The sequence below is a fragment of the Schistocerca serialis genome, chromosome 6 (genome assembly GCF_023864345.2).
Source record: "Schistocerca serialis cubense isolate TAMUIC-IGC-003099 chromosome 6, iqSchSeri2.2, whole genome shotgun sequence".
In the NCBI taxonomy this organism is placed as follows: domain Eukaryota; kingdom Metazoa; phylum Arthropoda; class Insecta; order Orthoptera; family Acrididae; genus Schistocerca; species Schistocerca serialis.
In genome coordinates this window covers 712,600,978-712,673,066 of record NC_064643.1, presented here as the reverse complement: position 1 = coordinate 712,673,066, position 72,089 = coordinate 712,600,978, and the positions used below count along the sequence as shown (strand labels likewise).

At 44.1% G+C, this 72,089-nt stretch overlaps 1 protein-coding gene across 1 annotated transcript; it reads left to right on the top strand.

Annotated features, from left to right (window-relative positions):
- Nucleotides 1-33,195: 33,195 nt before the first annotated feature.
- Nucleotides 33,196-51,213, top strand: LOC126485039 (basic helix-loop-helix transcription factor scleraxis-like). Its single transcript, XM_050108644.1, has 2 exons — nucleotides 33,196-33,344; nucleotides 50,763-51,213. The coding sequence occupies exons 1-2, from the start codon at nucleotides 33,196-33,198 to the stop codon at nucleotides 51,211-51,213; spliced, it is 600 nt and encodes a 199-aa protein (XP_049964601.1).
- Nucleotides 51,214-72,089: the final 20,876 nt, after the last annotated feature.

Below are 72,089 nucleotides of genomic sequence, written 5' to 3'. Positions count from 1 at the left end.
TCCCTTGGTCTCTGCCATCCATGACCATCTCGCTGATCTTCACTGTGCTGCTTGTTCCATTGACTTCCTATGGGTCCCGGGCCATGTGGGTATCCCGGGTAATGAGCTCGCTGATCGTTTGGCTGGGGGAGCAGTTACTTACCCCCCATTTTCTGTAACCCCTCCTGCAGCGGATTTACGGCTTCACATCAAATTCCAATTTGCACAGTCATGGGCCAATTCTTGGGAGGCTACTCCACTGTCTAATAAACTTCGTGCCATTAAGGTGACACCAGGCCCATGGCGTTCTTCCTTTAGCCTCTCCCGCAAGGACTCGACCACACTGTGTCGTCTCCGCATTGGCCATACCAGGCTGACCCTGGTTTCCTTTTGCGTGATGCGCCACCCCCGCTATGTGGTTGTGGAGCCTTCCAGTCAGTGGCCCACATTTTGGTTGAATGCCCCCTTCTTTTGGCTCTGCGTGCTAAGTACAGACTCCCCCACACTTTACCTTTGATGTTGGCTGACGATTCCCGGATGGTCTCTCTGGTTCTAGGTTTCCTCCGGGAGAGTGGTTTTTATTCTCAGTTTTAAAGTTTTTAATCTCCCTCTGGTGTTGGGGCAGGGCGGTGAGTGTTTGGGTGTCTCCCACTGTAGGCAGTGTTCAGAGATTCCCGATTCACCTCCCTGACCGGAATCCTCTTTTCTTTCCCTTTTGCTCTGTTTTTACCCCTTCTTTTTAAGGCTTGGTTAGTTTTTCTATTCCCATACGTACTTTCTGCATTATAGCAGTTGTACCTTTTAAGTCACAGGTGGTCTTGCCTATGCTGCTTCAGCATAGTGTTGGGTTCGTTCTCTTGCCAACTTCCCTCCTTTGTTTTTACTAATGACAACGTGACTGCCCTTTTACGTTTCCCCTTTTTCCGTTTTATTTTTCTGACTATACTGAGATGTCCCGTTAGCAGAATGGAGTCTATTTGAAACAAGGGACTGATGACCTTGCTGTTTGGTCCCTTTAACCTCAACCAACCAACCAACTAACTGCGCATGGTCTCCCATCTCGATAGCCATACCGTTCGAACACGTTACGGCTTGTCAAATGACAGCGTGGATGTCATACCGTCATAAAGTGTACAACGCCAGATTTTCACCTTGTGGATAACAATAGAACTAATTTCTTTTACCATCTTACATCGGTTCCCCATTAAAGCATTAGCTTATCTATCAAGTTTCGCTGACATAAGATAATTGCTGCCCACACTGGGTTTCCGTGAGTAGCTGCACTTTACAGTACTGGCCATTAAAGTTGCTACACCAAGAAGAAATGCAGATGATAAACGGGTATTCATTGGACAAATATATTATACTAGAACTGACATCTGATTACATTTTCACGCAATTTTGGTGCATAGATCCTGAGAAATGAGTACCCAGAACAACCACCTCTGGCCGTAATAACGGTCTTGATATGCCAGGGCATTGAGTCAAACACAGATTGGATGGCGTGTACAGGTACAGCTACCCATGCAGCTTCAACACGATACCACAGTTCATCAAGAGTAGTGACTGGCGTATTGTGACGAGCCAGTTGCTCGGCCACCATTCACAAGACGTTTTCAGTTGGTGAGAGACCTGGAGAATGTGCTGGCCAGGGCCGCAGTCGAACATTTTCTGTATCCGGAAAGGCCCGTACAGGACCTGCAACATGCGGTCGTGCATTATCCTGCTGAAACGTAGGGTTTCACAGGGATCGAATGAAGGGCAGAGCCACGGGTCGTAACACATCTGAAATGTAACGTCCACTGTTCAAAGTGCCGTCAATGCGAACAAGAGGTGACCGAGACGTGTAACCAATGACACCCCATACTATCACTCCGGGTGATACGCCAGTATGGCGATGACGAATACACGCTTCCAATGTGCGTTCTCCGCGATGTCGCCAAACACGGATGCGACCATCATGATGCTGTAAACAGAACCTGGATTCATCCGAAAAAATGGCGTTTCGCCCTTCGTGCACCGAGGTTTGTCGTTGAGTACACCATCGCAGGCGCTCCTGTCTGTGATGCAGCGTCAAGGGTAACCGCAGCCATGGTCTCCGAACTGATAGTCCATGCTGCTGCAAACGTCGTCGAACTGTTCGTGCAGATGGTTGTTGTCTTGCAAACGTCCCCATCTGTTGACTCATAGATCGAGACGTGGCTGCACAATCCGCTAAAGCCATGTGGATAAGATGCCTGTCGTCTCGACTGCTAGTGATGCGAGGCCGTTGGGATCCAGCACGACGTTCCGTATTACCCTCCTGAACCCACCGGTTCCATATTCTGCTAACAGTCATTTGATCTCGACTATCGCGAGCAGCAATGTCGCGATACGATAAACCGCAATCGCGATAGGCTACAATCCGACCTTCATCAAAGTCGGAAACGTGATGGCACGCATTTGTCCTTACACGAGGCATCACAACAACGTTTCACAAGGCAACGCCGGTCAGCTGCTGTTTGTGTATGAGAAATGTCGGAAACTTTCCTCATGTTGGCACGTTGTAGGCGTCGCCACCGGCGCCAACCTTGTGTGAATGCTCTGAAAAGCTAATCATATGCATGTCACAGGATCTTCTTCCTGTCCTTTAAGTTTCGCGTCTTTAGCACGTCATCTTCGTGGTGTGGCAATTTTAATGGCCAGTAGTGTATAACCTACAAAACAGTAAAGTGAAGGTTGTGCACCGTTGTCAAGAAACAGCAAAAGGACTTGAGTCTGAGTGCTATGTTGTTAAGTGGGAGGTGCCACAGGATTCTGATCGGCCACAAAACAGACTACCACTCGTACGTAGTGACCGCATATACAGTACAGCGACTTGGGGACCGCATACATACGCAGATGTGGAGCATTCACACTGGCACAAACTCAAACTGCATACGAAAAGAAGAGACGTTGCGCTAATGCCGAGGGCTAAAACCGTTGACGAAATATGGTGCGGGCTCCCGTCGAGACGGAAGCGCCCGAGCACGCCTCTAGAACTGGATTTTACGGTACCTGAAGATGAAAAACGCTTGCCGCTGGGGGTGTGGGCTGCGGCAGACCTTTACAGTTTCTTTTGTTCCTGGCCGCGCGGGAGAGATTTCACGAACATGTGCGTGGCGCGCAGCCGTTAAACGCTTCCGCCGTGCGTCGCGTCGCCGCCCCCGGGGTTACTGCTGGCCGTGAGCGACCGGGGGCCGTGGGGGCGGGCACGCAGCGTGTTTCGAAACACGCCACAGCACGGGGGCCGATCCGGATTTACGCCGGTGGCCGGTTGCGCGCTATATGCGTTCGTGCGGCGGCGTACTTAATCCTACACGGATTCCTTTCCGCCTGCCGTCGGAATATGCATATCTCTCCATCTGAATGCTGCAAACCGACCAATTATCTTCGAACAGTCTTCTGCTGTTAAGTGATTTACTTTGTAGTCTTCAGGAATTAAGCGTCGGTAACCCGTTTTGACTCCTCGAATTGATCATTATTGGTATTCGTGATTTATGATGCTTCGAACTCGTTTCCTCGTTATACAAACTGGCGCTCGTAGCTAATAATTCTTCCGGTTTCCTCGTGCAGTATACTAGCTCAAGGCGACGGTTTTTCAATCTAGCACAGAGATGGCGCTGTTACCAACGAGATTTTGTTTTCATTATGTTAGTGCCAAAGTGATACCAGGAAAAGTTTTGTTTACACGGCTTTCAGATCGATAGTTCCATGTTTCGTGCAACTGAATGAACTGAGACACAGCACCATTACAAGAGTTTTAAGACTGCTTTCGTCAATGCACGCAGTTTCCAATTTCAAAAGGTAAGGTGTGTGTGACTGAAAACCAACGTGGCGGTACTGCTTCACGTTAAGGACATCTTGAATCGCAGGGCCTGTGGCACTGACCAACTAGGTAAACGCGTAATATCTTTCTAAGCACCTGTCACCCCTCCCAGTGAACCATGGACGTTACACGGGCGGGGGGACTTGCTTTCCTCAACGATGTACACTGCCTGACAGTTGCTAAGGATCAAAGACATTATTGGACAGGAGTAATCACAGGTAATCATGGACGACATAAAGCGCAGTACATATGTAAAAGAGGTGGAGTGGTATACTTATATTTGTAGGTCAGAAATCAAACCCACATTTATTTCGTTACCTTACAGTCGGGAGTAACAGCTTTAAAGAAAAACAGAGAATAAACATACAAATCTTAAAATCAGTTACTCTTCCAAGGAATAAACAATGCACTTCACTGGTCTCTTGTTCCTCCATACGCATAGAGGCCGCGCGGGGTAGCCCGGCGGTCTCAGGCGCCTCGCCACGGTTCGCGCGACTCCCCCTGTCGAAGGTTCAAGTCCTCCCTCGGGTATGGCCGTGTGCGTTGTCCTTGGCGTAAGTTAGTTTGTTAGATTAAATAATGTGTAAGCCTAGGGACCGATGACCTCAGCGGTTTTGTCCCACCATATAGAGAAAAATGAAACATACTTCGCCATATGGGAAAGCAGAATAACAGACAAAAATAATGTTCATGTTTGACACAGGTCGGACTCTTAACATAAATGTCGATATTGGACTCACTAAGAAATATTCCCTCCTACTGCACTAACGCCCATTTTGCACCTGTTATACTTGATGGCTACCAAACTGTTAAGGAGTTCTTGGGGGATATTGTCCCTCGCCGGCCGTTGTGGCCGAGCGGTTCTAGGAGCTTCAGTCCGGAACCGCACGACTGCTACGGTCGCAGGTTCGAATCCTGCCTCGGGTATGGATGTGTGTGATGTCCTTAGGTTGGTTAGGTTTAAGTAGTTCTTAGTTCCAGGGGACTGATGACCTCAGAGCCATTCGAACATTTTTTTGTCCCTGTTTTTTAGTTCTTGCACGGATTGGGGAGAGGGGGTCATTGAGAAACACTTCTGCCGAGACCATCCCAGAGATGCTCTATAGGGCAGTATGTATGCCATTCCACACGTTCAATAACTTTACTTTCCAGTGAGTCAGACACCACAGGAGTCACTTGTGGGCGGACATTGTGGTCCACACACAGAACGTCAGGCCCTAGCGCACCCCTAAACAGATGGACATGATCCACAATAATGTCCCTGCAATACCGCTGTGGTGTAAAGCTGTTACGCAAAGATATGCGGCGGTATCGACAACTGTGCATAATGCTTGACAACAGCATAGCACCTTACCCGCACCGATGACGTTCTTGAACATTCTGTGGCGTGTAAAGCGTTCCCTTCTCTCTCCACACTGATGGCCAGAATCACTTGCCGCAGTGAAGTGGGATTCGTCAGAGAATGTAAAGCTAGACTATTGTTGCTAATTCCAACCAATAAGTTCCCTGCATAAACGAACTCTTTTTCGGCTATGGTGCGGTTGAAGCGGACTGCATTTAACAGGCTTCCAAGCAAACAAACCAGCCTGATTTAATAACCACGAAATAGTTTCGGCACGCACACGTGTACTGGTAGCGGTTGCAAGCTCTGTAGCAATGCCTAGGTTTGAAATGTCTGTTCCTTCTCGCCACTGGGACTACTTACTGATCCTCTTGCGATGTGGTGGTACATCTGCGACCATCGGCATGTTTTCGCCGGTATTTCCACCTTAAGCGGCCTTTTTTAATTGCGGGATGACACTTCTGGAAGCACCCACGTCAGTGACTCTTTAACTGGCTTCCAGCCGTCCACTCCTCGTCCACTATAGAAAGCACTGAAATGATTTCCTACAGATATGTTGTACCACACGGATTGTTGTATTAATCGGCTCCACGGCAACATTGGCCAAAACCTGTACACGTGCATGAACTGTCGAATGCATACAGAATGTCCGTGCACGGGCTTCGCTGCAGTTAACACATCCTCTCCTCTACATTTCCTTTTACTATCATTGGTTTGGTATTCCCTAGCAGTTGGCAGCTGCCTCTTACCAAGTGTTTAGCAGTGTAAATGTAGGTGCGGACAAACCTGTCTTCCCAAGAAACGGTAAGTAGTAGCTGTAGTGACAAAACTTTGGATAGTTAACTGATCTGGCCTTGTAGCATTATGTGGCGTTCGCTGTGTTATTCAGTGCTTTGGTATTTAACTAATTTCTAAATGAAAATGATAATGTTATTTCATTACAGAGAGAAACTGCAAAATAATTTTTTTCTGCTGGCTAAAGATTTGGTCAAGTTGCTAAAGAAATCCAAGTTAACGTTGTGTTAAAGTGTTGTCTGTAAGTTGTGTAAGTGTCACTAAATCACAGTTCATACAACAGATTCTATACAACTATTGATTATGATGGAAACAGTTATCGTCAGCAAAATGATCATTAAAACCACCGAATATCAGCCGCGCACAACACTGAAGCACGTTACCTGAAACAATATTCTTTGCAACTAGTGCGTAATTAATTTCGACTCCATACATCAGCAAGAAAAGTTCGTTATATGGATCGTGCTATGAGCACTGTTTTTAAAGAATCAATGTGATTCGAATTATTTTCATTAAAAAGAGTTCGGGACTACCGGTACACATTTATTTTTACACATTTTTATCATCTTCGGCATTTATGTCTGCAGAGTTGCGTAATTGAATTTGCCGCTGAGATAATTGTTAAGATGGCGGCAGACAATTGACAGAGACTTTCTATTGTTAGAGCAAAGTTCCTTTTAACAGGATAAGTATTTTAATTAATGCTGATTAAACTTTACTTTTATATTGTACACTATTTAGACTAATTTTCATCAAGCAAACCTTTGATACTTTCGTAAGAAACACAGATAAAAATTCGATACAAATCGCTATCATCAATGGCGGCGCTCCCTGCAGCGGAAAGAAATAATGAACACAGATAATGCTTATTGGGAGAGGAATTAAAGTTACAAATAATTATCGACACCTATTTATAATAATAAAGAACTCTGTTCTCAAGTAATAATTAACAAATAATTACAATTTCTTAACAGACCTCAGTTTGGTATGTGTCTCGCGTCCGCAACTTACAAAAGTCAACAAAAAAGGTAAAAACAAAGGAAGACAAACGCAGATCATAAAAGGAATTTACAGTTATCATTGTCTTTGTATGATACACATCGATATGTCCAATTACATCATAAAATGTTATATAAATAATTGATATTTATCATTGTTCTGTTTTATTTCATTGTTTTTCTGTATGACGGATAGATAATGTTTATAACTGTTAAAGGCATAATTTCCTCTCGTCGCACTGAAGCTAAAATTTATCTCGTGGATGTTACAATTAGCCAGCACGGCGTTGACCTACATCTACATTTGCGTCTCCATACAGTCGTTGGACAAATATATGGAAACACCAAAATCAAAACATTATCATGTCTAGTACTGTGTAGGGAAACAGTTGGTATTCAAAACGGTTTCCAGCTGTCTGTGAATCGATAAATAAAGGTCCTGTACGGGTGCAAAGGAAGTCTTACACGATTCTTCCATCAAAATAGTCAGAAGTTCACGTAATGATGATGGCGGTGGATAGTGACCACACACCTTCCTCTTTCTACAAAGGTTCAATAATATTGAGATTTGGTGACAGAGGAGATTCGACAACTCATCCTCAAGCTCACAAAACCAGTCCTGAACGATGCGAGTTGTGTGAAGAAGGGCTCTGATACCTTGGAACATAGTATCACCACTGGGAAACAAACACTGTACCACGGGATGGACCTGATCAACTGAAATGGCCACATCACCTTTAGCAGTAATGCAACGTCGCAGAGTAACCACGATACGGCTGACGAAATCATCATCGAACCCCCACCATGTTTCACTCTTAGAATGTAAAATCGACCAAAAGCTGGCAAGAGTGTGAAAAAAGACTCATCCGACTAAATTACTTTTTTACACTGCACCATACTCCAGATTTTATGGCTTTGGCCCTTGTGTTCTCCTGTTACGGGATTTCAGTCACTGACGTGTGGTTTTTCAGTTCCACATAGCCCACCAGTTCCTGCTAGTGGAGCTCCCTTTGTGTCGTTTTGGTGCTGCCAGGGTTCGCGAGTGCAACATTCAGTTCTGCAATGACTTTTTCAGCTGTCTCCTCTGACTTTTCGTCATAATCATCTCCAGTGAGCGTTCGTCACGATCACTCGACACACACTTTCGTCAGCGTTGGGATTTTACACCTGCCTAATATCGTGTAGGGCCCCAGTGAGCAAGCAACCAGAAGTGCCGCAACACGACAAGGCATGGTGTTGACTAATGCCTGAAGTAGTGCTGCAGGAAATTGACACCATGAATCCTGCCGGGCTGTCCATAAATCCGTAACAGCGCTAGGGGATGGAAATCTCATCTGAACAGCACGTTGCAAGGCATCCCAGATATGCTCAATAATGTTCATGTCTGGGGAGTTTGGTGGCCAGCGGAAGTGTTTAAACTCGGAAGAATGTTCCTGGAGCCACTCTGAAGGAATTCTGGACGTGTAGATTGTCGGATTGTCCTTATGGAATTGCCCAAGTCCGTCGGAATGCACAATGGACATGAATGGATGCAGGTGATCAGACAGGATGCTTACGTACGTGTCACCTATCAGAATCGTATCTAGGCGTATCGGGAGTCCCGTATCACTCCAACTGCACCCGCATCACAGCATTACAGAGCCTCCACCAGCTTGAAGAGTCCCCTGCTGACATGCAGTGTCCACGGATTCATGAGGTTGTCTACATACCCGTACACGTTTATCCTCTTGATGCAATTTGAAACGAGGCTCGTCCGACCAGACAACGTGTTTCCAGTCATCAAGAGTCCAGTGCCGGTGTTGACGGTCCCAGGCGAGGCGTAAAGCTTTGTGTCGTGCAGTCATCACGAGTACACGAGTGGGCCTTCGGCTGCGAAAGCCCATATCGATTGTTTCGTTTAATGGTTCGCACTCTGACACTTGTTGACGGCCCAGCATTGAAATCTGCAGAAATTTGCGGAAGGATTCCATTTCTGTCATGCAGAACGATTCTCTTCAGTCGTCTTTGGTCCCGTTCTTATAGGGTCTTCTTCCGGCCATAGCGATGTTGGAGATTTGATGTTTTGCCAGTTTCCTGATTGTCACGGTACAGTAGTGAATTGGTCGTACGGGAAAATCCCCACTTCATTGTTTTGTCGGAGATGCTGTGTCCCATCGCTGTTGCGCCGACTATAACACCGCGTTCAAACTCTCTTAAATCTTGATAACCTACAATTGTAGCAACAGTAATCGATCTAAAGACTGCGCTTGACAGTTATTGTCTTAAATAGGTGTTGTCGAACGCAGCGGCGTACTCTGCCTGTTTACATATCTCTGTATTTGAATACGCATGTCTATACCAGTTTCTTTGGCGCTTCAGTGTACATCTTCGAAACATCAAACACTTCGGCTGCCTCGGTTACGGAAGCACACACCATACGATCACCAGCAACTGACAACGTTCGAATTTACTTAGCTTCGACGTAGTACAGTCACAGTTACACAGAACGTTGTTCTAACCACGACTCACACTTGCAACGTACTGAAGACGTTGCTGTTGGAGATGAAATACAAAAGCGCAACCTGCCGTCTTGTCTAGCACCTGCATTTACGGTCAAGCATGCCTGTCTTGCGGTGTTCTCATATTTTTGCTGTGGCGTCTGTGAAAACAGTTTTTAAACAATTGTTTTATACACATTATGCTAATTTCCAAGAATGATTGCCTATCGAAAACGCGGCTTCGAAACGATGCATATCGAACGTGAGATCGTAAATCGATCATGCGACTCTGGTGGTGGGCGTTGTGATCAATTATCTGTGATCGTCATTTTTATCTGTTTTCCGTCGTTCCCTTAGTTGCTCTAAATTACATACCTCACCGAATTATTTGTGAGTTGCTAGGGAATCCCAGACGATTTATTTCGGTAGTGAGTGGAATGTCTGGTGCTGTTGACCTTTCTTTGGCGGATTCTCTCACATGGAAAACTCTAATTCCATGTTTATCCAGCGTTGAAAATTGTTTGACCTTTTTGTCTCAATATGGAGTACCACCCGACGAGGAAAGAAGGGATTATGTTTTGTGGTGGTGCGAAGTGTGTAAAACTTCGTAAGAACAGTTTGGATGCTGAAATACCGTTCACAGTTTCATTGCGGACAGTGCGGAAAACGAACGAGTATCAGGAAGAATGCATGGTTCGACTCTTCCAAATTATCCATCTAGACAGACGTAATAGAGTTTCACATGATGACAACACCGACGACGTGTAAGGTACGTCGTCTCTTTTGCAATTACAAGTATTTTTGTAAGACTCTTCTTTTGTCGTTGCTGTAGCGACCACCGTAAACATACTCATAACGCCCGCCACCAGAGTCGCATGATCGATTTACAATCGCACGTTCGATATGTATCATTTCCAAGCCGTGACTTCAATAGGCAATCATTCTTAGAAATTACCCATTATTGATATTATTCATCTTAATAATTTTTCATGTTATACATCCTTTTGTCTATTGTACGAGTATCAAAAGAAATTATTCAGAGTTAACTTTTGAACAATACAAAAGCGAAGCAGACGTTCTGTCATTCATGCTTTTTAGTGTTTGGTGGCGAATAGTACTTAAGTAAAACTTTTTACCTTCCACTGGAATCAAATTCGAGGACAGCCAACTTGTTATCATCTTCAAACATACGAACTCCATCTTACACACCCATGAGTTGAAAATTAATAATAGGATGGAATTAGGTAGCTAAGTACAGAAGAGTTCTCGTAAAAAAGATTTACCTTTATAATGTATTTTATATCTTTTTGCGTGATCAGCATGATATAACACTGTCTGTGCTCAAAATGTTCAAATGTGTCCAGAATGAAATTCTGGAGGTATGCAGGAGAGCTTCTGCGAAAATTGGAAGGTAGGAGACGAGGTACTGGCGGAATTGAAGTTGTGAGGACGGGTCGTGAGTTGTACTTGGGTAGCTCAGTTGGTAGAGCACTTGCCCGCGAAAGGAAAAGGTCCCGAGTTCGAGTCTCGGTCCGGCACACAGTTTTAATCTGCCAGGAAGTTTCATGTTCAAATGTGTGTGAATTCCTAAGGGACCAAACTGCTTAGGTCATCGGTCCCTAGACTTACACACTACTGAAACTAACCAAAGCTAAGAACAACACACACACCAGTGCTCGAGGGAGGACTCGAACCTCCGTCGGGAGGGGCCGCGCAGTCCGCGACATGACGCCTCAAAATGCGCGGCCACTCCGCGCGGCTGTCTGTGCTCCTGTCCTAGCATTTTTATACACGGTGTAACGAGTACAGATCCAGATGTTTTTATATTTGGCACCTTAAGATGAAAACACGTCAGTATGTTGGATGGTTTTTCTCTGCGTCGAACTGTCTTCCCATAGGCACGTCGCAATCTTTACGACCTGATGTTTCCTGCAAGGCAGTAACTACACTGATACGTGGACCACGCCTGTCGAATATGCATATAATGCCAGAAAACGTTTTCTTCGCTCCAATGTCCTAAAACACACCCAATTCATAGGAAGACAGATGGAGAATTGAAGGTTGCTTAGAAACACGCGATGAGCGGAATTCTGTGAGAGATAATGCAGTTCAATTCTCCGGGGCTGCGACCATAAAAATGTGTTTGTGGAGTCTTTAGCTTGAATTACTGTAAGGTCTGTAAGATTTGGGGTTGACATTATACTGTATAACCCCTGTACATACTCTACAAGCCACTGCACGTAGCAAGGTGGAAGATACCTTTTACCACTAGCAACCATGTCCTTTCATGCTTGAGTCTCACATACAGCGAAGGAAAGACGACTGTCTGTATGCCTCCGGACAAGCTTAATTTCTCTTACCTTCATAGTCGTTAAGCGAAATGTCCGTTGACGGCAGTAGACTGCTTCTGCAGTCAACTTCAAATGCGGGATTCCTAAATGTGCCTCACGGAAAGAACATCGTCTTCCCTCCAGGGATTCCCATTTGAGTTCACAAAGCACCTCTGTAATGTTCGCGTTTTGATGGAACCTACCGGTAAGTAATTTGGGACAAGCCTCCGAATTGCTTCGATGTTTTCCTTAAATCCGATCTGGCGGGGATCCCAAACGTTCAAGCAGTACTCAAGAATGGGTCACACAAATTTTCTCTACGTGGTCTCCATTATACACTCCTGGAAATTGAAATAAGAACACCATGAATTCATTGTCCCAGGAAGGGGAAACTTTATTGACACATTCCTGGGGTCAGATACATCACATGATCACACTGACAGAACCACAGGCACATAGACACAGGCAACAGAGCATGCACAATGTCGGCACTAGTACAGTGTATATCCACCTTTCGCAGCAATGCAGGCTGCTATTCTCCCATGGAGACGATCGTAGAGATGCTGGATGTAGTCCTGTGGAACGGCTTGCCATGCCATTTCCACCTGGCGCCTCAGTTGGACCAGCGTTCGTGCTGGACGTGCAGACCGCGTGAGACGACGCTTCATCCAGTCCCAAACATGCTCAATGGGGGACAGATCCGGAGATCTTGCTGGCCAGGGTAGTTGACTTACACCTTCTAGAGCACGTTGGGTGGCACGGGATACATGCGGACGTGCATTGTCCTGTTGGAACAGCAAGTTCCCTTGCCGGTCTAGGAATGGTAGAATGATGGGTTTGATGACGGTTTGGATGTACCGTGCACTATTCAGTGTCCCCTCGACGATCACCAGTGGTGTACGGCCAGTGTAGGAGATCGCTCCCCACACCATGATGCCTGGTGTTGGCCCTGTGTGCCCCGGTCGTATGCAGTCCTGATTGTGGCGCTCACCTGCACGGCGCCAAACACGCATATGACCATCATTGGCACCAAGGCAGAAGCGACTCTCATCGCTGAAGACGACACGTCTCCATTCGTCCCTCCATTCACGCCTGTCGCGACACCACTGGAGGCGGGCTGCACGATGTTGGGGCGTGAGCGGAAGACGGCCTAACGGTGTGCGGGACCGTAGCCCAGCTTCATGGAGACGGTTGCGAATGGTCCTCGCCGATACCCCAGGAGCAACAGTGTCCCTAATTTGCTGGGAAGTGGCGGTGCGGTCCCCTACGGCACTGCGTAGGATCCTACGGTCTTGGCGTGCATCCGTGCGTCGCTGCGGTCCGGTCCCAGGTCGACGGGCACGTGCACCTTCCGCCGACCACTGGCGACAACATCGATGTACTGTGGAGACCTCACGCCCCACGTGTTGAGCAATTCGGCGGTACGTCCACCCGGCCTCCCGCATGCCCACTATACGCCCTCGCTCAAAGTCCGTCAACTGCACATACGGTTCACGTCCACGCTGTCGCGGCATGCTACCAGTGTTAAAGACTGCGATGGAGCTCCGTATGCCACGGCAAACTGGCTGACACTGACGGCGGCGGTGCACAAATGCTGCGCAGCTAGCGCCATTCGACGGCCAACACCGCGGTTCCTGGTGTGTCCGCTGTGCCGTGCGTGTGATCATTGCTTGTACAGCCCTCTCGCAGTGTCCGGAGCAAGTATGGTGGGTCTGACACACCGGTGTCAATGTGTTCTTTTTTCCATTTCCAGGAGTGTAGATGAATTACGCTTTGTTAAAATTCTCGCAACAAACCGAAGTCGATCATTCGCCTTCCCCCACTATCGACTTTACATGATCGTTCCATTCGATTCGTTTTTAAATGATACACTTAGGTAATACAGTGGTACTGCGAATAGCAAACTATATTCGTTGTATTCACGGATGATACGCAGCCTTACTCTATGGCATCTTCACGAGTAAAATATTTTGAAGGGAAATAGATCCCATTTCAGAAATCCGGGAGGAGAGTACGCTTGATGTTGATGTAATTAGGAGAAACAAAACTGGCGATTAATGGATCGGAGCATGGGATGTTGGATGTGTTAATTGGATAGGTAGATTACAAAAGTTTAAAAGGGACATGGCTAAGTTGAAGTTAGTTACTAGAAATGAGTGCAGTGCATGAGGAATAATAGGGGAACAATAAATCTAAATTCAGCTTATTCATGTCCCTTTTTAAATTCTCGAAGCGACCTACCCTATTAAGAGATGTAACATTACACGCTCAGACGCCTTACTATGGATAGCATAGTAAACGCATTGTATTAGCCAAGATGGACACTCAGCACAACAGCATAGCTTTTTATGCCTGCTAGCTCCGAGTATGAAGAAATGGAAAGAGTGTATGACGAGATAGAAGAAATTGCTCACATAGTTGAGTGACGAATATTTAGAGGTCCATTGGGGTCTGGAATTCGACAGTAGGTGAACGAAGAAAAGGAAAAACAGCAGGCGAATATGAACTGGGAAAAAAACAATGTTTCGTTTATCAGCCTGGGATACATGCCAAGTATGATAAATGGATGAGATAAATAAGATACAACGAAAAGCAGCTTCTTTCGTCGGCGGACAGTTAAGTCAGCATTAGGGTGTTACAGAGCCGGTCGATAAATTCCTGTGGCAAACGCTACAAGAGAGGCACTGTCCTTCACAGAGAGGTTTTACTGTTGAAATTTCGATATCATGCGTTCCAAGAAAGAGGCCAGATATTACTGCCTGCCACGTAAGTCTCGCTAAATGACCACGACTGGAAGCTCAAAAAGGTGTTGCTGTGGCCAAAATTAATGTTTTGTCATACTTAATTGAATGTCCGTCGGATGCACTCGCTTTCTGCAACCCAGCAAGTCTGCAGTTGCGGAACATTGTATCTCTAACGGACTAGGAATGTAGTACGACTAAACATTAATTCTGGCCCCAGGAACATCTTTTTGGGACTCCATTATAAAAGAATCCGCTGATATACGCATCGAGGAAAAACTAATCAACGGTGACAGCGGTGGTTGTAACTGTGACCGGAAAGGTCGTGCGGTGGCCGCGAACGAAAGCGTGGCGGGAGCGGCCCGCGAACAAACAAGATGGACGAACGGGAAAGAATGGACACACACAACGATAGACGAAAGAACAGCAACACGCAAGAAGCAACGGCGTCACAAGCGAAAACCTCACGAAACTAACACCGTCCACTCGGACACGGCAACAAGTAAACATGATGTCGGTAGCTGAGATATCGAGAGACTCACTCTAATATCAGACTGCCTCGCTGAGTTAAAAAAAAAAAAAGGATGGGGCCCCTCCCCGCCCGCACCAACGTGGTGACCAACACAAAAGTTCTACTGTCACCTCCGTATGCATGTTAGTTTTGAATCAGGCGTCACAGGATGCAGGCTGTGATGTTATCCATGCGTCTGGGTAAGACTACTCATTAACATGGTCCATCAGGAGATAGAAGTGGTCGAAAACGATCGAAGGGTAGCGGTTGTAAGAGCAGAGGAAAAAAAGTGCCAAGGCCAGCGCCAAGGGGAAAAAACCTCTGCGACAGTAGGACGGGTAGTAAGGGCAGTAACGGTTTGCTAGCTGCGACAGAGCATGCAAGGTGAGGGGGGTTAGCGTGAGGTATCGTGCAACGTTACCTATGTACTGCGTGGTCGTTAGCTGGGTCAGTCCGGTGCTGCGGCTGGGCTCCCTCGTTGTCTCCTGGGCCGGCCGCAGTGGCTTACTCCCTGTAACATAAAAGTTCGGCGCGGCAGCGCGGCGACGCTTGCGCGATGAAGACTGCCCTGGCGGTTTTCTTCTTTGCACCTTTCACCTGCGGTGCTGCTGGGGCAACCGCTGGGATAGGCGTGCGAACGTCCTTCTGCGAGGTCGCAGGAGTGCTCGCAGGTACGACTGCACTGAGGCCTTGGGCGAAGACTGCTCGCAGTTGCCTCAAGGCCTCTTCCTTCTCTGCAGCCACGGTGGCTGCGAAGGCAGCCCTCTCCGCCGCCATGACGGCTTTGAGGGCTGCTGTGGCCTCCTTCACGGCGATGCCGAGCTCGAGGTCACATCTCTTCGCGGGAGGGCGAGCTGCGTCCTGGCTGCCCGTTTCCGAGCGGCCGGCCCCGCTCCTGGCAGGTGGATCTGCTGCTGCGCCGTCCCTCAGCTGCACCGGGCTGTTCTCCGCCCTACGCCGTTTCCGACGTCGTCTTCTCTTCTGCTGTTGCGTCGGTGCGGCTGCGGCCGCTTCGCCGCCCCCGGCACGGTTGCGGCTGGAGAAAGCCGCACAACCGCGCCAACTGGCGACGTGCGGGCCGCCACACCGGACACAAGTCGGCAGAGCGTTGCTGCCGCGGTCGCAGGCGCGGCTGTCGTGCTCGCCGGAGCACTTGACGCACCGCGCCACGTTGTGGCAATACTTCGCAACATGGCCCCCGCCCTGGCACCTGAAGCACTGGGGCTGAGGATCCATGGCGGTCGGGAGAGCCTCCGTCGTAACCGGGAAGCCCAGCAACTTCCGCAAGTCGAGGATGTCGCTCCCGCCGTCGACCGTTTGCACGGTCACGGCATAGAGCGACGCCCTCTTCCTGTTGGTCCGGTTGTGCAGCCTTGCGGCTGCATTACCAGACCCGGCTCGCAGCAGCCCTTCCCGGACCGCTGCCTCGTCACAGCACCAAGGCAACCCCCTGAGGAGTGCCTTAGTCGTCTTCATCCTTCCTACGGAACGTGCCTTCTCACGCTCCGGCGGCGCGTCGACGATGTGGTCGGCCACTGCGACCTTGATCCCCCTGTGGTCGGCCACGTTTGCGGCTCGAACGCAGATCAGCGAGTCTCTATCGACAGACTCGTAGACCACCTCGTTCCGAGCGCAGTTCGTCATGGTGTCGAACAGCGCTGTCCACCCGCCTTTGCACTTGACGTACAAAGGGGGAACAGGCCGCGACTCGTCTTCACGGGTTTCTTGCACGGTCGGCAGACTCGGTGAGTTGCACAACCGAAGGACCCTTCGTAGCGGCAGGTTTCCTCTGCGCACCCTTCTTCCCCATGCTGCGAGGCGCGGAACACGACTATTTGCACGCGTTGTCAAAACAACCCACGACAATTTGCTCTCCGCGGCGCCCACAGCACAGAAAACCTCTTCACGAGGCCTCAACGGCCGAGTAAGCGAAGCGCGCAACGGCAGCGATGCGCTTGCCTCGCCAGCTCAGGCCGCTCTCTGCTGCCTCGCTGAGTGAGAGGCAGGCGCTTAAATACATGATAGGGTTCGTCGCTATTGGCCGCTGGGACCACATGCTCCTCATATTATACGTGGGCTAGGAGCGCGCGCGCTGCCACGGCTTTTTGATTATGGCTGTAGAGACTGCTAGTGGTAATCAAGGTCCATGCCGTCTGGCGCGGATTCGAAAACCTCGGCACTCAGTACCAGAGCGGCTGCCAGCTGGATAACACGTGGAATCCCGTAATTTCTGAGATTTGTTCCAGACGAAGACGCCAGAATACCCAGATGACTGCAGCAAGCGGCAACGCTGAAGACAGCTGATTCTTGCTGTTCCATCTGCGAAGGCGCTGACGTCGGGTGGTATGGTGCTTCTGTCACCGTGACTCTGACTCATGTTCGGCAATACTGTCGGCGAGCTCTGTAGGGTGGAGCGGAGAACGTCTTCGTCAGTCTTCGATTGCTCACCTGAAGATGGCTGGCAGGTGTCCAGCTGAAATATCGTGGAGTGAGGATTTACGACGACCGGCCGGAATCCTCGAAATCTCTTCGAACTGCTGCATGGTCGCTGGTGCATCTGGACGTGCTGAAATACGTCTGCCCAATGCATACCACAGGTGCTCCACGCGATTTAACTCGAGCATCGACGATCGTCCTGCAGCTGACGACCGGGTCGCTGGAAGAATGGAGAGCCGTACCACAGAACTCCGTATGAACCTCGTGGCCAGCATGAGAGCACGTTGCAGACCATACACTACCGTCCGTAGTGATCACGCACGCTGTTAAGAGCGATGTCCCGCCTTTTGTAATGTCCAGAAGACCATCATCAATCGCGGAGACTTGAGTGTAGGTATTGTCTTTGAATAAGTCTTTTCTGATAGTCTCATTGCGTTTTCATTCCACCTATGTTCCGAGTCCCATAGTTACATTATTTGTCAGTGACACATCATACGACAGTTACTTTCATCCTTCAGTTTCGCACACCACTGTATAACGTTTGGACAGAGGTTTTCGGAATAATAATTTTGAAATGCAGAATTTTCAGAGAGCATATTTGCACTTTGACAATTTCTTATTGGTTATGTAGTGCAGAATAAAATATATAATATTGCAGAAAAGAAAGAAAGTAAGGAGATAGGGCTTGGATAAATTGAAAGAACTAGAGGTTGTTGAGAGTTTCCAAGAATGTCTTAGGCAAAGAGTAACTAACACAGGGGAGAAAATGTAGCAGAAGACGAATGGCTAGCTTTGAGAGATGATATAGCGAAGACAACGGAGACAAAAATAAGCGAGAAATGAAAATCTGCTAGAAATGCTTAGATATCACATGAGATGTTGAATTTAATTGACGAAAGAATTTAAACATGTAGCAAATGGAGCAGGCCAAATACAATACCGACGTCCAAAAATAAGGCTCACAGAAAGTGCAAAATTATAAGGAAATGTAATCTTGTAGAACGGCGCATGACTTGGAGACACGTTCTACCTATATCAAAATTGAAGAGACCTATGACGAAAAAGGAGGCACCTATATTGTCGGGAATTAAGGTGACAAGAGCCAACAACGAGAAAACTATGGTACTTTATCTGCTGTGTAACATACATGAGTGAAGCGAAACACATGCAGAATTCCAGTCTCAAAAAAGGCACATGCTGACAAATGTAAGCATTATCCATCTATGTTTCATAAGTCATGGTTGCAAAATACTGACATAGATTATTTACAAAAGAAAGGAACTCAGGTAAAATTCTACCTCAGGGATGATCATTTTCGGTTCTGGAGAATTACTGGCGCTATGACTTTTTTTTACAAATTCAGTACTGGCAAACGCATGTTAATAGCAGTTGTATACTTAGGGAAAGCTTTTGGGAATGTTGATTCGAATAATCTTTGAAATTCTGAAGACAGCAGGGCTAAAATACAAGAAACGACAGATTATTCACAGACTGTAAGGATTGTAGGCAATAACCGATTTTATTCAATCGTACATTGATCAAGCAGTAAGGGAAACCAAGGATTAATTTGGGAACGAATTCAAAATGGTTCAAATGGCTCTGAGCACTATGGGAGTTAACATCTATCGTCATCAGTCACTTAGAACTACTTAAACCTAACTAACCTAAGGACAGCACACAACACCCAGTCATAACGAGGCAGAGAAAATCCCTGACCCCGCCGGGAATCGAACCCGGGAACCCGGGCGCGGGAAGCGAGAACGCTACGCCACGACCGCGAGCTGCGGACAGGAACGGAATTAAAGCTCATAGACAAGAAATAAAAACTTTTACGTTTGATGATGACATTCCACTTCTATCATGACACTGTACTTCTGTCAGAGACGGTGAAGGACTTTGTACAGCTCATGAACGTTATGGAGAGTTTTCAAAACCTTGAAAGCCCCATACTCCTTTTATAAAACTGTGCTGAATACGTAAGGTATATTACTTCAGCAAAATGCCCTGAAAATGTTTTCCTTTCACACAAAATTTTGAGCCAAGAATAATTATTAACGCTGTTGGAAGAGCTTTCATTGCACAATGAAAAACAGAAGAGCTTAAACGAATATTTGAATGAATCCTAGATCATCATTACACCTTCTAACTTCCGGGCATAAGCTGCAATCTTGTGTAAAAATGTGAGAGCATATGTGAACAAAATCCTGTAAGTTTCATAAATGACTGCATGATATAGCCTAAATAAACCGTAAATACTTTAGTGAAATTCCAAATCATTAATAACTAACTCAATAAACAGTGGCAACAACAGAATTTAATTTGTTCTATAACGGATCACGCGTTGTACATTTCCACGATACATGAGAATCAGGACCAAATAGAAGTTAATACACTGGAGAATACGTAGAACAATACAGGGTGTTTCAAAATGAACATACCGGTTTAAAGGCTTTGTAGCATTTATTGCATTTAGCTTTCATTATTATAAAAATACATTAAATGAAAGAACAACTGAAACAGTTCTTACAACTATTCAATGCGAGCATTACAGGCTGTACATAGTCCGGGAACACTTTCAATTATTTATTTTGCAAGAACCAATCATTGTACAGATATCATACATATGTCATTTTGAAGAGAAACCCTGAAAGGTTTTTTGTTTTTTCATGTATACCGCCACAGCATAGTTTGGTAATTTTCCGATAGTCAGCGCTAGTCGCAAACATGGCGAGTTCAGGTGCTAAGCGAGCTGTCTGTGTGTTGGAGTTCGACAAAAACAACTGAGCTATAGCTGTTCAACGGATGTTTAGAAAGAAGTATGGTAAGAAGACACGAACAAGGAAGGCCGTTTACCACTGGCACAACAAATTCGTTACGACGGCTTGCTTGTGCCCGCAAAGAGAAGTGGACGTCCCAGTGTGAGTGAAGTGAGTGTGGAGCACGAACGAGAGACATTTCTAAGGAGTCCAAAGAAATCGGTGCGTCGTGCATCCTGTGAACTCGAAATGGCTCCAGTGACTGTGTGGAAAGTCCTGCGACAGAAGCTGTCTATGAAACCATTCAAATTGGAGGTAGTGCAGAAGCTCAATGACGACGACAAAGACAAGCGTTTTGAGTTTTGTTCGCAGTTGCAACAATTAAATGAGGATTTGGATGGCATTGTTGATTGCTTAGTTTTTAGCGAAGAAGCCACTTTTCACAGTAATGGGAAAGTGAACGGGCATAATTATCGAATCTGGGGTACAAAGCATCCACACGGATGCACTGAACTTGAGAGTGATTCCACAAAGGTAAATGTTTTTTGTGCCTTGTCACGTCGAAAACTGTATGGGCCATTCTTCATCGCCGAGAGCACTGTCACTGGATATTCATACTTGGACATGTTGCAGCAATGGCTAATGCCTCAAGTGCAATTGGACTCTCCTTCATCTTTCAGCAGGATGGGGCTCCACTCAGTTTTCATCATTAAGTTCATGGGTACTTGAACACAGTGCTGCCACATTGATGGATCGCCCGTGCTACAGAAGGGCCTCCGTGATCACCAGATCCCACTCCGTGTGACTTTTTCTGTTGGGACACATTGCAGATCTGGTGTATTTACCGCCTCTACCACGTGACGTAGCAGAGCTCCAGGAGAGAATACTGGAAGCGACTGCCACAGTCGACGATGCCATGCTGGGATGGGTATGGCAAGAAATCGATTACCATACTGTCGTCTGCCGGTCATTCATGGTTCACATTTCGAATGTTTGCAAAAAAGACTTTCATAGTTTATTTTCAAAATGCAATATGTATGACATCTGTACAATGTTTAGTTCTTGTGCAATAAATAATTGAAAATATTCCCGGACTTTATGTACACCCTACATTTGTCACACAGCACACATCGAGCTGATAGTTGAGTTCTTCCCAAATCTTGATCGGTGCGTCTGAGGTTATTGCTGCAACTATTTCAGTCTTTTTTTTTGAAGCCAGGTACTCTAGCTTGTAGCGCAGGTATATACACATGATCCTTTATGAATCACAAAGGTAAAAATCGCTTGGCATCAGATCAGGGTATGGCTGTGGCCGTGCGTAACAAGCTTTGTCATCCCGCCCCTTGCAACCAACGTCGTTTAACTAGTCGTGTAGTGTGTCATGCCAGAGAGTTGGCACACCATCCTGCTGCCAAATAAAGATCTGTGGTTCAGCTTCTTCCATTATAAAGAAAGAGCCATAGTTCTAACGCTTCAAGATACGAAGCACCAGCTACAGTTGCTGCACAGAAAAAGAAAGGCTCTTAAACTTTCCTCTGGGATATGACACAAGGAACATTTAGTTTAGGGAAGTCTCGTTTCAAGTACGCTATCTCGTGCGGATTTAGTGAACCCCAAATACACACATTATGTGTGTTCACATTTCCACTTACATGAAATGTCGAGTCATCGGTGAAGGCACGATCCGGAGAAGCTTCTGGTCATGCACCAACATTTTGTTTGCAAAGTTGGTAAGTAGACCGTAGTCTGTAGGCTTTAGAGTTTGTAATAGGTTTACAAATGAAAATATTTGAGCTACTCTTTCATTTGATGTACTATTTGTAATTCTAAGTTGAATATAATATACACATCAAAAAAAGGTTTGGATCACCCCGGTTCCCAGAACTCCTGATTATACACGTTGGCTATGGATGTATCACAGACACGGTCCCTTTGACTGTTCAGAGATGTCACTAAACCCGCCCAAAGATGTAAACAACCATGCATGATCAGCGCCTATTAGACGGAGGGGTTCTGACAACCGATCAGTTACAGTCATTCCACCAGGAAGGAGGTACACGGCTCGTATTGTCTGTAGTTCAACCACGTCTAGACGGTCAATACCGAGGTTCGATCACGTCTGCATTGTTACTTCGTGCCAGGAAGGCTTCTCAACAAGGGAAGTGTCCAGGCGTCTTGGAGTGAACCAAAGCGGTGTCGTTCGGACATGGAGGAGATACAGAGGAACTGTCGACAACATGTCTCGCTCAGGCCGCCCAAGGACTTCTACTGCAGTGGATGAACGCTGCCTAAGGATAGTGGCTAGGAGAAACCCTGACACCAACGCCACCATTTTGAATGATGCTTTTCGTGCAGCCACAGGACGTCGTGTTACAACTCAAACTGTGCGCAATACACTGCATGATGCGCAACTTCACTCCTGACGTCGATGGCGATGTCCATCTTTGCAACCAAGACAACATGCAACGCGGTACAGATTGGGCCCAACAACATGCCGAATGGACCGCTCAGGATCGGCATCACGTTCTCTTCACCGATGAGTATCGCATATGATTTCAGCCAGACAATCGTCGGAGATGTATTTGGAGGCAACCCACTCAGGCTGAACCACTTAGACACACTGTCCAGCGAGTGCAGCAGGGTGGAGGTTCCTTGCTGTTTTGGGGTGGCATTGTGTGGGGCCGACGAACGCCGCTGGTTATCATGGAAGGCGCCTTAACTGCTGTACGTTACATGAATGCCATCCTCCGACCGATAGTGCAACCATATTGGCAGCATATTGGCGAGGCATTCGTCTTCATGGACGACAATCCGCACCCCCTTCGTGTACATCTTGTGAATGACTTCCTTCAGGATAACGACATCGCTCGATTAGAGTGGCCGGCAGACATGAACACTATCGGTTCAAAATCTGCAGATGTAGAGGTAATTTCGGGAGTACCGCAGGGAAGCGTGATAGGACCTTTATTGTTTACAATATACATAAATGACTTAGTTGACAACATCGGTAGCTCCGTGAGGCTATTTGCAGATGACACGGTTGTCTACAAGAAAGTAGCAACATCAGAAGACTCGTACGTACTCCAGGAGGACCTGCAGAGGATTAATGCATGGTGCGAAAGCTGGCAGCTTTCCCTAAACGTAGATAAATGTAATATAATGCGCATACATAGGGGCAGAAATCCATTCCAGTACGATTATGCCATAGGTGGTAAATCATTGGAAGCGGTAACGACCGTAAAATACTTAGGAGTTACTATCCGGAGCGATCTGAAGTGGAATGATCACATAAAACAAATAGTGGGAAAAGCAGGCGCCAGGTTGAGATTCATAGGAAGAATTCTAAGAAAATGTGACTCATTGACGAAAAAAGTAGCTTACAAAACGCTTGTTCGTCCGATTCTTGAGTATTGCTCATCAGTATGGGACCCTTACCAGGTTGGATTAATAGAAGAGATAGACATGATCCAGCGAAAAGCAGCGCGATTCGTCATGGGGACATTTAGTCAGCGCGAGAGCGTTACGGAGATGCTGAACAAGCTCCAGTGGCGGACACTTCAAGAAAGGCGTTACGCAATACGGAGAGGTTTATTATCGAAATTACGAGAGAGCACATTCCGGGAAGAGATGGGCAACATATTACTACCGCCCACATATATCTCGCGTAATGATCACAACGAAAAGATCCGAGAAATTAGAGCAAATACGGAGACTTACAAGCAGTCGTTCTTTCCACGCACAATTCGTGAATGGAACAGGGAAGGGGGGATCAGATAGTGGTACAATAAGTACCCTCCGCCACACACCGTAAGGTGGCTCGCGGAGTATACATGTAGATGTAGATCCTGGGGTAGATTGAAAAGGGCTGTTCATAGATGACGTGACGGACCAACCACTCTGAAGGATCTACAACGAGTCGCCGTTGAGGAGTGGGACAATCTGGACCAACAGTACCTTGATGAGCTTGTGGATAGCATGCCACGACGAACACAGGCATGCATCAATGCAAGAGGACGTGCTACTTGGTGTTAGAGGTACCGATGTGTACAGCAATCTGGACCACCACCTCTGAAGGTCTCGCTGTATGGTGGTACAACATACAATGTCTGGTTTTTATGAGCAATAAGAAGGGCGGAAATGATGATTATATTTATCACTATTCTGATTTTCTGTACAGGTTCCGGAACTCTCGGAACCGAGGTGATGCAAAACATTTTTGATGTGTGCAAATACTACAACGTATTAAAACAGGTATATTCATTTTGAAACACCCTGTATTAAGAAAGCCGTACGTTGATTTCATAGATGGACAACTGAAGTACTGATACAGTTCCGTGTGCTAGAAACAAGATGACTCTCTTTGAAATTTGGAAGTTGAGTATGGACATGACGAACAAATCATCTATAGCCATGAAAGCACTGGGAACGAAATGTTACGCCAAGCTGCACTTGCACTGCCACGGCATCACCATAATCTTTACGGTTTAAGGCATAAGAATAGCCAGGATACAACCTCAACTCAATACGCACAACGTCCAAAAGTCAACCTTGACCTGCTTGATGATCCAGCGCGACCACCAACAGGCACAGGCAGAACAGAGAATGCGGACTGCAGGAAACAGAATGCCTTCTTCGAGAGTTTCCGCAATGCAGAACAGCGAATGCGCAATGCATGATTCGACCAAACACCGGTATCTGACTGGACAACCAACGATGTTTCCACAGTATCGACTGCAGATATACCTTCACTTTAGCAGGAAAAGACTGTGGTGCGCTTAGCCGCCAATAACCCCAGTATAGATTACCTTTGAAATAATTTAGCAATTCACAACTCTCTTGAAAATGGATAAAACGAAAGGCGGCTTTGAATGAATATCTTTCAAGGTTGTAACATGAACATTAAAAAAGTAAGACAAGGATAATGGAACGTAGTCGAGAAAAATTAGGTTGGTCTGAGGGAATTAGGAACTGAGATAATCAAATTAGTAGACGAGATTTGTAGTTTGTGCAGAAAAGTAAGTTATGGTGGCCAAAGAGTAGAGGATATAAAATGCAAACTGGAAATAGTAAGAAAAGACTTCAATGAGGAGAGAAAAATATTTACTTGGAATGTAATTTTAGGAACTCCTTTGTGAAGATATTCTAGCCTTGTAAGGAAGCGAAAAAGAGGACAGCAGACAGTTCAGACAAGAGGAGAACAGAAATATTTGAAATGTGATGTTGCAGAATAGCGCTGAAGATTCGATAGGTAGACGGAATAACTAATGGGGGAATACTGAATCGAACTGGGCAGAAAAGATATTGATGCCACAACCTAGCTAAAACAGGGGATCAGTTCATGGGACATATCGTGAAGTATCAAGGACTTGTGAATTTGGTAGTGGAGGGAAGTGAAATGGGTGGGAGGATTGTAGGGAGAGACCAAACCTCGAATAGAGATAGGGTATTCAAACCGATGTAGAGTGTAGTAATACAAAGATGCCTTGAACTGGACTGACAGGCTTGGAGAGGTTCACCAAACCAGTCTTCGGACGGAAGACTAAAACATCGACATCGTTTTAAATGTATTATTTTACTTCTTCGTAATATGTGTAGGTTAACATCTAATAAATTTTATTTCATAAATTTAAGCGTAAACAGACGCTATGCATCTTGATTATCTGAGAAACGAAATCAACGTAACTCATAGCGCTAAAGCTACCTGTAGCAGTTGAGTCTCATTAGCTGGATTCGTATCGAGAACAGAAACCACTGTTTATTGGATAATAAGTCTCTCCATTACGAAAGTGGAATGAAAATTTTGGACTGCTACATTTGAGGCCGTGCTTTCATTGAAACTCTTAAAGTGACCAGGGTGCCCTGTCAGTTTTTCTTCAATGAATCTTAAGAGTAGGTTGAGCACAGTAGAAGTGCTTTATCATCGCTCGAATTACCACCTAGCAGAACTGACAGTTGCCCGGCACTGCAGATGTAGTCTTTTGTAAACGCTCTCTAAATCGAAAAACTATTAAAACGCATCCAGAATTAGATTTTCACTCTTCAGCGGAGTGTGCGCTGATATGAAACTTTCTGGCAGATTAAAACTGTGTGCCGGACCGAGACTCGAACTCTGGACCTTGCCTTATACGGGCAAGTGCTCTACTCATATTAAAAACTATAATGTGTCATAGTCATACTACACTCCTGGAAATTGAAATAAGAACACCGTGAATTCATTGTCCCAGGAAGGGGAAACTTTATTGACACATTCCTGGGGTCAGATACATCACATGATCACACTGACAGAACCACAGGCACATAGACACAGGCAACAGAGCATGCACAATGTCGGCACTAGTACAGTGTATATGCACCTTTCGCAGCAATGCAGGCTGTTATTCTCCCATGGAGACGATCGTAGAGATGCTGGATGTAGTCCTGTGGAACGGCTTGCCATGCCATTTCCACCTGGCGCCTCAGTTGGACCAGCGTTCGTGCTGGACGTGCAGACCGCGTGAGACGACGCTTCATCCAGTCCCAAACATGCTCAATGGGGGACAGATCCGGAGATCTTGCTGGCCAGGGTAGTTGACTTACACCTTCTAGAGCACGTTGGGTGGCACGGGATACATGCGGACGTGCATTGTCCTGTTGGAACAGCAAGTTCCCTTGCTGGTCTAGGAATGGTAGAACGATGGGTTCGATGACGGTTTGGATGTACCGTGCACTATTCAGTGTCCCCTCGACGATCACCAGTGGTGTACGGCCAGTGTAGGAGATCGCTCCCCACACCATGATGCCGGGTGTTGGCCCTGTGTGCCTCGGACATATGCAGTCCTGATTGTGGCGCTCACCTGCACGGCGCCAAACACGCATACGACCATCATTGGCACCAAGGCAGAAGCGACTCTCATCGCTGAAGCCGACACGTCTCCATTCGTCCCGCCGTTCACGCCTGTCGCGTCACCACTGGAGGCGGGCTGCACGATGTTGGGGCGTGAGCGGAAGACGGCCTAACGGTGTGTGGGACCGTAGCCCAGCTTCATGGAGACGGTTGCGAATGGTCCTCGCCGATACCCCAGGAGCAACAGTGTCCCTAATTTGCTGGGAAGTGGCGGTGCGGTCCCCTACGGCACTGCGTAGGATCCTACGGTCTTGGCGTGCATCCGTGCGTCGCTGCGGTCCGGTCCCAGGTCGACGGGCACGTGCACCTTCCGCCGACCACTGGCGACAACATCGATGTACTGTGGAGACCTCACGCCCCACGTGTTGAGCAATTCGGCGGTACGTCCAGCCGGCCTCCCGCATGCCCACTATACGCCCTCGCTCAAAGTCCGTCAACTGCACATACGGTTCACGTCCACGCTGTCGCGGCATGCTACTAGTGTTAAAGACTGCGATGGAGCTCCGTATGCCACGGCAAACTGGCTGACACTGACGGCGGCGGTGCACAAATGCTGCGCAGCTAGCGCCATTCGACGGCCAACACCACGGTTCCTGGTGTGTCCGCTGTGCCGTGCGTGTGATCATTGCTTGTACAGCCCTCTCGCAGTGTCCGGAGCAAGTATGGTGGGTCTGACACACCGGTGTCAATGTGTTCTTTTTTCCATTTCCAGCAGTGTATAAACCTATCAAGTTTATATCCCTCAACAGAACACAATTTCGTGGCACACTCCACAGTACGGCATCATACAGTTAATCGCCGTGACGCAGTGTTTGGGACAACTCGTCTGCATTGTGCCTTGTGGTGGAAGTTGGAAACCTGGCGCTGCAATATTATGCGAAACCGGCGTACTTGAACGGGTCAGACAATTATTCACTTATGAATACTGATATGCGCTGAAACTTCGTAAACAAACATACAGTAAACATACACTGTGCCTTAACTATGAATTGGAAGATAAAATAGTCACTAAAAGGACAGTAACTTTAATTAAAACGAATAGCTGTCAGATTTTGGTAACATTCTGATTGTACACCTGTTTTGCTGAGCGCCCTACGTCATTTGCTGCAAGGGCATATAAACATACGATTTACACGTCGAGTAAATAGTTACTGACGGCAATATTGTGGTGCAGGGTCGTAATGAACGACACCACACCACAGTGAAACAGAAAATGTAAATAAAACTCTTGTGCTAAGTGGCAATGTGCAAAATGTGGTTTGATAAAGTAAAATTACGTCGACTGGGTTCTTCAAACGTCCGAAAATACGCACCTTTTTATGTCAATGATTGTTAATCAGTTTTTTGAAAATTCTGCGCACGTACCTCTAAACAGTGTTACTATTTTCACTTCTGAACTCTTTACGGTCAACGTGTCTCAAAGAAAAGAGGTAGGGAAGTGTTGAGCCCTAGGCAGCGCGGGGCCCGTAGAATTTACTACATAGGCTGCATCGATAAACCGCCTCTGTCCAAACCACAGAAAAGTAAGCACTGTAGCGGACTGGTATTCAGGAGTGTCTGTGACATAGGAGCGGATTTATATGTGGAGGAAGTGAACCATTGGCAGAATCTGAGCATTGTTTGCTGAGACTTGGTGACGGTGTAGAAAAATATAGGTATCAGCTGTATCAGATACCTTTCATATCGACAGTTCTATGAACGAGAAGGCTGTTTGATGAAAAAGTTTCAGTGCGGGTGCACAACCAACGTCCGATCTCCTACAAGAAACACTAATTTTCAAATAGGGCGTTAATGGGCAGGGGTCGTTGAGATGAGGCCAGCGGGGAGTTGGGAGTTTGGGTCGGACGGAAAGCTTGTCCAGAGGGCCGGGGCAGGTAAGGCAACCGTTCTAATGAAGTGGAGCATCCAGGTTCGAGTATCGGTACTTCATAAATTTTCAACTCTACCTGCTACATTGCCCCCATGCGGATGGAAGTAATTATTTCCTTCCTATACGACGGCCGGTAGAAATCCTTGGATATCACAACGGATATTGAATTTAGTCGATGAAAGGTGAAAATATAATAATGAAATAAATGAAGCGGGCGAAAAGGAACAAAAATGTCTAAAAAATGAACTCGACAGGAAGAGCAAAAACCCTAAGCAGGAATGGCTAGAGGACAAATGTAAGGATGTAAAAGCATATACCATTAGAGTTAAGATAGAAGCCGCCTACAGGAAAATTTAAAAAAAAAAAAAGGTTCAAGTGGCTCTGAGCACTATGGGACTTAACTTCTGAGGTCATCAGTTCCCTAGAATTTAGAACTACTTAAACCTAACTAACCTAAGGACATCACACACATCCATGCCCGAGGCAAGATTCGAACCTGCTACCGTAGCGGTCGCGCGGTTCCAGAATGTAGCGCCTAGAACCGCTCGGCTACTTCGGCCGGCAGGAAAATTAAAAAGACTTTTGGAGAAAACAGATGGGAGATACCATACTGCGTGAATAATGACAGAGTACTGAAAGACCTAAGTAGAAACAAGGCCCTAGGAGTACACAACATTCCGTTAGAAGTATTCATAGCCTTGGGAAAGTCAGACATGACAAAACTCTTTCATCTGGTGAGCAAGTGGTGTGAGGCAGGGGAAGTACCCTCAGACTTCAAGAAGAGTATAATTTTTCAATTCCAAAGAAAGCACGTCTTGACAGGCGTGAATATTACCACCGAACAATCCGTTTAATCAGTCACGGTTGCAAAATAACACGAATTCTTTACAGGCGAATGGAAAAAACGATAGAACCCAACCTCAGGGAAGATCAGTTTGGATTCCGTAGAACAGTAGGCACCCGACTTACCTTAGGATGTAGGTTAAGGAAAGTCAAAGCTACGTTTATAGCATTCGCGATCTTAGAGAAAGCTTTTGATAGTGTTATCTGGAATACTGTCTTTCAAATTCTAAAGGTGGCAGGCGTAAAATACAGGAAGCTAAAGGCTATTTACAGCTTGTACAGAAACCAGATTGCAGGTCTAAGGGCCGAGGGGTATGAAAGGGAAGCAGTGATTGAGAAGATAGTGAGACAGGGTTACAGCCTATCCCCGATGTTATTCAATCTTTATGATGAGAAAGCACTTAAGGAAACAAAAGAAAAATTTGGAGTAGGAATTAAAGTGTAGGGATAAGAAATAACGACGTTGACGTTTGCCGATAACATTGTAATTCTGTCAGACAGCAAAGGACGTGGAAGAGCAGTTGAACGGAATTGATAGTGTCTTGAAAGGAGGATATAAGGTGACCATCGAAACTTTTGAAATGCGATGCTACAGAAGAATGATTGGTAGATCACGTAACTAATGAGGAGGTACTGAACAGAATTAGGGAGAAGAGGAACTTATGGCACAACTTGATTAGAAGAAGGGATCGGTTGGTAAGACACGTTCTGAGGTAACAAGGGATCACCAGTTTAGTACTGGAGGGAAGCGTGAGGGTAAAAATCGTAGAGAGAGAGAGAGAGCACCAAGAGATGAATACAATAAGCAGATTCAGAAGGATGTAGGTTGCAATAGTTTTCAGGGATGAAGAGGTTGCACAGGATAGAGTAGCTTGGAGAGCTACATCAAACCAGTCTTTGGACTGAAGACCACAAGAACAATGTCCATTTCCATCCCATTTTCTCTCCATTCATTTCAGGCCAATTATTCACGCTGAAAAATAAAAGCATGTATCTGAGGCACTTTGAAGTGTAATGCAGCGTTCAATAAATCTACTTCACCCGCCATAACAATTTTGAAGTCCCTTCGTGTGTATGACAGTTGGTTCCATAGCCATTTCAGAGTAAATAGTATGACACATTTTAGTTGAAGAATTAACTATGAAATTCGTGCATGATGAGTGGCACATTTGTTAAATGTTGACTAAAGGCGAAGTCGAAACTAATGTCTCAGTAAAGATTGACCTAGTGGATGAAATTACACAAATGTTTTACATCGCCTCATAATGCGCTTTTTTGTGGGAGACTTGTTTGCGTATCCATCTGTTGCATTTTAGCACATGCAGAGCAGGAACTGAATGGATAAATAGAATAAAAAATGAATGTAAGTATACTTGCAAATAAAAATAGCTCGATTTACTGGGTGATCATAAAGTCAGTATAAATTTGAAAACTGAATAAATCACGGAATAATGTAGATAGAGAGGTACAAATTGACACACATGGTTGGAATGACATGGGGTTTTATTAGAACCAAAAAAATACAAAAGTTCAAAAAATGTCCGACAGATGGCGCTTCATCCGATCAGAATAGCTATAAATAGCACAACAAAGTAAGGCAAAGCCAAGATGATGTTCTTTACAGGAAATGCTCGATATGTCCACCATCATTCCTCAACAATAGCTGTAGTCGAGGAATAATGTTGTGAACAGCACTGTAAAGCATGTCCGAAGTTATGGTGAGGCACTGGCGTCGGATGTTGTCTTTCAGCATCCGTAGAGATGTCGGTCGATCACGATACACTTGCGACTTCAGGTAACCCCAAAGCCAATAATCGCACGGACTAAGGTCTGGGGACCTGGGAGGCCAAGCATGACGAAAATGGCGTCTGAGCACATGATCACCAAACGACACGCACAAGAGATCATCCACGCGTCTAGCAATATGGGGTGGAGCGCCATCCTGCATAAACATCGTACGTTCCAGCAGGTGTTCATCAGCCAGGCTGGGATGATGCGATTCTGTAACATATCGGCGTACGTCTCACCCGTCACGGTAGCAGTTACAAAACCAGAATCACGCATTTCTTCGAAGAAGAAAAAAGGCAGATGTGGTAAATCCAACCCATACCGTGACTTTCTCGTCGTGCAATCCGGTTTCCACGACAGTTCTAGGATTTTCGGTAGCCCAAATCCTGCAGTTGTGGGCGTTGACAGGCCCTCGGAGCGTGAAATGAGCTTTGTCGGCCCACAACACGTTCCTCAACCAATCGTCATCTTCCGCCATCATTTGAAGCGCCATACCGCAAATGCCCTCCGTTTCACTAAATCGCCAGGTAATAGTTCATGATGCCGATGGATTTTTTACGGATAGCATCGGAGGGTACACCTAAGTGCCAACCAAACAGTAGTGTATGGAATGCCGGTGCGACGTGCGACTGGACGAGCGCTGACTTCCCCGTGCATAGACGAACCCGCTACAGTCTCCATTTCTTCCTGAACCGTCTCAACAGCATTACGCCTTGTGCTCGGTCGGTCACTACGGGGTCTATCGTCTAAACAACCCAAGGTTTCGAGCTTCGAAATCATTCTCGCCACAGCTGCATTTGTCAACGGACCTTCACCCGTTCGAATCCCCTTCCTATGGCGATAGGATCGTACCTCTGAACTAGCACATTCCCCTATCTGATAATACAGCTTCACTTAAAGCGCCTTTTCACGTAATGACAACATGCTGCGACTGCTGACGCATCTGATTCTCTCTCTCATTATAGCTCCTTTTATACACGATTGTCATGCGCAGTCACTGACGTTTTGTTGTCCAGCGCCATCTGTCGGACATTTTGTGAACTTTGTTTCTTTTTGATTCTAATAAAACCCCATGTCATTCCAAGCATGTATGTCAATTTTTACCTCTCTATCTACATTATTCCGTGGTTTATTAAGTTTTCAAATTTATACTGACTTTTTGATCACCCGATAAATAATCGTCGAAAGAATCACTCCAAATCTCTTCTCAAAACACGTACAATTATATATTTTTGTCTCTATTATAGACCAGTGAAGGTACGTAGCATGTATGGACGAAACATGTTTGGTACAAACAAATAAGTTTATTTGCAAAAGAAGGAATTATCATCTTTTTGATAAAAAAATGAAATTATCAATTATCATGTTCAGGCTAGCGAAACTGCTAACCACAGCCATCGTGAATTTCTCGCTTTTCAGAAACGGCTCCTCGGATCGAGTGTAGAGTACACAGCCAGCAGCAGTATGCTGCTCAGTATTGAGGCAGGCGCCCGTGGGAGTGGAGTTTCGTCGCTGCAGTGCGTGATAGGCAGCGACAAGGCGAACACGCCGTCTGCTGTATCTGGGCACGTCGCTCGCCCACACCTGTTGCAACTATCGATGGATCGCAACAACAACCATTCATCATCTACCGGGAGTGTCGATAGTGAATCCATAGCCGACAGTGAATCCACCCCGCCGCTGGAGTCACGGGATTCAGAAAGCGTCGCTGCAACACGGACAGAATCGTGCGAAGCGGAAGAACGGAGGTAACACTTGTGTGTGTGTGTGTGTGTGTGTGTGTGTGTGTGTGTTTTCCTTTCTGCACTGTCTTGAGTGTCAGGCACATTCCACTGAGTGAGCTTCTTCACTCTCTTAACTACGTGATTTATGAAGGGTGGTGCACGGAATTTAGTTGTCTAATTTGTGCCATTTTTGAGATTTTATTTTTTATAGCCTGTACAGTAAGTTAAAAAATTAAACTGCAGGAAGTCGTTATGCTGTCTGATTTAAGGATCGGAAATTTTGAGAAAAATGTACAAACTACACTTAATTTTCTAAACATCTGCATGTGATACAAATTAGGAATCTGGTTTCCTAATTTGTTCCTGTGGGAGTATAAACACTACGACCCTCATAAACTGTGTCGCTGAGCTGAAAGAAATGTACTGTTCTAAGTTTTACTTTTTACATCGCTATTTGTAGGCATTACAGTACACCTTGTTCCCTCGTTTCCCCACCCCTGTGCACCTTGCATGAGTCCCATTTTGCGTTACACATATCTGATAAATTCTTCTATTCGATCTTCCGCGCACAATTCGCTACACCATTCGTCTGTTTTAAGAACAAGTTTGTGATGACTTTCCCGCAGAGTCCCCAAAACACTTCCCTTTGACAGCCAGTACTTCAGCTATCTCGTTAAGTTTTTCATTACTGGTGTGAAAAACTTTGTATATAGGGTGTACATTTTAAGTTGACAAACCGGAATAACTCGAAAAATAAGCTTCACACGAAAAAATGTGTAGAATCCAAAGTTGATTATTTTCGAGGTGGACATCTGCTGGTGCTAAAATTAGGCCGCCACGCCAACCCCCTGGAGGTGGGGCGGGAGGCAACTTTAAAATTTCAAACGAAAACCCCCATCTTTTATTGCAGAATCAGATTCTAAATAAAAAACTACGTACATTTTGTCTTAAACATTTGTTATGATTCTTGGTAGGTGGCGCTGTAGTAGAAGAAAATCCATGTTCTCATTTTTGCGTGGAAAATGGTTACAGATAAATAAGAAAAATCTTGATTCGCTAAAACTAAAACTCTCCCTCTCTCCCAACAGGGGTTTGAAAGAGAGGAATTAGAGTTTTACAAATGTTGACCCAAATATTAATTTTTTCCGCAGATTTGTTTGTTTCGTGGTCATGAGGCCACACAACTTTTAATTATCAAACTAATCATCTGACTGGCTAGCTAACTTACCAAACATCCTACGAAGTAAATAAGTATTTTTATTTATCCGTAACCATTCCCCATGCAAAAATGAGAACATGGATTTTATTGAATTACGGCACCAACTACCAAGAATCAAAACAAATGTTTAAGACAAAATGTACGTAGTTTTTTATTTACAATATGACACTGCAACAAAAAATTGGGGTTCTCATTTGAAATTTTTAAGTTGCCTCCTGCCCCACCCCAAGGGGCTGGGGTGGTGGGCTAATTTCAGCACCAGCATATGTCCCTCTCGAAAATAATGAACTTTGGATTCAACTCATTTTTTCGTATGAAGCTTATTTTTCGAGTTATTCTGGTTTGTCAACTTAAAATACATACAGGGTGAAAAGTATTTAAACCGAGAAACTCTGGGAGGTTGTAGGGATATAAAAAAAAAATATTTTTCCGTATGTCATTTTTTCCTATGAGGGTTATTTAAACCGGTGGAGGCCATATTACGATCTTCAGTTGTTAGAGGGCATATTATGCTCTTCAGTTGCAGGCAACTGCTGTCCACCGGTGTAGTAGTGCATTGTCTCTGTTTACTAATGGAGCGATACACCTGGAGTGAGTACACTGATATGGTTGATGCGTACTACGTAGCGCACCACAATGGACGAGTTGCACAGCGGGTTTATCAACAATAATATCCTAATCGCCGTATCCCGCATCATGCGACCTTTGCTGCTGTGTACCAACGTCTGCGTGAGACCGGGCCATTTAGCAGATAACCTGGACAGGGACACCGTCGCGCGGTAAGAATGCTGCAATTTGAGGAAGCTGTCTTTCAGCATGTGTAGCGGGAGCCTTCAATCAGCACTCGTGCTATTGCACGTAACATGGGGACGAATCAGGCGAATGTAAGAACAGTCCTTCGAGAGCAATTGTTACGTCCATTTCACTTACAGCCTGTCCACAACCTGGAAGCAGTTGATTATCCACCCAGAGCACAGTTTTCGCAGTGGTACTTGGAACAGTGTGAAATGCATCCTACATTTCCATCCTCTGTGTTGTTTATCGATGAAGCAACGTTCGGGCGTGATGCAGTCTTCAACATGCACAATTTGCATGTTTGGAGTGAGGATAACCCACATGCCACAGTTACTAGCGCTCATCAAGTGCGGTTCTTCGTTAATGTGTGGGTCGGTGTTGTTGGAGACCGTTTAATTGGGCCGTATCTGCTACCTAGGCCATTAAATGGCAGGCACTATTACAATTTTCTCGCCAGAATGTTTCCAGATTAGCTCGAAGACAATGCATGTGGTTCCAACATGACGTGTCGTGTGTGCGTCGATTCCTGGACCGACGGTTCAAATGGTTCAAATGGCTCTGAGCACTATGGGACTCAACTGCTGTGGTCATAAGTCCCCTAGAACTTAGAACTACTTAAACCTAACTAACCTAAGGACAGCACACAACACCCAGCCATCACGAGGCAGAGAAAATCCCTGACCCCGCCGGGAATCGAACCCGGGAACCCGGGCGTGGGAAGCGAGAACGCTACCGCACGACCACGAGATGCGGGCACCGATGGTTCCCAGAAACGTGGATTGGCAGATGTGGTCCTGTACCATGGCCTGCTCGGTCCCAAGATATGTCCCCTCTGGACTTTTTAGTTTGGGGAGAGATGCGCAACCTTGTTTACGCAACTCCTGTTGAATCAGAAGAGCATCTGGCTGCCCGGATAGTAGCAGCAGCAGGAAGAATTCAGGATACTCCTGGGGCTTTTGCCCGTGTCAGACAGAACATGATCCGACGGTTTAACCTTTGTTTACGTGTCAATGGAGGCACATTTGAAAATCTACTGTAATTGAAATTGGGTTGTGTTAATGTGTTGTCTCTTGGTCATAAAAAACGGAAAAGTGTTTGTTGGTTTAATTAATTTGCCACCAGAGAAATCTTCCTCCACCGGTTTAAATACTCCTCATAGGAAAAAATCACATTAGGGAAAAATATTTGTTTTGATGTACCCTACAACCTCCCAGAGTTTGTCGGTTTAAATACTTTTCACCCTGTTTGTATATAAAGAGTGAGTGTGTGTGTGTGTGTGTGTGTGTGTGTGTGTGTGTGTGTGTGTGTGTGTGTGTGTGTGGACTGACTGGCAGAGCTGATTTCGCTGTGACACAGAGTGCGTTAGTGTTGCTTGTGTCCAGTGTTGTGACCAGGCCTGGTGGGGGTATATAATGAGCGTGAACTGGGTCATATGTAGTTATCGCTTTGAATGACATGGAGACGCAGAATACTCGCGTGACACAGCTTTATCAGGACCTGACAGAAATTTAAGGGGCCTCATTCTGGTATCGATTTGGTCAGCTAGTCGCATCGCGCATTGTCCTGGTTTGTGGAGCGTTCGGATGCAATAGTGTCCTGATGTTTAGAGTGAATGGGAACGTGAGAGCAGGCACAGTCGACGCCAAGGTCCTCGTCGACCACATCTGAGATCCAACATGGAGGATCGCCGTACTGTGCACCAAGCACATGTTAAACCCTTCACCCTGCGCCTGCCATCCGAGGTCAAGTGATGGACTACTACCCGCAGTGTTCTGTGTCACTCTGCACCATTGGTCGGAGCCTAGCAGCAGCCGGATTAGATAATTGCTGTCCAATATGTAGGCTGCTCAGACTTCAAGAAGAATATAATAATTCCAATCCCAAAGAAAGCAGGTGTTGACAGATGTGAAAATTACCGAACTATCAGTTTAATAAGTCACTGCTGCAAAATACTAACACGAATTCTTTACGGACGAATGGAAAAACTAGTAGATGCCGACCTCGGGGAAGATCAGTTTGGATTCCGTAGAAATAATGGATCACGTGAGGCAATACTGACCGTACGACTTATCCTAGAAGAAAGATTAAGGAAAGGCAAACCTACATTTCTAGCATTTGTAGACTTAGAGAAAGCTTTTGACAACGTTGACTGGAATACTCTCTGTCAAATTCTGAAGGTGGCAGGGGTAAAATACAGGGAGCGAAAGGCTGTTTACAATTTGTACAGAAACCAGATGGCAGTTATAATAGTCGAGGGACATGAAAGGGAAGCAGTGGTTGGGAAGGGAGTGAGACAGGGTTGTAGCCTCTCCCCGATATTATTCAATCTGTATATTGAGCAAGCAGTAAAGGAAACAAAAGAAAAATTCGGAGTAAGTATTAAAATCCATGGAGAAGAAATAAAAACTTTGAGGTTCGCCGATGACATTGTAATTCTGTCAGAGACAGCAAAGGACTTGGAAGAGCAGTTGAACGGAATGGACAGTGTCTTGAAAGGAGGATATAAGATGAACATCAACAAAAGCAGAACGAGGACTATGGAATGTGGTCGAATTAAGTCGGGTGATGCTGAGGGAATTATATAATAACTGATGATGGTCGAAATAGAGAGGACATAAAATGTAGACTGGCAATGGCAACGAAATCGTTTCTGAAGAAGAGAAATTTGTTAACATCGAGTATAGATTTAAGTGTCAGGAAGTCGTTTCTGAAAGTATTTGTATGGAGTGTAGCTATGTATGGAAGTGAAACATGGACGATAACTAGTGTGGACAAGAAGAGAATAGAAGCTTTCGAAATGTGGTGCTACAGAAGAATGCTGAAGATAAGGTGGGTAGATCACGTTACTAATGAGGAGATATTGAATAGGATTGGGGAGAAGAGAAGTTTGTGGCACAACTTGACTAGAAGAAGTGATCGGTTGGTAGGACATGTTTTGAGGCATCAAGGGATCACAAATTTAGCATTGGAGGGCAGCGTGGAGGGTAAAAATCGTAGAGGGAGACCAAGAGATGAATACACTAAGCAGATTCAGAAGGATGTAGGTTGCAGTAGGTACTGGGAGATGAAGAAGCTTGCACAGGATAGAGTAGCATGGAGAGCTGCATCAAACCAGTCTCAGGACTGAAGACCACAACAACAACAACAACATCTAGGCTGCCGCGACTGGGAAGCATGGACCGCTGACGAACGGCGTTGCAGTGTATTCAGTGATCAATACAGTAGAAGGTCCACACTACCCCGGAAGAGCATAGTAGGCGAGTACGACGGTGATCTCGGGACAGCGCCAGTTTTTTTAGTGTGTCACGTATGCACATTGACGTCATGGTGTTTGATACCATAGGTTATGACTTCAGATAATCGCTAGTGGTGAATGAGGGCTCTCTGGCTGTACAACGGGACGTCACAGAAATCTTGCTTCATCATATGTAACCTCAGAGTTGACAGTACCGTTGTGCCATTTTTCAGTAAGACAATGCCACATGCGTCTGTGAACTATCTAAGTGATGCTGAGGTATTCTCATGGCCAGCAAGATGCTCAGATCAGCCCGCGATAGAATATGTATGGGAACAGCTCTAATATCGACTCTGACTGAGTGTCAGTATCCGGAATATCAAGGACCATTTACAACAAATGTGGACCAGTTTGTCTCAGGAGAGGATACGACGGCTTTGCGAAGGCCTTCCCAACGGAATCAGTGCCTGCATCCAAACTGTCGGTAGTGTCCTGAATCCCTGAAATTTTCTTTCGTTTCTTCCTTCCCTTCTGGGTGCTTCATTCTTTTTGCCAGATGTTGAACACTACTTATTATTCTCCAAGAACGTTTCTGTATTCTGAAAATATGGTCCCTGCAAGGTGCGTTTTACGGTAAACACAATAGTGTGTCATTACTATAAGAAACACTTTAAGTGAAATGTTACTTGTGATAAACCCACTGTGCCCCTCGGGTCATTCTAAACAGCAAACACCTTATGGTGCTCAGCATTTGTTTTCTGGACATGGACTCGAAAACCAGTGCTCTTTGAGCTGGTGACTGATGAGCGCCACCATTCCCGTATAACTGTAAAATGTGGGCATGCTTCAGCGACCACTGTGCGACACAGTGGAGGAGCGTTGTTTATCAGAGGGAGTGGGGATCCTGGCTCAGCCGTCCAGATCACGAGGATGGTGAAAACCTCCATAAAAGAACTGCACAATGTCAAGGTGGACTACGCACCGAGAAGATGCATGGCTGTTGAGACAGCACAGACATTAGCGGGCGACCTCTGTGCAACATGCCGCATCCCAGTTGCATAAGGCTTATTCAAGCCAGTGGACATTTATCTAGGTGGACGCTTACTTCGCTAACTACTCACGGGAATTTCATGAAACCTAATCACTATTTTCTACTCTCAGTGGTTTGGGCGGTCCGTTGGGCAGTATTCCTCAGAAATCTCGTGTTGCTAGTCCCCATGAGACGTCTTCGAATGAAAGAGAAAGCAGCAATAGTAACGGACCACATGCTGTGGTGAATGATGTATTTTTTGTTGCTAAAAGTATAGAATGTTTTCTTTGAAGAATTATGTCGCCCGATCATGTCTAAATATTTTCCCAGAGCTTCATGTGATTTTAAAGGCAGCAGAGCAGACGAGATGTCTTCACGGCAGAACCAACTGACTCTTAACCCGCCTCTGCATTGGCACTGTCCACTAACGCGTGGTCTTTCTCCTCTAGCAAAAGTGTACTGTTTGAAGTGCAGGATCTGTCCTTCATTTTAGCTGATGACGAGGCGATTCTGGTAACGCTTTTGAGAAACTGTGATGTGTGTGGATTGTGACCTAAGGTTTTAGGCTGCAGATTACATAATTTTGCAGGGTGCCTGGCTGATCCATTTGTATTCCAGTAATCAGCCATCTGCAGCTCTCTGTTGTATTATTATAATGCTTTTCACTGCTTTTTCGTTTTTACTGCAAGCTTCAGATCTGACAATGTGATTGTCGTGTTGTCGTCGTGTGTGTGTGTGTGTGTGTGTGTGTGTGTGTGTGTGTGTTTTTGTAATTTTACTATCTAATAATACAGGGTGATTCAAAAAGAATACTACAACTTTAAAAATCTGTATTTAATGAAAGAAACATAATATAACCTTCTGTTCTACATCATTACAAAGATTATTTAAAAAGGTTTTTTTCACTCAAAAACAAGTTCAGAGATGTTCAATATGGCCCCCTCCAGACACTCGAGCAATATCAACCCGATACTCAAACTCGTTCCACACTCACTGTAGCATATCAGGCGTAACAGTTTGGATAGCTGCTGTTATTTCTTGTTTCAAATCATCAATGGTGGCTGGGAGAGGTGGCCGAAACACCATATCCCTAACATACCCCCATAAGAAAAAATTGCAGGGGGTAAGATCAGGGTTTCTTGGAGGCCAGTGATGAAGTGCTCTGTCACGGGCTGCCTGGCGGCCGATCCATCGCCTCGGGTAGCTGACGTTCAGGTAGTTACGGACAGATAAGTGCCAATGTGGTGGCGCTCCATCCTGCTGAAATATGAATTGTTGTGTTTCTTGTTCGAGCTGAGGGAACAGCCAATTCTCTAACATCTCCAGATACTGTAGTCCAGTTACAGTAGCACCTTCAAAGAAAAAGGGACCAAAAACTTTATTGGCTGTAATGGCGCAGAAAACGTTCACCTTAGGCGAGTCACGTTCATACTGAGTTGTTTCCCGCGGATTCTCAGTGCCCTATATACAGACATTGTGACGGTTGACTTTCCCGTTAGTGTGGAAAGTTGCTTCATCACTAAACACAATCTTTGAAACGAAAGATTCATCTGTTTCGCCTAGTCAACAGCGCCTCAAGCGAACAAATGTACAACTAAATGAAACTTTATAGCTCCCTTAATTCGCCGACAGATAGTGCTTAGCTCTGCCTTTTGTCGTTGCAGAGTTTTAAATTCCTAAAGTTGTGGTATTCTTTTTGAATCACCCTGTATTTCTGTGGAGGTAATTCTTTTAGTGAATATAACCCAACACAAGGCGATCTTCAAAGTGGTCTGTAAAGTCAAAGTCGATGACGCGTGAAAAGATGTTCTTTGGCGAAGACGTTCTTATTATGCAGTTTGTGATCGCCACAATTCGTTGAAACTAGTAGGGAAGGAAAACCGTCGCCGTAGTCCACTTCTGTAGCCTTCCACAAACTACTAACATGCCATTTCAAGACTTGATAACGAGACTGGAAATTACTCTGTTATCAATTAGACATTTCAAAGGAATTTTGTATTAAGTCTCACCATGTTTGTCAACTGAGACGACTATTCCTCTCCCATATTACAGAGCCTATACGCGATTTATTTTTTTATTGATGATCATCCAATATGAACCAAATACACCAGCCACACGAACAATTCCACAGCTCACAAAAGACCGCTGCCGCGCCAGCGGCCCAGTGAGGTGCCTTGTACTCGGTTTAAGGGGCTCCGGAACGCCCTATACTTGCAATGTTAAAATAACGCTTATAAATTACATCTTTCCTCACAAAGTATTTGAGGTAGGAAGTTGAACTTTTTACAGATTATTTATTGGAATATGGGCTACAACTTAACACAGGGATTTTACAAAATTTTAGTTCAGTTATTAAAGATGATTTTTTCAATTGTAATGAAAATTCACAACATTTTTTTGCAATTTTTTATTTATATATTCAAAAATATACAGTTTTTTGGAAAAAGGCTGTGTTAAATTATGCAGAAGGTACTGTGTAACATTTACTGAAAGTTTGAAACAAATATGTTTTGAAGATGCTTAGAAAACATGTAATTAGTATGAGAAAATAAGAGTTTTGGGAATCGAGCGACAAAGATTGGATTAACTTTTTAGTGCATTCCAGGTCCATAGGATGGATTATCTTCATCCTCTGCAGACTCCACCTCCAGCTTCCTCTTGTTCCTCCTCCTGTTTACTCTTGCTTGTATTTCTAGAATCTTTACAGCCCTGTCTGCAGCCCGAAGGCGTTCCTTGTCTAAAGCAAGCATCGCTCGTTGTTGTGTTCGTAGATTTTGCTACCATTTCCTTCAGTTGCAGTTACTGCAACACTGTTCCAAAAGGTGGTCATATATGAACACTTATCACATTTCAGTTGTATTTCACTAGCAAGTCCTACGTGCTTTATTATGGAGAGTTCCAGACCAACTTCACTACAATGAATACATCTTACACAGTTTGAAAAAATTCCTTTGAGAACCGACATATCAAATATTTCATTCACATCCGATTCGCCCATAAAACATTCATAGTTTTCACTCATTGAACCAAGCTTCTTCTGTGAATTATTTTCTTTCCCACTTTGACTGCTATGGGCAGGTGTACTTGAGAGGTTAGGTTCACTCACTTGGTTATCGTCTTTATTGTTTACAGTAATAACACATACCTTTGGCTTTCCAACATTTCTCCTTTTCTTAAAAGCCTTCAGAGGATTTCTAATAACTTTACTTTTACTCATTATTATACAAAACAGAGACTCAAGAAACAGAATTAATTACGAATATTTTCGAGATAACGACAGAGTAAATAAACATGAAACAATCGACAATCGCACCAGCGATATATATTGAACCATCACAGGTTAGCCACAACACATACTTTATCTCACATCACTAAAATGTACCTGATGAACACGGACGTTAATAATAACACCATTTGACAGAAGTTTAACAGCGCCACAGTGGGTCACGCCCATGTAGAACACATTTCAAAAGAAATTTAAAAATAGTTGTAGTCTTCGGAATTGAATAAATTATATATCTATTAAAAGGCAATAGTCTGCAGATTCAGAAAACGCAAAAAAGTAAAAATTGAACTTTTCATGATTTTGAGCCTTTCCGGAGCCCCTTAATTCAGCAACTCGACTTGGCAAGCCCTCAACAAGTAATTGAAAGAGCGATTAATAAGTACCGAGCCATGCTGCCTCTATAGCCGTACATAGTTGCGATACTGTTGCCAATGTAAGATTGTGTGTACAAACGCATCTCTCACTTATGTTCCATAGATGTTTGATGATATTCACGTTATCACCATCATCATTATCACTTTAGTCTCTGTGGAATATTACCAGTCCTGTATAATTTACTATCTACATCTACGTCTACATGCCTACTTTGCAAATCACACTTAAGTGGCTGTCAGAAGGAACCACCTTCACGATAATTCTCTATTCTTCCACTCTCGAACAGCGCGTGGAATAAAACGAACACCTGTATCTTTCCGTGTGAACTCTGACTCCCCTTATTTTCTTATGAGAATCGTTTCTCCCTATGTACGTCGGCGTCAGCAAAATACAGGGTGATTCAAAAAGAATACCACAACTTTAGGAATTTAAAACTCTGCAACGACAAAAGGCAGAGCTAAGCACTATCTGTCGGCGAATTAAGGTAGCTATAAAGTTTCATTTAGTTGTACATTTGTTCGCTTGAGGCGCTGTTGACTAGGCGTCAGCGTCAGTTGATGCTAAGATGGCGACCGCTCAACAGAAAGCTTTTTGTGTTATTGAGTACGGCACAAGTGAATCGACGACAGTTGTTCAGCGTGCATTTCGAACGAAGTAGGGTGTTAAACCTCCTGATAGGTGGTATATTAAACGTTGGTATAAACAGTTTACAGAGAATGAGTGTTTGTGCAAAGGGAAAAGTTCTGGACGGCCGAGAACGAGTGATGAAAATGTAGCACGCATCCAGCAAGCATTTGTTCGCAGCCCAGGAAAATCGACTCGCAGAGCTAGCAGAGAGCTGCAAGTTCCACAATCAACTGTATGGAGAGTACTACGAAAAAGGTTAGTTATGAAACCTTATCGTCTGAAATTGGTTCAAGCACTTTCTGCAGCTGATAGCCAGGCAGCACTTCATCACTGGCCTCCAAGAAGCCCTGATCTTACCCCCTGCGATTTTTTCTTATGGGGGTATGTTAAGGATATGGTGTTTCGGCCACCTCTCCCAGCCACCATTGATGATTTGAAACGAGAAATAACAGCAGCTATCCAAACTGTAACGCCTGATATGCTACAGAGAGTGTGGAACGGGTTGGAGTATCGGGTTGATATTGCTCGAGTGTCTGGAGGGGGCCATATTGAACATCTCTGAACTTGGTTTTGAGTGAAAAAAAACCTTTTTAAATACTCTTTGTAATGATGTATAGCAGAAGATTATATTATGTTTCTTTCATTAAATACACATTTTTAAAGTTGTGGCATTCTTTTTGAATCACCCTGTATTTTCACACTCAGAGGAGAAAGTTGGTACTTGAAATTTCGTGAGAAGGTCCCACCGCAACGAGAAACCTCTTTGTTTTAAGGCTGTCCACTTCAAATCCTATACATGACCATGAGACTCTCCCTCCCCCCCCCCCCCCTCTCCCATTTCTCGATAATACAGACGGTTCTTTGACTTTCTCGATTGCACTCCGTTAATGCTGTCTGGTAAGGGTCCCACACCGCGCAGCAGTACTCCAAAAGAAGACGGACAAGCGTAGTGTAGGCACTTTCTTTGGTAGATCTGTGACATCTTCTAAGTGTTCTGCCAATTAAATGCAGTCGTTGGTTCGCCTTTCCCACAGCGTTTTTGTGTGTTCTTATCAATTTAAGTTGTTGGTAATTGTAAGTCCTAGATATTTAGTTGAATTTTCGGCCTTTTATATTTGATTGGTTTATCTTGTAACCGGGGTTTCACGGATTCCTTTTAGCACTCATATAGATCTCCTCACACTTTTCATTATTGAGGGTAAATTGCCAATTTTCGCACCATACCGATATCTTTTCTAAATCGTTATCAAATTTGCTTTGATCTTCTGATGGCTTTATTAGACGACAAAGGACAGTGTCGTCTGCAAACAGCCTAAGACGACTGCTCAGATTGTCTCCCAAATCGTTTATATAGATAAGGAACAGCAAAGGTCGTACAACACTACTTTGGGGAATGCCAGAAATCACTTCTGTTTTACTCGATGACTTTCCCTGTTACTACGAACTGTGACTTCCCTGTCAGGAAATCACGAATCCAGTCACATAACTGAGACGATATTCCATAGGCACGCAATCTCACTACAAGCCACTTATTTCCGGAAATCCAGAAATACGGAATCAATCTGAAATCCCTTATCAATAGCACTCAACACTTCGTGCTAGTAAAGCGCTAGTTGTGTTTCACAAGAACGATGTTTTCTAAATCCATGCTAATTGTGTGTCAATAGATCGTTCTCTTCGAAGTAATTCATAATGTGCGAACACAATATGTCTTCCAGAATCGTGTTGCTTATCGACGTTAATGATATGGGCCTGTAATTTAGTGGATTACTCCAACTAACTTTCTTGAATATTGGTGTGACGTGTGCAACTTTTCAGTCTTTGGATAGGAATCTCTCATCGAGCGAACGGTTGTATATGATTATTAAGTGTGGAGCTATTGTATCAGCATACTCTGAAAGAAACCTTACTGGTATACTGTCTGGACCGAAAGACTTCTTTTGTTAAGTGATTTAAGTTGCTTCACTACTCGGAGGATATCTACTTCTACGTTACTCATGTTATCATGTTCTGGGATATTTACTTCGTTTTCTTTTGTGATGGCATTTCGGAAGGCTGTATTTAGTATCTCTGTTTTGGCACCGCTGTCTTCGATAGTATTTTAATCGCTGCACACAGAGAAGGCACTGAGTGCGTGTTGGCGCTAACATACTTCACATGCGACCGGAATCTCTATGGATTTTCTGCGAGGTTTAGAGACAAAGTTTCGTTGTGGGAACTGTTATAAGCATCTCGCATTGAAGTCCGCCGTAAATCTCTAGCTTCTGTAAGAGATCGCCAATCTTTGGGATTTTGCGTTCGTTTAAATTATGCGTACTGTTGGGTTGGGTTGTTTGGGGAAGGAGACCAGACAGCGAGGTCATCGTTCTCATCGGATTAGGGAAGGACGTGGAAGGAAGTCGGCAGTGCCCTTTCAAAGGAACCATCCCGGCATTTGCCTGGAGCGATTTAGGGAAATCACGGAAAACCTAAATCAGGACGGCCGGACGTGGAATTGAACCATCGTCCTCCCGAATGCGAGTCCAGTGTTATGCGTACTGTTTTCGGTGTCTCTGCAACATTGTTCTGACCTATTTTGTCCGACGCTTGTTAATTTACTTGGTACAAATTTCTGTTTCTGTCGATACTATTAGATCTACAACTTTGCATCAGCCGTTTTGCAAGAGACGGCAGTAACTGCAAGTGGGGTCCAAGTAGTTGGTCATAGGTGTAATACAGTATGCGTAGGCATCTGTAAACATAATGCCATAAAAATCTTAGTCGATTTGTGATGGCATCATAAGGTTGTTCTCGATTAAGTACGTCAACTTACGTACCCATTTCTCGCCATTTGCGGGAAGTTTTAATTTTCTGCTTTAACATGAAGAAATCTGCGGCTGAGGCTCTTAAAATGCTTGGTAAGACCAATGGTGAGGGAACTATTAGTGGAAGAACGTGCCGAGAATGTTTTCAACGCTTTAAGAACGGTGATTTTCACGTCGATGACCGGCATGACGGGGGAAGACAGAACGTTTGCGCAGCTACTGGAACAGACGAAGACAGTCACAGGACATCATTATTGAAAGCAATTGATGCGTACGAGCCCAGCACTGAAACACAAACGGCCACAATACAGCGATAAACACGTAAAGGTAATTTTGCAGCAGGTCAGTACTCGACCCCATGTCGCAAAACCCGTCAAAATATCCATGAGAAGTCCTATCCCTTCCGCCGTATTCTACATATGCTGCTCTCTCTGACTACCACCTTTCTCGTTCATTGGGATAGTCTGGCCGACCAGCACTTCTGATCATATGAACACGTGCAAAATTGAATCGATTCATGGATCCCCACAAGACGCCCAGTTCTTCCGCACGGGATTCGTATGCTATCCGAAAGATGGGAGAATGTAGTGGCCAGCGATGGGCAATATTACGTATCGTAATTTTTTTGTAAGTTTCTCACAATAAAGCCCCGAACTTCGAGAAGAAACGGCGGAAGCAAAGTTGTAGACCTAGTATTTGTTTGAATTCGAGCCATATCTGGTCTGCACTCACATTGTCAATTTGTAAGTCTGGAGATTGTCTCTCAGGAAGGTGTCAAGTATATTATCATCTGCTTCTTTGAATAGGTATATTTTTCGTTTATTTTTGGAGGATTTGAGAGTTATCGTATTCAGTCTCGCTACGACGACCCTGTGTTCACTAATCCCTGTATCTGCTTTGATGCACGCACGATATTAGCTCAGCATTATTTGTTGCTAAGTGGTACATTGTGGTATCACAGCGGTCTACTATTCGTGTGGGCTCATGAACTAATTGCTCGAAATAGTGTTTAGAGAATGGGTTTATCACAATTTCAGATGTTGTTTTATACTTACTTCCTGACTTAAACATGCATTTTTTGGCAACATGTAGAACGTAAATTAGTCACGACTAACTATAACCGTATGAGTCGGGTACGTGTTTGGAATTAGACTCAAGTTTTCTTCGAAACTTTGAGCAATTGTATCATCTGAGTTGGGAGGTCGGTAAAAGGATCCAATTATTGTTTTATTCCGGTTGCCAAGAATGACCTCTAACCGTACTAACTCACAGTAACTACTGTTACCTCCCCACAATAAAATAATAAGAATAATATTCACATTTAGTGTAACCTCCCAACAGTAAAAAAAAGGTATAACATTCACTTTTAACGTAATCTCCCAACAGATTAATACTCCGTACCCTCACAATAATACAATGTGACTTACCTCTCAATAAAATTGTCGCTCACTAATAACCTTTCAATAATGACTGTGAATTTAAACTGGTAAATTTTGGACGTCAGCAGCGCTGCGTCATGGTCCTGAAAGATCATTCTGAATAAATTGAAAATTCTTACCTCAGTAAGGTCGCCGGATAACGCGTGTATATCTGCTCTTATAAGAATTTTTTTCTGGCATAACTCAGTGCAATGCTGCCCGATAGATTTGTCATGTATAAAAAGAAACTGATTTTTCTTTACAATAATCAGGATGACCATGGATTGGAGAAATTAGTAAAATCTTCAAATTGAGTTGAATGATCTACGTCTACATCTACATGACTACTCTGCAATTCACATTTATGTGCTTGGCAGAGGGATCATCGAACCACAATCATACTATCTCTCTACCATTCCACTCCCGAACAGCGCGCGGGAAAAACGAAAACCTAAACCTTTCTGTTAGAGCTCTGATTTCTCTTATTTTATTTTGATGATCATTCCTACCTATGTAGGTTGGGCTCAACAAAATATTTTCGCATTCGGAAGAGAAAGTTGGTGACTGAAGTTTCGTAAATAGATCTCGCCGCGACGAAAAACGTCTTTGCTGTAATGACTTCCATCCCAATTCGCGTATCATATCTGCCACACTCTCTCCCCTATTACGTGATAATACAAAAGGAGCTGCCCTTTTTTGCACCCTTTCGATGTCCTCCGTCAGTCCTACCTGGTAAGGATCCCACACCGCGCAGCAATATTCTAACAGAGGACGAACGAGTGTAGTGTAAGCTGTCTCTTTAGTGGACTTGTTGCATCTTCTAAGTGTCCTGCCAATGAAACGCAACCTTTGGCTCGCCTTCCGCACAATATTATCTATGTGGTCTTTCCAACTGAAGTTGTTCGTAATTTTTACACCCAGGTACTTAGTTGAATTGACAGCCTTGAGAATTGTACTATTTATCGAGTAATCGAATTCCAACGGATTTCTTTTGGAACTCATGTGGATCACCTCACACTTTTCGTTATTTAGCGTCAACTGCCACCTGCCACACCATACAGCAATCTTTTCTAAATCGCTTTGCAACTGATACTGGTCTTCAGATGACCTTACTAGACGGTAAATTACAGCATCATCTGCGAACAACCTAAGAGAACTGCTCAGATTGTCACCCGGGTTATATATATAGATCAGGAACAGCAGAGGTCCCAGGACGCTTCCCTGGGGAACACCTGATATCACTTCAGTTTTACTCGATGATTTGCCGTCTATTACTACGAACTGCGACCTTCCTGACAGGAAATCACGAATCCAGTCGCACAACTGAGACGATACCCCATAGGCCCGCAGCTTGATTAGAAGTCGCTTGTGAGGAACGGTGTCAAAAGCTTTCCGGAAATCTAGAAATACGGAATCAACTTGAGATCCCCTGTCGGTAGCGGCCATTACTTCGTGCGAATAAAGAGCTAGCTGCGTTACACAAGAACGATGTTTTCTGAAACCATGCTGATTACGTATCGTTCCCTTCGAGGTGATTCATAATGTTTGAATACAGTATATGCTCCAAAACAGTCGTCAATGATATAGGTCTGTAGTTCGATGGATTACTCCTACTACCCTTCTTAAACACTGGTGCGACCTGCGCAATTTTCCAATCTGTAGGTACAGATCTATCGGTGAGCGAGCGGTTGTATATGATTGCTAAGTAGGGAGCTATTGTATCAGCGTAATCTGAAAGGAACCTAATCGGTATACAATCTGGACCTGAAGACTTGCCCGTATCAAGCGGTTTGAGTTGCTTCGCAACCCCTAGGGTATCCACTTCTAAGAAACTCATGCTAGTAGCTGTTCGTGTTTCAAATTCTGGAATATTGCATTCGTATTCCCTGGTGAAGGAATTTTGGAAACTGCGTTCAATAACTCCGCTTTAGCGGCACGGTCGTCGGTAACAGTACCATCGGCACTGCGCAGCGAAGGTGTTGGCTGCGTCTTGCCGCATGTGTACTTTACATACGACCTGAATTTCTTCGGATTTTCTACCGAATTTCGAGACAATGTTTCGTTGTAGAACCTATTAAAGGCATCTCGCATTGAAGTCCGTGCCAAATTTCGCGTGTCTGTAAATTTTAGCCAATCTTCGGGATTTTGCGTCCTTCTGAACTTCGCATGCTTTTTCCGTTGTCCGTTGTCAAAAGTTAATTTTTGTAAGAAAGGTTATTATTAGGAGATTTTTAAGACATTAGATGGGACTTGGTACTACAATAATACATATGCGCGACGCTGCTTTTACCTTATATTACAACGCTCAGCCACCACCATCGGTCCCCACGACCGGCCCAGCCAACTCCACACACACAACTGCTCGCTACTACTACTACTACTACTACTATTACTACTACTACTACTACTGCAGTCAACACTGTTCTCTGGTCTGAGATCCTCTTATAGCTTACATATCGCAGGCAGCGCGTGAGCAATCCATCGAAATTACATCCGCTCGAGTGCGCTAGCAACAAATTCCTTAATCGTGGACCTCTTACACTACCTACTACAATTTAGCTACAAGGTAAACTGTGTTAGCCGAATGTTCGTCCGTCCCATCCTATATTTTCCGGTACTGTACTGGTGGTAACGAGTAATGAAACTGCGGCAGGTACGGACTGAGGCCTCGGAAGCTCCAGCGGTCCTCCGCGGCTTGCGGGGACTCCGGGCCAGCGGGCGAGAAGTCCCGGCGCCGCCCCGCGCCGCCCAGCCGGTACCGGCGGAGGGCGGCGAACGCGAGGGAGCGGTCGCGCACCCGCGGCCTGGGGGCGGCGTTCGAGGCGTTGCGGCGCGCGCTGCCGCCCCCCGCGCCGCCGGCATCGGCAGCGCCGCCCACCAAGGTGGTCGTGCTGCGGCGCGCCCTCCGCTACATCGCCGCCCTCTCCGCCGCGCTACACGCCGCCCCCAGCCCGCCGCCGCCGCCGCCGCCGCCGCCCACGTCGCTGCAGGCGTCGGGCTGTCAGCAAGGCGCGTCACCTCCCACCTGTCTGCGGTCATCGGCGCACCCGTCGGACTGCAACCAGCCGCCTTTGTCACTGCCGTCGTTCCTGCACGGATTCTGAACACTGACAGGCGTGCTACGAGTTGTTATACTACGACGCGCGGGTATAAGATAACTGGGCTATCGCTGTAAAATATTTTATTTCAAAAACGCACTTACTTAGTTAGTGTCGCCCTGAATATACTCCACTTCATTCATGTAAACAGTGCTGCAAGCATTCCTCTGTGAGCTACTTGATGACGCGTGCCAGTTTCTCTTTCCCTTCTTTAGCAGACTGAAATTTGGTTCTTTGTAATTCAAATTTGACCTTGGGAACATAGTAAAATCACGTTGTGCTTGGTGAGGTCATAACGTGAGTGGTCAAACATTGGGATGCCGTACTTCGCTCGAAACCTCGTAACAGACAATGCGGTATGAGCCAGTGCGTTGTCGTGTTGCAGAACCCCTGACTTATTCTTTCACACTTCGGGTCTCGTTTTATTTTCTTATTTCCTGGCGGAGTTCAGCAAGAACCTCGAAGCAATTATGTTGATTAATACTTCGACCTTCAGGAACCCAGTGAAAATTCCATGAATATAAAAAAAAACATCACTTTGAATCTTGATTTTTCTCATTCGAGCTTTTTTTCGATGTCGGTAAAGTTGAGCTCTTACAGTGGACGGGCTGACGCTTATTTTCCGGATAATAAGTGACAAACCAAGATTCGTCAAATTTTACCATTCTTTCCAAGATATTACAACCATTTCCAATGCTATTCGAAGTGACAGTACACAAACTTTTAGGAGCTTCTTTCAGTTCTATCGTGAGAATTTTCGGCAACAGTTTCGCACACACATTCCTCATTTTACATTGATTATGCGGACTTTCACTTGCGCATTCTTCCTCAATTTGTACTGTTTCAGCAATCGATCGAAAACTCAATCGACGGTCACATCGAATAATATCAGCTACCTTTTCGATATTTTCATCCCTTTTTTATGCTGAATGGCGTCTCGGGCGTGAATCATGTTCCAACCTGTTCTAGGCGATCTTGGAAATTCTTGAACCACGCACAAACTCGCGTTCATCATAAGCCTTCGCCATACACTTCTTTCAGTAAAATACAGATTTCGGCAGTACTTTTCCAAGTTTCGTGTGGAACTTCACGACAATTCGTTGCTCTATTACTACACTTATAATTTTTCCAGCAAAAACAAAATAATAGTTCTTACACAAACGAAGGTCATAGGCAAAGTAGTTGGTGTACAGACACCACAGATGCAGCATTCAACTCAGAAGGCGTGCTCTGGTGCATGCGCACTCACTCTGTGACAGCATGAGTCCCGTTATTTTATAGCCACACGTCGTATATGCGTGCTTTTGTCAATAAAATTCATCTGGGTGTGAGACAGGGTCAAATTTGATAAAATTAACAATGTTTCCGCTGGACGATACGCCACAGGTAGTCACTCTCAAGAAGGTTGCCAGCAATAACAACCGAAACGTTGTTAATTTTATAACATATGACACTGTCACACACGCAAAACAATCATAAGATTTTTACTCAATGGACTATGACTGCGAAGGCATATGCTCTAACATTTGTGCGCCATTTCTGTATCCTCTGAGTAATGTTCATACAGTGAAAGAACGCACACGGTGCACAACATTTATTATTTTCGATATGATGAACAATTCGTCTTCAGATCTAAAAACTACCGCTGCAAACTTAATGCAGTATGAATAACTAATGGCAACTACGATACATAGAATATACCATGTTAGCTGATTATATCATGGCCTTTTGGTAGAGACAATGAAAAGCACGAAATTGTAGATGTTCTGCACTATTAATTTGTTAACTGGTTTTCAGCTTACAAGGTCATCACAGACTGGAACTGAACGCCATAATGGATAAAGCTAGACATCGCAGAAAATATTGTGTGTGTGTGTGTGTGTGTGTGTGTGTGTGTGTGTGTGTGTGTGTGTGCACATGCATGTGGGTATACACAAGATGAGGACAACTCGGGGAAAAGATGACACACAAAAGAATTGCACATTTTCATGCGAGTAGAAAATCAGAACAGAGTATATAACAGTTTAATTTAAATGGATAACCTCAATAAAATAAGATCAAGTGGAGAATGGCTTAAGAAAGTATCACATGGAAATGTATTTCAAAATATTGAATCAAACTGTGTAATAATAAGTGCGAGCAGTTACACTTATTGCAGGAAAGATGCGTACATGATAAATCAACAGGATACAGAGCAACTTGCAATACACTGACGAATGTAATAAAAGAAATAAATTTATAAAATTTGCCAGTAATGCTGTAAAGAAAATTGTGGTCGAGCCCATCACAACGTGATTATACACTGACCAGCCAGAACATTATGCTCACCGCCCGCATCTCGTGGTCGTGCGGTAGCGTTCTCGCTTCCCACGCCCGGGTTCCCTGGTTCGATTCCCGGCGGGGTCAGGGATTTTCTCTGTCTCGTGACGGCTGGGTGTTGTGTGATGTCCTTAGGTTAGTTAGGTTTAAGTAGTTCTGAGTTCTAGGGGACTGATGACCTCAGATGTTAAGTCCCATATTGCTCAGAGCCATTTGAACCATTTTTGATAGCAGCGTCACCTGGCGAGGATTGATCCTAGTTAGACACACGCACGGTGCGTGTAGTATCAGTGAGCATGCTGTCTGTGTGTAGCATGAGGATGGCACGCGATCTGTCTAAGTTTGAGCGAGAGCAGATTGTACTGGCCTGGAGGCTCACCATGAGCATTTCGAAAACTGCTCGAAGAGTGCTGTGGTGAGTGTCTTCAAAACGTGGCGAAACCAAGGTGAAACTACGTCCAGACGTCGTGCGTTGGGTGGTCACCTCTCGTTACGAATGTCACCCCTCGTTACGAATGTCACCCCTCGTTACGAATGTCACCCCTCGTTACGAATGTCACCCCTCGTTACGAATGTCACCCCTCGTTACGAATGTCACCCCTCGTTACGAATGTCACCCCTCGTTAGGAATGTCACCCCTCGTTAGGAATGTCACCCCTCGTTAGGAATGTCACCCCTCGTTAGGAATGTCACCCCTCGTTAGGAATGTCACCCCTCGTTACGAATGTCAGGTGTCGTATGCTGGGCAGATTGGTAAAACAGGACAGGTGGCGAGCTGTGGTGGGACTAACATTAGACTCTGATGCTGGGCAAAGTGCAAGTGTGTCTGAACACACAGTGCATCGAACACTCCTAACGACGGGCCTCCACAGCTGACGACCCATGCATGTGCATTAACACCACGACATCGGCAACTATGACTGAAATGGACACGTGACTGTAGGCACTGGACTTTGGCGCAGTGACAGAGCGTTGTGTGGTCTGATGAATACCGATACCTTCTTCATCACGCCTTTGGGAGGGCGCGAATCCGTCGCCTTCCAGGGGAACAGCTCCTTGACACATGTACTGCGGGACGGGCACAAGGTGGCGGTGGCCCGGTTATATTCTGGGGAACATTCAGGTGGGCTGCCAAGGGTCCAGTGGGGCTCTTGCAAGGCACTGTGACGGACAAGGAGTATCGTACACTGATTGCATGTTACATACAGCCCCTCATGACAATCATGTTTTCCGACGGCAGTGGCATTTTTCAACAAGACAATGCTCCATGTGACAAGGCCAGGAGTATGATGGAGTGGTTCGAGGAACACGGTGGCGAGTTGCAATTGAAGTGCTGGCCTCTCAACGTGCTAGATCTGAACCCGATCGAAAACATCGGAGTTGTGATGGAACGTGGCGTCAGAGATCGTCGACCCCCTCCTCGGAATTTATGGGGATTACGTGACTTGTGAGTGCAGATGTGGTGCAACTCCCTCCAGCTGCCTACCAAGGCCTCATTGCTTCCATGTCACGACGTATCGCCGCTGTTATCTGTGCCAAAGGTTGAGATACCCGCTATTAGGAAGGTAGTCATAATGTTCTGGCTGTTTCTCACGGAAATATTGTGTTCTGTATCTCACTTCAGCTGCCTGTAGCGGCATCTAGTGCTGCAGTTTGGAACTGGCAGTCTAACCTGTCAGGCATAATCTGCACCCTGTCCGGCACTTCTACAGGGTGAAAAGTATTTAAACCGATAAACTCGGGAAGGTTGTAAGGGACATCAAAACAAATATTTCTCCCTAATATCGATTTCTCCTATGATGACTATTTAAACCAGTAGAGGAAGATTTCTCTGGCGGCAAATTAATTAAACCAACAAACACTTTTACATTTTTTATGACCAAGACATAGCACATTAACACAACCCAATTTCAAAGACAGTAGATTTTCAAAAATGCCTCCATTGACAGGTAAACAAAGGTTACACCATCTGATCATGTTCTGTCTGACACGGGCAAAAACCCCAGGAGTATCCTTAATTCTTCCTGCTGCTACTACTATCCAGGCAACCACATCCTCTTCTGATGCAACAGAGCCATTTGAACCATTTTGAACAAAAAAGTCAAAAGGGGACATATCTGGGGATCGAGCAGGCCATGGTACAGGACCACCTCTGCCAATCCACGTTTCTGGGAACCTCCGGTCCAGGAATCGACGCACACGACTGAAATGTGCCGGCACCCCGTCATGTTGGAACCACATGCATTGTCTTCCAGCTAATCTGGAAACGTTCTGGCGAGAAAATTGTATTAGTGCTTGCCATTTAATGGCCTAGGTAGCAGATACGGCCCAATTAAACGGTCTCCAACAACACCGATCCACACATTAACGAAGAACCACACTTGATGAGCTCTAGTAACGGTGGCATGTGGGTTATCCTCACTCCAAACAAGCGAATTGTGCATGTTAAAGACTCCATCACGCCCGAACGTTGCTTCATCGGTACACAACACAGATGATGGAAATGTAGGATGCATTTCACACTGTTCCAAGTACCACTGCGAAAACTGTGCTCTGTGTGGATAATCAACTGCTTCCAGGTTGTGGACAGGCTGTAAGTGCTCTCGAAGGACTGTTCTTACATTCCTCTGATTCATCTCCATGTTACGTGCAATTGCACGAGTGCTGATTGAAGGATCCCGCTCCACATGCTGCAAGACAGCTTCCTCAAATTGCAGCGTGCTTACCGTGCGACGGCGACCCTGTCCAGGTAATCTGCTAATTGACCCGGTCTCACGCAGACGTTGGTACACAGCAGCAAAGGTCGTATGATGCGGGATACGGCGATTAGGATATTGTTGTTGATAAATACACTGTTCAGCTCGTCCGTTGTGCTGCGCTACGTAGTACGCACCAACCATATCAGTGTACTTACTCCAGGTGTATCGCTCCATTAGTAAACAGAGACCATGCACTACTACACCAGTGGACAGCAGTTGCCTACAACTGAAGAGCGTAATACGGCTCCTAACAACTGAAGAGTATAATACGGCCTCCACCGGTTGAAATAATCCTCATAGCAAAAAATGACATTAGGGAAAAATATTTGTTTTGATGTCCCCTACAACCTCCCAGAGTTTATCGGTTTAAATACTTTTCACCCTGTATAACAATGTTGGGTGTACCTCCCTAGAGCATCTGGCTCATTTGTTCAGGGCGGGCAGGTAGCCTGGAGATTCCGAAGCGGGTGAATGACAAGCTCTGCGTTTAGTGGAACGCTTTGTATATTGCCATCAGATGCAACAGTTGTGGTTTTTGCGTCGTATACGTTGTGGTAGTAGTCACTGCAAATAAGGGAAGGGGAGTGAGCCCTCTGACACTACACACTCATAAGTGTATAAGCACAGGAAACAGAAGCATGTAAGTGAATTTCTGGACAGCTAATGAAAAATATATTCACATTACGCAAAAGAATTCTTTGAGCATCAAAAGAAAACTAGAATGTAAGTTCATTGATTTAATATAGATCATTAATACATTTCAAATACAGCAAGACAATATAAAATGTACAAATATAAAAATCAAACTTGCAACGAGTATTTTACATTTCTTACGTTATCTGTAATAGAACATGCTAAAGTAACAAACTCTACAGATTTGCAGTGTTTCAATCCTCCATCTGTTGGAATAATTTTACCTTCAAGTGAGTAGAACTCATAACATACACTAGGACTTAATTGTGAGAAAACAACACAGATCAACCATATCAAACTTTACTGGAAATGACATGATTATAAAAGAATTAGATACAACTTTTAACAGTGAACGTTGAGTATTTAATATGGAGCCGCAAAACAGTGACAAAAGTGATCAAAAGAGTACACCACATACAATACGTGGCTAGTGTGTATGCAGTAATGCACCCTGCAGTCAAATGCAAACTATGGACCACCATCTATCTGAGATGAAAATGCACAATAAATATTTTACTCTCGTGGTCACAGTGTGAGGTAGAAATAACGTATCATACATCACCTGATATTAGGTATCCGAATTTTACCTGCGAAATAGCATCAGAAGAAGCAGTGAAGTTCGAGAAATATTTAACTTTGCTGCCCTTTCTTACTCAGATGAACATTGTGTTTGTACAACAACTACTCATTAGGAGTTCTGCTATTGGTTTTAAGTCGCGTAGCTATTTGCCAAAGCTATCTCGTTCTGAAACTCAGGGACACCTCGGTCTCAACCATAAATCTGGATGACATGATGGGAATTCGTACCCAGTGCCTAGACCAATGCGACTCATCTCTCGGTCTGAAAACACAAGGGCACGGTATACATATGAAAGATGCCTGCTTGGAAAACAGTGCGACGACAGGCTCAACTTTTAATTTACTTTTATAACGCCATCAGTTATAATCCACTCGTACCGAAGATGCTGCTGTTACTATAAGACTGCGATTTCTACTTTCTCAACAATCACAACCACAACAACTACTACTATTATTATTATTAGTACTACTACTACTACTACTACTACTACTACTACTGAAGTATCAGTAGGAGTACTGGTAGGTAGTTCCTTTTGTTCTTGTCAAGCCTGTAGACAGTTACACTGGTTTTTTGGCAGTTTCCGCTAGCGTGTGACATCACTTCTACAGTTATACCCATAGCTTCTAACCAAAGAAACGTTATTTAACTTTTCTGATATTATCATAAGAAAATCCCCATTATGATATTGCTCTCATTTGTTATTGACTGTTACTCTCATAAGAATTTCTACAATCGTTTGGAACAGCGGCAAAAGAACCACTACACGTGTTGCTGTGTAGACTGCATACCATATGACTTTCGCAGGAACATCGTCCACACAATTGCGAAGACAGCAAGAGATGACAAGTGCGAGAACTATTGTACAGTCAGCTTAACAGCTCATGCATTCAAGGTGCCGAGAAGAATGATATACAGAAGAATAGAAAAAAAACTGAAGATCTGTTAGATCAGCCTCAGTTTAGCTTTAGGAAAGGTAAAGACACAAGAAAGGCAGTTCTGACCGTAACGGTTGATACTGGAAACAAGACTGAAGAAAAAACAAGACCTTCATAGGATTTGTCGACTTGGAAAAAGCGTTCGACAATGTCAAATAGTGAAAAATATTCGAAATCCTTAGAAAAATGGAGGTAAGCTTTAAGAAAAGACGCGTAATATACAATATGTACAAGAACAAACAGGGAACAGTAAGACTGGAAAACCAAGATCGAAGTGCACGGATTAAAAAGGGTATGCGACAGGGATGTAGTCTTTCGCCACTCCTTTTTATTTATTTATTTTTATTTATTTCAACCGTCTAGTTCCGTAATTGACGAGCATATCTCCAAGGTCATGGAAAGTGCCAGCACATGAAATTAAAACATAAAAGTAATAACAGATAAAATAAAACGTTTATGAATTCAAAAAAGACAAGCCATAAGTTTATATAAACGCAGTCAACAATAGAACACAGGAATCACCTTAATTTTTCAAGGAATTCCTAGTCAGAATAGGAGGGACCCATGAGGGAACTCTTTAGCTTAGACCTGAAAGCGCCTGGATTGCTGCTAAGATTTTTGAATTCTTGTGGTAGCTTATTGAAAGTGGACGCAAAAGTATACTGCACACCTTTCTACACAACAGTCAAAAGGAAGTGCGATCCAAATGCAGATTGAATGTCTGCCTAGTATTAACCGAGTGAAAGCTGCTTATTCTTGGGAATAGAGCTGTTATTGGTAACAAGAAATGACAGTAAATAATATATTTATATTGAGAGGCCAATGTCAGAATTTTCAGGCTAATGAAGAGGGGTCGACAAGAGGTTCGTGAACTTAGACCACTTATCGTCCGAATCGCCCGCTTCTGAGCCAAAAATATCCTTTAAGAACGGAAAGAGTTACCCTAAAATATAATAACATACGTCATAAGCGAATGAAAATAAGCAAAACAGACTAATTTTCGTGTCGAACTATCACATCAGATACCGCATGAACAGTAAAAATGACAGCATTAGCTCTTTGAACAAGATCCTGAACATGGACTTTCCACGTCAATTTACTATCTATCTGAACAGCAAGAAATTTGAACTGTTCAGTTTAAACACTCATATGCCATTCTGCGAAATTAAAACGTCGGGTTTTGTTGAATTGTGTGTTAGAAAATGTAAAAACCGAGTCTTACTGTGATTATGCGATTGTTTTTTTTTTTACAGGCCATGAACGTATGTCATGAACTGCATTATTTGAAACAGTGCCAATGTTGCACATGACATCCTTTGCTAGTGCAATCAGCAAACAGAAATATTTTAGAGCCACCTGTAACATTAGAGGGCACATCATTTGTATGATTAAGGAACAGGATAGGCCCCAGCACTGATCCCTGGGGCACCCCTCATTTGGCTGTGGTCAACCCAAATCATGGCCCAAATAATGGCCATTCTCACCACTGTGAATAATGACCTTTTGCTGTCTGTTGTTAGAGTAAGACTTGAACCAATTATGAGCTGCTCTCCATATTTCATAAAGGTACGACTTCTGGAGCAATATTTTGTGATTAACATAACCAAACGCCGAAGTTAAATAAAAAAAAGATGCCTAGAGTTCGAAACCTTTTGTTTAATCCTTACAGTACCTCACATAAAAAAGAGAATATAGCATTTTCAGTTGTTAAACAACTAATAAAACAGAACTGTGTATCTGACAGCAAAATATGTCAAATAAAATGATCAATTTTCCTTACATACTCAACCTTTTCAATAACTTGCAGCAAATACTGATGCCATAGAAATAATTCTGAAACTGTCTATAGAATCCGTTTCTCCCTTTTTTATAAAATGGCTTTACTACTGAATACTTTGACTGTTCAGGAAAAATTACAAATATGCCTATGCACAGGGCTAACATGTGCAGCATAGTACTTTAATATTTGCTAAGTACTCCTTTATATCCATGAGTCCTTAGTCTTCTGTGATTTAATTATTGAATCAATTTCCTCATTGTCAGTGATACAGTGGAGTATTTCAGACATCAGTCTCGGAAAAACATTTTCCGGACGGTTATGTGACTCCATGAAGAAACTTAATTTTTATTTAAGTCACCAGCAATGCTCAGAAGTGATTGTTAAATAATGTACATAGATCTGACTTAACACTGACAGAAATATTTTTACTACAAAATGACTTTATATCGTCGACCTCGTGCTGTTGATCGGACACTTCCTTCACGACTGACCATGTGGTTTCAATTTTATCTTGTGAATTAACTATTCTATTTGCGTACCACATACTCTTTGCCTTTCTAATAACCTTTTTAAGCATCTTATAATACTTTTAGTGGGCTACTGTACCTCGATTGTGACATTTTGATATAACTCCCATTTTGTTGTACATGATAGCCTTATCCCACTAGTCAGCCACCGAGGCTGCCTTTTACTGCTAGTACCCTGTTTACACTTTCTAATGGAAAGCAACTATCGAAGACCATGAGAATTGTGTGAAGAAAGCATTATATTTGTGATCTACGTTACCGGCACAATAAACATCCTGCCACTCTTGTTCCTTAACGCGGTTAAAAAGCTCTTTGTTGCAATTGGATTAACTTTTCTACATATTTTGTAATTATATAGAATAGTTGAGTACAAAAACCTTTTAGCGTTAAAATTCGTTCATCATGGTCTGAAAGACCATTATATTTTACTAACAGAACGCTCATCTAGTAATGAAGAACGAATAAAAATATGGTCTATGGCTGTGCTACTGTTTCCCTGCAGCCTGGTTGGAAGAAACAGTCTGCATCAGATTATACGAATTTAGGTCGTCTTCCAACGTCCTTTTTCTTGCACAATCACAGACAAAATTAATACTGAAGTCGCCGCATATAACTAATTTTTCGTACTTCCTATACAGTGAACCAAGAACTTCCTCTGCCTTGTGCAGAAATGCTCTGAAGTCAGAGTTAGGGGACCTTTAAACAACAACAGTTAGAACTTTAGTTTCACTGAATCCAAATGTCCCTGCGCAACATACAAATATCTGTTCAGTGCAGTCCGGGATACGTCTACGGACACAAATGGAATACTGTTTTTACGTGCATGGCCACTCCGCCACCCTGCAAGGAACCCCTCGAAAAACAGCCAGTTAACCTGTATCCTGTTAAAGGAAGACTCTAAATTGTCAAATTATTTAAGTGGTGCTCTGATATACCAATAATTTCAGAGTCAACATCTATAAGCAGTTCACTAACTTTATCTGTAATACCTCTTATATTTTGATGAAATATGCTAATTCGTTCTCTACTTGGAAACATCACGTCCTCTGAAGGTGATCCCTTAGTTAGAGGGACTTCCTTTAAGCAGGGACACCTATCAGCTGACTTCAGTCTAAAAAGGGTGCAGCTTTAACACCAACCACTACAGGAATTTTTTGATGAGTGATCCCACCACCACCACCCACTACACTGTCACCTATAAGCTTTGCCAGCCTCCTTTTCCCATACCTATCGATGGACTCAAATGGCATCACTGCAATGTGAACCATGCCCTCTGCCATCAACGCCTTCTCCAGCCCCATGTGAACGCACCTAACAGGAGCACTAAGATGCGGCCGATCATGACGCTGAAACAGTTGCACGAAATGCACATTAGTGCCTCCAGTTTGAGTAGCTATCTTTACCATGTCACCAGTATATCATACTCCCTGTCCCTAACAAGACTATTCCCAGCTCCACCCACAATTAGTACCTGATCCTCTTTCGTAAAATTCCTACATAACTTCCCTCTTTTGTCAGTCACCTGAGTCACCCCTGAACTAGGCTTCACAATGCTGGTGACCTGGTACTCACTCCCCAAGATTCCTGCAACTGCTGGCCCACACCTCTGCCATGCGAACTTCCTAACAGCAGAACGTTCTTCTTTCTGTTAGAGTTTGCAATGATTTAGGTTTCCTAGCCGCTGACGACTGCTGCATGCTTCCTAATCTACAACTACAAGAGGCTCCTCTCCACTGAACTCTGACATTTGGTCAAATCTCTGGTTATAAAAAGGTACAACTGTCTGAAAATCTCTTCCTCCTAGCTGCCTTCTTACCATCTGGAAGCGCCCTTCACACTCCTCAACCTATCTAGTTCCTCCTTTGATTTTTGTAACTGCAGTTAAAGGGCACAGATGTTACCCTCCTGCTCTTCTATCAGCATATTTCTGCCACAAATTCTTCATTTCCACGAGAGGATCTCGCTAGAATGCCCACTGGCTTCCCCATTGGACTCCCCAAATGAAAATACGTAGAATAAATCTCACACCTATACGTCGAAGAAGGAATGATGGAAATAAAATAAAGATTCAAGAGTCGAAACACGCCATTGTACAGTAGTGAAGCACTCACTATGGGAATACCGGAACAAAAGAGAGTCGAAGTATTTGAGATGTTGTGCTTCGGAAGATTGTTGAAAGTTAGATGGACTGATAAAATATGGAATCAGGAGGTTCTCCAAAGAATCAGCGAGGAAAGAAATATACGACAAACACTGACAAGAAGAGGGGGTGGGACGATAGAACATCTTTAAGACATCAGAGAGTGACTTCCATGGTAACAGAGAGAGAGTAGCAGAGGGTAGAACACGTTGAGGCATAAACTTGGACAATTTTTATGTAGTATCGTTTGTTTACCTTCAAAGTAAGTCTTATTCTTATGTCTGACAATGCTTCAATATAAGTAATATCGTTTTAATTTTATTATTTACAATAACCACAATTCGTGAGTTTCTCCACATAGTAGGCATTTGTCCTGATTTTATTTTTATTTCTCATTTTTTCTCTGATTTTGTGACGGACATTCCATATGTCATTTGATCTTGTGTAATTCTTTTTCGTACTTCTGTCACTTATCTTCACATCTTACAGTTCTAGAGTTTGTTGTTCCTAAATGAAAAATAGCGGAATCAGTTTGGTTTCTAAGACCCATATTACTGCCTATTTCGGAAGTTGGTAACAAGGAGCGGGCTCAAACATCCCTGCCTCCAACATCCCTTCACCTGGACAGAAATTCTGACGTCCCAGAAACTCACAGATGGTACTAGAAGCTCTGACGATGGTAAAGTATCCACAAAAGGCGCAAAGAGCCTGAAGAGGCATGTGGACAGTCTAAAATAGAACAAAGCTATTCTCATTGCTGTCTCACCAAGACCTCAGATATACTAAAGCTCACAGCCTTGGACAACTTACCCAGTTCACATGCTATCACGTGCCAGTAAGGACTTCATGTCAACATGTTTTCCAAGCATCACAACGTTCTTCCCTGATCTAAAATGTCCGAAAAAATACATCAGCAACACAAAAAAATATAATGTTACAAGTATCACAATATGATTTTCCGCCGGCCGGAGTGGCCGAGCGGTTCTAGGTGCAACAGTCTGGAAACGCGCGACGGCTACGGTCGCAGGTTCGAGTCCTGCCTCGGGCATGGATGTTTGTGATGTCCTTAGGTTAGTTAGGTTTAAGTAATTCTAAGTTCTAGGGGACTGATGACCTCAGCAGTTAAGTCCCATAGTGCTCAGAGCCATTTGAACCATTTTTTAATGATTTTGCCCACCCACCCACCCACCCACCCACCCACACACACACACACACACACACACACACACACACACACACACACACACACACAATGTTTATACAATGATCTTGGAGGTTAAGCGGCACTAGTGAACATCCAAAGTTCGATCTGTGTACCATACATGGTCTAAGGCACAACAAAGAATAAAATTAATTATTTTCTACACCCAAAATGTTCTTTGATCGTTTCCAAGTCTCACAATGTTTTTCCAAGTCTAAAGAGTCTGAAATATGTTAACGACATAAAAATATGTTTACATCAAATACCAAAATGTTGTTTTCCACAGACACACATACACCCATCTGTTCCCCCCCCCCCCCCCCCCCCTACACACACATCCGTCAACCTAATGCCTAAAATAAGATGACGAGCTTTAAAGTAAGAGCCCCAGTACTACTTCCACGCCTAAATAGCTGCAAACAACATGTAGACATGAAGGTGACATTTCAAGTTAAATCTATAAGAGCACTGTAGTAAAACCAGCCCCACTGAGCTCATAACTGCAGAAACTGTGTGCTAGCTGAACTACTGTGCTAAGCAGGCAAACAAAAGACAAACGAACAGGCATTCCGGAATATTTCCAGCTGCTAGAAAAACGTAATTAATACTGTTATTTAGGCCTACTCCTGGTGTGTGGTGCCCCCAGTTAAATATTTCCACTCCTGAATTTGTGCATGGTGCTTTACAAGTGTTACAAAAGTATCTTCAAGTCTAAAATGCGCAAAGGGTATTTTATTTCAATCCGTTGGTGTGTTATTGTTGGTTCATAGGACGAATTGCCATCACTTGCTGTTTTCACGAGTTTTACAGTAATGTTTCACCTTAACAAGCACAATTTTATGGGGAAAGATGATAATGCATGTATGGTAAAACTAGATGGATGTTATTAACAGTCTAATGTTGCTTTCTATTTGATCTGAACTAGTCACAGTAGAGGTTCAGTGCAGTACGAACTTCCTGAGAGCGGTTCAGTGTGTACCATCTGGTAATCTGATGCCAAGGCTCTCTAAAACTGTATGTCTTATAATCAACTAGTAAATAGCACCAAAATATAAGGCAAATTGACGATGTATACACACAACACTATCAAAAGACAAATGAACTTGCGAAATAAGACTTCAGGAAGGAATAAGGTGTTTTGGGTGATTTAATTGCGCTGTATCACTCAAACTACATATTTTCGTAATGTACAAGGAGAACTATCGGTATATTTAAACACAACGTGACCAAAGATGGTGGTGATAAAACAAGATGGATGAAACATAGGCAAAAATGATAGCGAAACAAGACAGAGATGAGAAGTCGATATTTAAAAAATAAAATCTTTGCCACCAAAAATAAATGGTTTGTCATTTATCAAGTACAAAACACATACAGGTTGCTTATTTTAATACTCAAGCATTGTTACAGCTCTCTGATCGCAAACGAGAACTCGAAATTTGCTCCAAAATAAAATCTTATTATTTCTTAAAATACATGATTTCGAGCACATAACACAGGCTTCGCTCTGCCATAAATTGATTGTTCTAGAAGGTTAAAAAATAGAAATGGCCTGGATATTACCACTAAAGATAAACTTTTTAGGTTAAGCACATTTGTCATTGACCATAATTCAACTGATGTACCACACATTGCAAGTACAATGGATATTCAAATTAAGTATGCACATCTAAATTGTCTGTATTAGTTACTAAAACGCATGCAGCTCAGTTACTGACAATACTGGAATAAATGCTAGGTCAGTAGGTGACCATAGTTCGATCTTAGTACCATGCTTTAAATACAAAAACAATATAGTGTGTAGCATTACAAAACACACATGAGCACTACAGCTGATGTCACATGCAACAATGCACTTGTCAACAGGAATTAGCAAAGTAAGCAATATTATTCTGACATCTAAACCCTTCAAAACCCCGTCTCCAAAACTGATATCAAAATCAGCCAAACTTTACAGTGGCCCATTGATATGCTATTAACTTCATCGAAAGGTTGACAGCTTCTACTGTTACACAGTGGGAAACTTTGGGGAAACTGTATTTCTTTCATTCCCTTGGTGATATGTTACAATGTTCATGGAGTTTTATAAATCAGAGAGATCTTGTCAGCTGCAGGGGGGATATCATATACACTCCTGGAAATGGAAAAAAGAACACATTGACACCGGTGTGTCAGACCTACCATACTTGCTCCGGACACTGCGAGAGGGCTGTACAAGCAATGATCACACGCACGGCACAGCGGACACACCAGGAACCGCGGTGTTGGCCGTCGAATGGCGCTAGCTGCGCAGCATTTGTGCACCGCCGCCGTCAGTGTCAGCCAGTTTGCCGTGGCATACGGAGCTCCATCGCAGTCTTTAACACTGGTAGCATGCCGCGACAGCGTGGACGTGAACCGTATGTGCAGTTGACGGACTTTGAGCGAGGGCGTATAGTGGGCATGCGGGAGGCCGGGTGGACGTACCGCCGAATTGCTCAACACGTGGGGCGTGAGGTCTCCACAGTACATCGATGTTGTCGCCAGTGGTCGGCGGAAGGTGCACGTGCCCGTCGACCTGGGACCGGACCGCAGCGACGCACGGATGCACGCCAAGACCGTAGGATCCTACGCAGTGCCGTAGGGGACCGCACCGCCACTTCCCAGCAAATTAGGGACACTGTTGCTCCTGGGGTATCGGCGAGGACCACTCGCAACCGTCTCCATGAAGCTGGGCTACGGTCCCGCACACCGTTAGGCCGTCTTCCGCTCACGCCCCAACATCGTGCAGCCCGCCTCCAGTGGTGTCGCGACAGGCGTGAATGGAGGGACGAATGGAGACGTGTCGTCTTCAGCGATGAGAGTCGCTTCTGCCTTGGTGCCAATGATGGTCGTATGCGTGTTTGACGCCGTGCAGGTGAGCGCCACAATCAGGACTGCATACGACCGAGGCACACAGGGCCAACACCCGGCATCATGGTGTGGGGAGCGATCTCCTACACTGGCCGTACACCACTGGTGATCGTCGAGGGGACACTGAATAGTGCACGGTACATCCAAACCGTCATCGAACCCATCGTTCTACCATTCCTAGACCGGCAAGGGAACTTGCTGTTCCAACAGGACAATGCACGTCCGCATGTATCCCGTGCCACCCAACGTGCTCTAGAAGGTGTAAGTCAACTACCCTGGCCAGCAAGATCTCCGGATCTGTCCCCCATTGAGCATGTTTGGGACTGGATGAAGCGTCGTCTCACGCGGTCTGCACGTCCAGCACGAACGCTGGTCCAACTGAGGCGCCAGGTGGAAATGGCATGGCAAGCCGTTCCACAGGACTACATCCAGCATCTCTACGATCGTCTCCATGGGAGAATAGCAGCCTGCATTGCTGCGAAAGGTGGATATACACTGTTCTAGTGCCGACATTGTGCATGCTCTGTTGCCTGTGTCTATGTGCCTGTGGTTCTGTCAGTGTGATCATGTGATGTATCTGACCCCAGGAATGTGTCAATAAAGTTTCCCCTTCCTGGGACAATGAATTCACGGTGTTCTTATTTCAATTTCCAGGAGTGTATTTTCAGTTGGTAAGTATTGTGGCATTCCTCGAAAGTATATTTTGTACTTAACCTATAGTATTCCTTGAATCTATACTAATCCTCGCACCTATACTATTTTTAATTCAAAAGAAAATGAAAAGCAATTCTAAACTGCTAATAGCATCGATAATATTTTGTAATGCAGAACATAATGCATTCATTTTCTTTGTCCCTCCTAAAATGGTGCTTCCTAAGGTGAGACATTACTTAAAGTTAATTGATAACAGTTTGTTCTATGAACCACCAACAACACAGCATCAGACTGAAATGGAATATCCACATCATAGCACTTCACAAGCATCACAGAACAATTTGCACATGGAAAATAATTAATCTGAGAGTCTATTATAATGTAGGCTATTTATCGTACAGTAGTCGCCAAAGGGCGCTGACATCTGTGACCGATGACACCCGACAGGAGCATAGAGCAGTAGTCAACTTTATTTCGCACTTTGAGGTTTTTGAGAATAGTAGTTACAGGAAAATTCAACTTTGTGACCTATGCATTTCTGATTCGAAAATTACGGAGCGTAAATGAATGTAGGTTTTCAACTATTTACGAAGAGTATGTTATATACTTCTTTTATATTCCATAATGAATAATTCAGTTTACAGCGAAATTTACATATGTGAGATAATATTTACTGGCGAGACAGTCCAGTGTTTGATATGGACACTTTTTATCCACTGTATGAGGACTTGTATGGTAATTTTTTTCACATGACGTCATTTTACAGATTCCAGGGGAAGGCTACTAAATTTAAGTATTTAAATTTGTGTGTGTGTGTGTGTATGTATGTATGTGTGTGTTTTTTTTTTTTTTTTTTGAAAGTGGAGTCAATTTCTATAAAAACCTTTCAGCATGATGCTGATTCAAGAGAAGCTTATGTAATTTTTTCGGACATGGTGCATGTTTTTGAACTTTGCACCGTTTTTACACAATTCAAGTAAATACCGGTCTCTGAACTGAAGACCCCAACAACATCATGCCACTTTCCATACCGACAGATGTAACCCTGTAAGAAATATTCCCTTTTGCTCAAATTCAGAAGACATGAAAATCTTTTTTAGCTTGCCCTGAGTAAATGCCCACTTCTTCACAAGGTTTAGAAATGATTTGTAACTCTGGTTAACCTTTAAAGGGAAAGGAACATGCTGAATAATAGGTACAACATGCTTTCCGCAATGAAAGAATACCGGCGTAAATGAACAGTAGAATGAATTCTATGGGCACACTCACTTGCAATGAGTTTATAATTTGATTTCAAGAATTTGTAAATAATTTTAGTAGACAACTTCTGTACAATGAGCATATATCGCTCAGTCTGTTAGGCTGACCTTTTGTATTTAGAAACCTGAAATTTCAAGACACTTGGCAACCTTGTTGCACATGATGTGATGTACTGCCACCTATCTCTCTGAGCTCCAGATTGTGACTTACTTTCTGACCTGAAAAGTACGCAAAGAAGTGGCAGACAGATTCTGTTGAGTGCCTGTTTGAAAAACGTGTGTACTGATTGTAATAGTCGCTTACTATATCTGGTATTCCTACTGCAAAAAAAATGTTCAAATGTTTTTGAAATCTTATGGGACTTAACTGCTAAGGCCATCAGTCCCTAAGCTTACACACTACTTAACCTAAATTAGCCTAAGGACAAACACACACTCCCTTGTCCGACGGAGGACTCGATCCTCCGCCGGGACCAGCCACACAGTCTATGACTGCAGCGCCCGAGACCGCTCGGCTAATCCCACGCAGCGTTTCATACTGCAGGAAGAAAGTCTGTAACGTTACGTGCTGTAGTTGTATGCAGGTTGCGACATGCACTCAGTGACTTAAAAGTAATAGCTTCCTTAACGATGAATTCATCTGTGGCAAGAGACAAGATTAAATCTCGTAAGGTTTCATTCAAGTGACAATATTTCATCTGAAACATAATCATTGCTATAATAACGTATACAATCGAACTCATGTGAAACCGAAAAAGAGAGAACAGAAGAATAATTCCATATGCCTAAGTAAATGATAGAAACTTTTTACTGGATAAGAAAGTGATGATTTGGACAGTGCTAACAATTGGATAGACTGATGGAAACCCGATCCTGTACCAGCTGCCTCGAAAAAGTTGATACCTCTCTGAACAACAAACATCAAACATTAAGTCTGAACATGAACAAACGCACGTTGACGATCTGACGGTGCAGATAATGTCATACCAAGCGACACAATGTGAGCTGGCATAAATTTGTAATACTGAATCTCAGAAAATGTTTTACTGGAGGTATCCTTCTTCGTTTATCGTATGATATTTCCAGTGACAGATAACTTACCAGTCAAACATCTTCCCAGCATGTCAATAAGTTTAGAATACTAGGAAGAAGTAACAGCCATGCTAGTCTATCCTGTGCCAGCTTCTTCATCTCGGACTAACTATTGTAACCTTCATCCTACTGCATCTACTTAGTATATTCCTATCTTGGTCTCCCTCTACATGTTTACCGCCCATGCTACCCTCCAATACTAAATTGGTAATCCCTTGATGCCTCAGAATGTGTCCTACCAACCAACCCTTTCGTCTAGTTAAGTTCTGCCACAAATTCCTCTTCTCCCCAATTCTATACAGTACTTCCTCGTTAGTTACATGATCTACCCATCTAATCTTCGGCATTCTTTCGTAGCACCACTTTTCGAAAGCTTCTATTCTCTTCTTCTGTAAACTGTTTATCGTCAATGTTTCGCTTCCCTCAGCATCACCCGATTTAATTCGACTACATGCAATTATCCTCGTTTCGCTTTTGCTGACGTTCATCTTATTCATCCTTTCAAGACACTGTCCATTCCGTTCAATTGCTCGTCCAAGTCCTTTGTTGTCTCTGACAGAATTACAATATCATCGGCAAACCTCAAGGTTTTTATTGCTTCTCCTGGATTATAATTTCTACTCCAGATTTTTCTTTTTTTTTCTTTAACAGCTTGATCAATATACAGCTTGAGTAACATCAGGGATAGGCTATAACCCTGACTCACTCCCTTCCCAACCACTGCTTGCCTTTCATGCCCCTCGACTCTTATAACTGCCCTCTGATAGTATTTCAGTTTCACCCCTGCCACCTTCAGAATGTGAAAGAGAATATTCCAGTCAACATTGTCAAAAGCTTTCTCTAAGTCTACAAATGCTAGAAAAGTAGATTTATCTTTCCTTAATCTATCTTCAAAGATAAGTCGTAGGGTCAGTACTGCCTTACGTGTTCCAATATTTTTACGAAATCCAAACTGGTCTTCCCCAAAGTCGGCTACTACCAGTTTTGTCATTCGTCTCTAAAGAATTCGTGTTAGTATTTTGCAGCCATGACTTATTAAACTGATAGTTCGGTAATTTTCACATCTGTCAATACCTGCTTTCTTTGGGATTGCAATAATTATATTCTTCTGGAAGTCTGACGGTATTTCACCTGTCTAATGTATCTTGCTCACCAGATAGCAGGGCTTTCTCAGGGCTGGCTCTCCCAAGGCTATCAGTAGTTATAGTGGAATGTTGTCTACTCCCGGGGCCTTGTTTCGACTCAGGTCTTTCAATGCTCTATCAAACGCGTCACGCAGTATCATATCTCCCGTTTCATCTCCATCTACATCCTCCTCCATTTCCAAAATATTGCCCTCCAGTACATCGCCCTTTATAGACTCTCTATGTACTCCTTCCACTTTTCTTCTTTCCCTTCTTTGCTTGGAACTGGTTTTCCATCTGAGCATTTGATATTCATACAAGTGGTTCTCTTTTCTCCAAAGGTCTCCTTAGTTTTGCTATAGGAACTATCTATCTTACCCCTTAGTGATATATGCCTCTACATCCTTATATTTGCCCTCTAGCCATCCCTGTTTAGCCATTTTGCACTTCCTGACGATCTCATTTTTGAGACTTTTGTATTCTTTTTTCCCTGCTTCATTTACTGCATTTTTATATTTTCTTCTTTCATCAGTTAAATCCAATATGTCTTATGTTAGCCAAGGATCTCTGCTAGTCCTCGTCTTTTTACCTACTTGATCCTCTGCCACCTTCACTATTTCATCTCTCAAAGCTACCCATTCTTCTTCTACTGCATTCTTTTCACCTGTCATTGTTAATCGTTCCATAATGCTCCCTCTGACACTCTCTACAGCCTCTTCTTCTTCCAGTTTATCTAGGTCTAATCTCCTTAAATCCCTACCTTTTTGCAGTTTCTTCAGCTTTATTCTGCAGTTCATAACCAATAATTTGTGGTCTGAGGCCACAAGTGCCCCTAGAAATGCCTTCCACGCTAAAACCTGATTCCTAAATCTGTCCTTCCATCATATAATCTCTCTGAAACATTTCAATGTCTCCAGGCCTCTTCCA

What these genes read in the sequence shown, in the direction of transcription:
- LOC126485039 (XM_050108644.1), top strand. Translation starts at nt 33,196, where the DNA reads ATGGATCGCAACAACAACCATTCATCATCTACCGGGAGTGTCGATAGT. An exon ending in TGCGAAGCGGAAGAACGGAG is followed by an intron (nt 33,345 to 50,762) that starts GTAACACTTGTG and finishes AAACTGCGGCAG; the next exon opens with GTACGGACTGAGGCCTCGGA.